At 41.9% G+C, this 67,028-nt stretch overlaps 1 protein-coding gene across 2 annotated transcripts; it reads left to right on the top strand.

Annotated features, from left to right (window-relative positions):
- The first annotated feature begins 9,111 nt into the window (after positions 1-9,111).
- Positions 9,112-62,515, top strand: SPAG6 (sperm associated antigen 6). 2 transcript variants are annotated; one of them, XM_005302772.5, is made up of 11 exons: positions 9,112-9,472; positions 9,610-9,705; positions 27,708-27,874; positions 31,472-31,655; positions 37,981-38,186; positions 39,156-39,329; positions 42,074-42,226; positions 43,980-44,171; positions 45,214-45,330; positions 56,453-56,598; positions 59,756-62,515. In XM_005302772.5, exons 1-11 carry the CDS (start codon positions 9,448-9,450, stop codon positions 59,820-59,822), a joined length of 1,527 nt encoding a protein of 508 aa, XP_005302829.1. In that variant the 5' UTR covers positions 9,112-9,447; the 3' UTR covers positions 59,823-62,515. The 2 variants fall into 2 exon arrangements, with proteins under 2 accessions (XP_005302829.1, XP_005302830.1); XM_005302773.5 differs by lacking the exon at positions 39,156-39,329 and having other exon boundaries at positions 9,234-9,472.
- Positions 62,516-67,028: the final 4,513 nt, after the last annotated feature.

Raw genomic sequence — 67,028 nt, 5'->3', positions numbered from 1 at the left:
TCTTTAAGTGGATTGGCTTTTCCTTTCTTGGAAGTGTGTGCACCCAGTAACACTGGCCTGTCGTAGGAGTACCTTCCTCCCCTCCCTTGGCAGCTGCCTCGCGGGGTTCCCAGGCGTAGTCCCCTTCTCCATGCTCTCTAGGTGACTCCAGTGAGCCCAACAAGCGGTGGCCTCGCTATTCCCGGCGCTTTCCTTGCCACCTCCCTGCTAGGTGCTTAGAGCTCGCAAGCTGTTCAGCTGATTTGTTGCTAATAGCAACCACACGACAGCGATTTCCAGCCCGCTCTGCTGCTGGTGCCTCTTGTTACACCTCCTTTTTCTCTCGCAGACCGGGGTATCTTATCCTGTCGGCGCGGCATTTATTTGCCCCCACCCTTACACGCAGCAATTGAAGGAATAACGTGTGTGTGCTTTTGTGTCTTCGCTAGGTAACACACAAAGCTGCTCTTCGCGGTCAAGATTTCAATATTGGCGTGACAACCTCTACGCCTTATTAGCACAGACTCCGTTTACTTCGCATTGTCTGGGACCATTGTTTTACATTACCAACGTGCGGATATATCTCAGCTCTCTCTGTGCATGTTCTGTGTCTCTATCTAGATAGACACGAACAGTCTTCAGCCGTAACTCAAATTATACACTCACACATATTAATAGACACACAAAAAAAGACCTAATTGGTTTCAGATCCTCAAAGTAATTTAAGGCTTCTTTCAGTTTTGGAACACAACATGTTCTTCTCTGTGTCTGCCCAAGCTGTGAAGGTTCTACAGGAAACCAGTGATGTAACTATACACACGTGTCTGCCTCTGTCTGAATCAAGTATTCAGGACTACGAGGTTATATTTGCTGGTTTCATTTATGTAAACTGACTTGTATTGTTTTACCTTCCTTTTAATTTAGTTATATTTATTTTGTTACGTCGTTATTCTTATCCTTTCTCTGAATTAGTACTGTGACCGGGTATTAACTTCCACAAAGCAAATGTACACGATTCAATACCATTTACAAATCTCTGTTAAAATGCCAATGTTGCTTTTTCAAGTCATGAGAAAGGAATGACTAATTTCTAACGTGTTTGACATTTCTTTAGGTTTCTGGCATCAGTCAACAAAATTATTTATTTTAAAAGATTTTGTAAATTAAACTTATCGACAAAAATCTGAGAAGAGGACCCATAAAATTATTCTATTTAGGTATAGCTCAACATTTAGGAAAAATGGAATATTATATTGTTCTAATTGTACTTCTCTTATTGAGTCTCTGTAAAATTAACTCGGGGGCCAAGCCAATGCTAAAGTTAATTAATGAACTAAAACGACTCGTTGACTACATTTTAATATAGGAAACACTATGCCATGACGATCCCCAAGACCAATATATTCTTCTCTAAGAAAGCATTTAGTTTTCCGGACACCCTAAATACCAATAATAATTCACTTCGCTGGGGAAAAGTTATCAGCTGAAGTTAACAGCGTTAACCTCTAAGCCACAGAGGAAATCCAGTGAGCTCTCTGCATCACTCTTTCCACCAAAGCCTCAGACCTGCTAAGACTTAAGTGATGGCGACACTAGGCAACTAAAACGTCATTTTGCGGACCTATCTAAATACTCAAAGCAGTTATTAACAAACTTAAACAAGTCTGGTTGCCAAGATAAGTTGTAAGTATAATGCAAGCAAATAAATACTACACAAGACTAATGAGTAGCAGGAATTCTGCTATATTATTGTAACTTTACATAATTCTAAGGAACATAGAAAATGTGATTTAGGAGCTGCAAGTTCTGCCATCAACTTTTAAATCCTTCTCAGACACTGGAAGCATTAACGGGTTGGCTTGAAGTCGTAAACAGGAGTCCTTAAGACTGTTACATTTAGGTGATAATACAAATCCAGGACAATATAATACATAAACCCATCAACTAAATGTAACTCGATTTCAAGCAGTCTTGATATATTTCTCATTCTTTGTGAATATATAATTACCTATATAGTCCAAAGCAATTATGCCATTTAAATGAACCATATATGTGTGATGATTTTAGACTCCTTCCGGGAAAAAAACGCTACCTCCAAACTTCGCACAATTTAAACACAATTTAAGCGATAAGAGGATATAAGAAATACTTACCTGATCTCATACAGGGAACTGAACAACCTGTTGCAATGCATCCTCACTGGCACAAATACGAAAGTAAAGCATATGAAAAGTTTTTTTCTTCAGTGTTTCAAAAAAGCACAGGCCAACAACAGCTGTGCTGTGCACTGAGTTGAAGTGAATATCATCTCATTTTCTCATGAGAACTGCATCTTCTAATGAATCAAGGGACAAGATTAAAGACCATCCATATTAATGTGAATTGGCGCGATTCACTTGAATAATGGTTGGGTTTCTTGTTTTATTTTAAACTTGAAACCAGTAATGCATCAGCTATCACGTTAACATGCCTAAGGCTACAGGTTTTCCATTATAAGCACTCACAAGCCAAGCAATTAGGTCTGACAACCACGTCATTTCCATAAATGACTTTCTGTCTGGAACACTTTTGCAAGAATCAATGATGTCTCTAGACTGAGTTTCTATACAATTTTTCATAGTTTATTACTATCTATGTAAGTAGACCATCACAACGTACAGGAACGAAATAGAGCAGGGATATTTGGATATGTTTATTATTATAATTTTGGCTTTTTAATATCTATGAACACTTGACTTGTTTAGCCAGCCAAATCAATTATATCTGTAATTAACATCTTTACTTCTTTAAAAAACGTTGAACATAAATCATTAGTGTTCGTTTATTTTTGTAATTTAACTTAAGAACCCGAAATTAGAATGACAGAAATGTGTTTAACAGCTGTTGCCTTTGTCAAATACACGTGGTGACAATTTCCCAAAATATTTTCTGTTGCAAATAACCTCTTTGACAGTCTCATTTGACGAGTCCTATTTACTTTTGGAGCCAAACATACAGCCACTTTTTTTTAAGTAGAAGTTTTTGAACTAAATATACATTGAAACAGTTGATTGTAGTGGATAATGCTGTTAGTTTCAGTCCATTTTATTTGCAATTGAACAGATTTCACTGATTATTTATTAACGTAATATAACTTTCTTAAAACCTGGGTAAACTTTGCTAAACTTTTAAATGAGGCTGAAAGAATAACTTCTTTCAACTGCAAGGTATTTAAAAACCTTTCTTATTACTTATCAGATAACACGTTCGTATCATAAGTAATATTTTTCATCGTAGTTGTTACATTTTAAGCCTTAAAGAATAACAAGCAAACAAACAGAAACAGTTTCCAAAATCATGATGAGATTTTGTTTTACATTTTGAGCTATATAGCTTTATACTATCCATTAGGATTTGAAATACATCGGACATAGAGTAACTTGGCCAATATTTGGGTTAAATACTATATAAGTAAGAAGTTTTGTTCACAGATATTCAACTTATTTAGAATCACCATCAAAGGAATCTGGAGCAGGGTGTGCAACCTAGGTATGTTCAAACTCTGTCAATCTTAATTTCACATTTCAATCCTACTGTTTACTTTAGATGCTATAATGATGACCTCCGCAGAATCTTAGTTCTGCGAGATCAATTATAAAGCCAGACTCCAAATTTGTAAAGTAATTATGATACTTGGCATGGAGCTCATTAAAGAGAGTAATTCACAAACATCGTATCCTTCTAGTACTGGAGTTTTAAACCCTAAGAGTCCAATGCAGTGACTAGGTTATCTAATAATTTAATATCTGGAGTCATAAGAACGGCCATACTGGGTCATACCAAAGGTCCATCTAGCCCAGTAACCTGTCTACCGACAGTGGCCAATGCCAGGTGCCCCAGAGGGAATGAACCCAACAGGCAATGATCAAGTGATCTCTCTCCTGCCACCCATCTCCACCCTCTGACAAACAGAGGCTAGGGACACCATTCCTTACCCATCCTGGCTAATATCCATTAAGGGACTTAACCACCATGAATTTATCCAGTTCTCTTTTAAACGCTGTTATAGTCCTAGGCTTTACAGCTTCCTCAGGCAAGGAGTCTTTTTTGAAAAAAACATGAATGTTGTAAACCGCAAAGATAAGCAGCATACCTGACGAAGACAGAAAGTTGTTGCTTACATCCCACTGGCATCTGTACATTACTCCATTGTCACCAACAAATACAACCTTTCTTATTGGTTTTAGTCCTAGATACTGCATTAGAAATTACCAAAAGCTATCAGAGAGACAACTCTATCGCGTACAATATGCACCGCATTAAGCTCTCACACTGACAGCCTCATGCTTGGAACAAACTTTCTCCAGACATATGCAGTAAATAACTCCCGCTCTTTTAGAGGGGAAGAAATGGAATTTTCTCATAACCCCAGTTTTGAACGGCAGAAGCCACGTGGGCGCCCCCTTACTTAACTTGCTCCTGAAAAAGGCAATAGCTTTTATTCGAAATTAGAATCGAGTATTCTTTATTAATTAAGACATCAGCCCTCAAGTCTGTGTACGTGTACGTGTGCCCAGACAACTGTGTGCTGCGTACACATATTGCATTATCATAAGGAAGCGAGTCAAAACCAAAATTTATTTCTCGGCTGCACATGCGCGATGCGCAGCGCAGCCCCATTGCCGGCTCAGCGTCGACACTTGCCCCAGTCTCATCAGCCAGCTGCGCGCTGCTGCTGCTGCTGCGGGGGTTTGGGTGATTTTAATCTCACTGCGATTCTTGTAAAGGAAACAGAACAAAGTGCCCGCGCAGTGCCTGACGGCGAAGGGCTCTGCCTAGCTCATCGATCTGGCGACGAGGGGAGGGGAGAAACGGCTCCGGAGCAAGCCGCGCGGTGTGCGCCTCTCGGCTGTGCTCCGAGGCGGCTGCTCACGCTCCGTTCCTGCCTGTGCCGGGGCTGGGTGAGCCGATCTGGTCTCTCCCCGCCGGAGCTTGGGGCAAGGAGCGGCCTGCCCGCGGCTCGCGGGGACAAGCTGCGCGTGCTGCTGAGCAACCTCAAGTTGACAAAAAAGGCTCGGTGCCGGGGAGAGGCTCCGGCTCCTTCCCCCGCCCCTGAGGGTTGGTCGGAGCTTCTTAGCCTGCGCAAATGGAGCAAATGCCTGATGTTTCCAGTGACGTGACCGAGAGCGCAGGGCGGGGGGAGTCCCGGTGCCCGTAAAGGGCGAGCGTTATGACTATGGCTGATCTGTTTGAAGTACAAGTTGTCCTAGGGGTGCAAAAAATACTAATTCCCCTGCTTCCCCTCTCCGCCAGCGGCTGCCAGTAGGTGACAGTGACACAGGCAACAAGCGGTTTCACTATAACGAGAAACATCCCCCCCCGCTTTCCCAACAAACAGAAAAGGCGTTTCCCCAGCGGTTTAGCAGCAGCACTTGGAAGCCACCCGAAGTTGTTCCTTGCTGAGCGGTCAGCCAAGAGTCGCCGCGATGGAGATTTATTTTCTATACAAGACACTCAATGGGGCAGCGGCTGCTTTTCCAGCCAAGTGGCTGGCAGCAGGTCTCCTGCCAACCCCAAACGTGGGATTAGCGAGGTCACCAAAACTAGCAGCAGCCGCGTACGGGCTGGGTCGCTGCCTGCAGCAGAGCCCTCAGCAGAAGCAGCAGCGTCGGCATGCCGAAGTCACCCCCCCCCCCCCCCGGGGCCAAGGTTGCCGCTGAGCTGAGGATTCAGTAGGCGCTGCACCGGCAGTTTGTTTGTCTCCATAGGGAATCACCACCAGATAGGACGCTTCTCGTAATACAGACATTGCTCGGGCAGCGAAGTGAAAGGAGGAGAGCCCGAGCCTGGAAACATGCACTACCCCCGCGTAGTGCCGTGCTTGCTGCTGCGCGCAGTGCCGCGGAAACCCCCGAGGGTAACCAGAGCTATAGACCTTAGGCAGGGGAGAGTCTCCAGGGAACGTCCGCAGGATCGGGCCCGTGGGGTGCAGCTCTTGTGAGCAACAAGAGCCAGGTCTATACGTTGCTTACTGCAGAGCCGCCCCCGCCTTTCGGTCCTCCCCAAACTCCGCCGCTTTACCAGGGCTCCAGAAAGCCTCGAACTCTGGGGGGGAGGCGATGCGTGGGGGTGGGTAGCTGCGCCCGCCTGGCGCCTCGAACAGCTCAGCTCAGTTCCGTTCCGTTCCTCCCTGCTTGTCCAAGGGGACTTCTCTCCTCCGGCTTGGGGCTATGGCTTCAACTCCCGGCTGCTTGGCGGAGAGCAGCATGCAAACGCAGAGGCTGCCGATTTCCTTTTTTAAAAGTAAATGTTTTAAAACTGGATTCATTCTTTAATCCAGTTACAGAGAAAGGAGGGGCAAAGGCAAATTGTTTCCGACGCTTAAATCTTTTTTGTGAAGACCTTAAACAGTTGCAGGAGACCCAGCTGGGCTTTGTTAAAATGCCATTCGAGTTCTTGTGAGATATTGATTTTCACTAAACACATTACGTTTTCATCCCCTCCAATTAATAAAGCGGAGGGAAAACCCAGAAGTAATGAAAGCAAACAGGGTTTTAAATTAAACCACAAAAGTAGACCTGCTAAATTTCACTCAGTTGAGGGGGTGAGAGATCCCTTCATTTGAGATTAATTTTAAAACATCATTTAAAGGCTTTCCCTCGGGGGAGGAAGGATTTTGCTGTGGCTTTCACTGAAGCACTTAAAATCTCATAACTTGATGAAATCTTTCTTCTCTGGAGCCTAGCACAAGCAGAAACAGTGGAGATGTTTTCCTTATAGGTCATGAGCACAGTAAATTTCAAATGAAGCTGAGGGTCTTAAGCACCTCTTAAAATCGGACCCCTTGTGTGTGTGTGTATGTATAGAAGACAGAAATGTCTGTATTATTTTACATATACTACAATGACTTAGAATGACTCTCTCCTTCTCCGAATATATATATATATAAAACCTAAAACTTGCCACTTAAATATATAGTTGAAATATAGGTGATTAGATAGATAGATAGATAGCAAATTTTAGATGACAAATCTGAGGAATTGTCCCAGATTGCAGTGTTGTTAGAGGAGATTTTGGAACAAACTGATAAAATAAACAGTAATACTTCACCAGGATCAGATAGTATTCACCCAGGAGTTTTGAAGGAACTCAAATATGAAATTGCAGAACTACTAACTGTGGTATGTAATTTATCTTAAATCAGCCTCTGTACCAGATGACTGGTGGATAACTATAATGTGACACCAACTTTTTTAAAAAGGTGTCCTGGTAATAAGGCCAATAAGCCAGTACTAGGTAAACTGGTTGAAACTATTGTAAAGAACAGAATTATCAGACACCTAGGTGAACATGATTTATTGGAGAAGAGTCACATGGCTTTTCTAAAGAGAAATCATGCCTAACCAATCTTAGAATTCTTTGAAAGTGTCAACAAACAGGTGGACAAGTATGATCCAGTGGACTTTCAGAAAGACTTTGACAAGATCGCTCACCAAAAGTTCTTAAGCAAATTAGGCAGTCGTGGGAGAAAAAGGAAGGTCCTCTTACTGGTCAATAACTGGTTAAAAGATAGGAAACAAAGGGAAGGAATAAAAAATGGTCAGTTTTCACAGTAAAGGGAGGTAAATAGTGAGGTCCCCCAAAAATATGTACTGGTACCTGTGCTTTTCAACATATTCATAAATGATCTGGGAAAGGGAATAAACAGTGAAGTGGAAAAGTTTGCAGGCCATACAAAATTACTCAAGATAGGGTAATTAAGCCCAAAGCTGACTGCAAAGAGGTATAAAGAGATCTCACAAAAACTGAGTGCCTGGGCAAGCAAATGGCAGATGAAATTCAGTGTTGATAAATGCAAAGTAATGCACACTGGAAAGCATAATCCCAACTATGCATACAAAATGGAGAGGTCTAAATTAGCTGTTAACACTCAAGAAAGAGATCTTGGAGTCATCATGGATAAATTCCCTGAAAACATCTGCTCAATGTGCAGCAGCAGTCAAAAAAACTAACAGAGAATTAGGTAGCATTAGGAAAGGGATAAATAATAAGACAGCAAATATCATAATGACATTATATAAATCCATGGTATGACCACACCTTGAATACTGCATGCAATTCTGGTTTCCCAATCTCAAACAAGATATATAAGAAAAGGGAAAAAAGTAAAGGGAAGGGCAACAAAAATAATTAGGGGTACGGAACAGCTCTATGTGAGGAGAGATTAAAAAGACTGGGACAGTTAATCTTAGAAAAGAGACAACTGAGTGAGATATGACAGAGGTCTATAAAATCATGAATGGTGTGGAGAAAGTTAATAGGGAAGAGTTATTTATCTCTTCATATAACACAAGTATCGGGGTCACCCAATGAAATTAATAGGCAGCAGGTTTAAGACAAACATAAAGTATTTTTTTCACACAAGACACAGTCAACCTGTGGAAATCTTGCCAGGGGATATTGTGAAGGCCAAAAGTATAAAGGTTCAAAATAGAATTAAATAGGCTCATGAAGGATAGATCCATCAATGGCTCTTAGCTAAGATGGTCAGAGACACAACCCCATGCTCTGGGTGTCCCTCAACCTCTGACTGCTAGAAGCTGGAACCAGGGGATCGGGGATAGATCACTGGGTTAATTTCCCTGTTCTGTTCATTTCCTCTGAAGCATCTGGGACTGGCCACTGTAGTCTATCGGGCTAGATGGGGACCATTGATCTGACTCACTATGACCATTCTTATGTTAATTAATGTGCGTGTTCCACAAAACACACAAAGGCAAACAGGTAATGGGGAGACAGCTTTTCTTCTAGGGAGAAAAAAGGCAATGAAATAAATAAAAGCACGATATAACGATGCGATAAAATACATGATATGGTGTATATGTCATTATAGTAGAAAGACATGCCATACATTTTATGTTGGATATGTAATGTGTCCGCTAGGACAGCCGGATCCTGCACTTACGCACTTGTTTAACTTTATGCACAGCGCAGTGTATAGACCGTCTATAGCTCGTAACAGACTAAGCAGCCAGCAGGTTCATTGCACTTTCCCCACTATGTACATGCGCTGCTAACAGCCCCCAACGGATCTGCGTAGCAGGTTCGAGCACCCAAACACCCGCACGCTCTGTGTCCATGGCCGGGGCTGCCCCCGCCCGCGTGCGCGACGTGTCCCGGGGGGAGCAGCTCCGCGCGCGCTCGGCTGCGGGGTCAGCCACCTGATGTCACAATCCGGCGGAGGCGGCTCCGCCCCGCGCCGGCGCCCGGCTTCCGTTTGGTTACCTAGGAGAAGATACACATTGCAGCGCGGCGCGGCGCGGGCCAGGCTGAGCGCGAGGCAGTAGCTGCCTGGTCCGGCGCGGCCCTGCTCGGCCCGGGAGTCAGCGTGAGGGGATTCGCGCGCCGCGCTGGTAGCCCAAGTAGAGAGCGCCAGGTGCCCCCTCAACCCCTCCCATTGACTCGCGAGCTTCTCCACCACCCGGAGCCATGAGCCAGAGGCAGGTCTTACAAGGTATTTACTTATCGGAGTTGCCACCATGGGGGCCAGGCGCAGCGAGCCCCTGGCTCCAGCCGTGTGCGGGGCGGGAGGGACTGGCCCGGCTCGGGATCTCTTCTCATGCTAACTCTGTCCCCCTCTCCCACCTGCAGTTTTCGAGCAGTATCAAAAAGCCCGAACTCAGTTCGTTCAAACGGTTGCTGAACTTGCTACTAGGCCACAGAATATCGAGACCCTCCAGAATGCAGGTAAAGCGCTTCCCTTCTTCCGCCGATCGGGGCCACAGCCCTCTTGTGCAGGCACCAGACCACAACACATGGCCAGGGTGACTTTTACTAGTCTGTACTTAAAGTATTTGCACCTTAAGGCCAGTCTGCATTTGCTTATCGAACTGACATGTCCACAGCAAAAGAGATGTAGTTGCACGATTCGTTTCATAGTCGCTATGCCAGGAAAAGAGAGGAAAGGAGGATCATACCCTCCCACCCAGGAACGAGTCTGTAGTTAATCTTTTTTACTTCCCTCCCTCCCCCACTGCAGTTTTATGAAGGAGAAAAATAACGCAGGTGTTGCATTTAAAGAACAAATGCTAGGGTTTACAGTCTGCTACTATCTAATTTGTGTGTTTAAACTATTGATGGTAGAAGGACAGCATTTTACTTTGCCATTATAATGGTGTCTCACAATGTTGGAGTAGAAATATTGATCTCATTGATAGAGGTGAAGAGAAAAACTTTACAGCTTTACAGAAAGACTTTAAAATATAAATGGTTCCTGTTAAGTTCACAAAAGCTACAAGTATTTTAGGCACAGTGTGCTGAATGAGAAAATAAAATATCTGCAAATTTTTAATATTCAGCATTTATCTGCGGAATTCTTCTAGAGACCGCTCAAGACTTTTTGTTTTGTTTTTGTTTTACCTGTTGCTTAGGCTTCCAACTAGTCAATATGTAGATACTGTATAGTTCTCATTGCAATCATATTTGGGCACCCTGTCTGTTGTATCTTCCTGGGTGAAATTCGGAAGTTTAACAATACCCTCGGATTGCACACACATATTGTCTTGCTCGACTGCAATTTTATTGCTAATTTTTTTAAGACTATGGATACTTTTGATATGCTCTCCTACAAATTCCAATTTATTTGTGTTTAAAGGAAAATTGGGCAGTATAAATGAACATTTTTTATTTTGTAAATAAAATTGTATTTGGAAGCATGAGGAATCATTAATAAATGGACTTTTAAATGAGGCTAATATTGTAAAGCAAAATCCTACTCAAAAGGTAAGCAGGTATATATTGTGATATTTGTTTATAAATTGTTGAATGCTTGCAGCCATCTGATGTGTTCTGCAACCACCTAGAAATTCAGACTTATTGCTATTATGGAATTTAATAAACCAAAATAAGAATTGTCAAGCATGTGAACTGATGAATAATACAACCCAACTTTACTTATTTTATGGTATTGATGAACTAATTAGAATACTGTAAGCATTTTTTTTTAAATACTTGTTTTCCAAGTCTGTTAAACTGGTAGTTTTCCTGAAATGCTATAGACGCAAAGAAAACATGTACAACTCTATTAATAAATTTTGAACCAAACCATGTCACTATACATAAGTTCTTGTTAAAGAAATGTTGAGCTTGATTGTGCAAATGATCCATGAACGGAACACCCATTAAGTAAGTCTTTTATAGTATTATATGCCTGTGTATACTTCTTGATTTTGTCTTCCACAAAACCAGGGTATACACAACCTGATCTTGCTGTCCTTACTGATGCAATTTGTCCTCATTTGTGAAACAGGACTGTTTGGTTGAATATGAACTACTCATGATTAAGGGATTTGGGATGGGGCCGAATATTTTAACAAATTGCATTTCTTTTGGAAACAGTTCTGCAAACTATTCAAGTCAAGATCAGGCCTTATATTTGCTATTTAAAAAAATGCCTAAAGAAGGTTTTTGTTTTCAGAATGTGAACAGAAAAAACCCAACTAATCAACCAAATCAAACCCATCAACCAAACAAAACACCCCTAACCTCCAAGCACAGTTATACTTTACTTTATTATTTTAAAACATTTGTGGTTGATTAAATTAGTATAAAGCTATTTGGTTAGTTGAAATTCTGATCACTTTACAAACCTGAAGGAAGAAGTGCAATGTCTCTACAACTACCTAACCATTAGAAAAAGAAAATATAAAAATAGACTTTTTTAACTTAAGTAAAATGAAAACAATGATGTGGTTTAGATGAACGATAACTAATTTTAAAAATAGGAAATGTGTTTAATGCACTAACTAGCATTTCACCCCAATGTCCTGAGATCAAATAGTAGACTAGCTCAGGGGTTCTCACAACAAATTTTTTGGTGGCCTCAGAGAGCGGCCACCAGCTCTTGCTGGTGGCTGCTATGACATTTTTTTCTTAAAATACTTAAGTAACTTTACAAAAAACAAATAAATATGCACATATACATGTCCAAATCATTGTAATTTATTTATGTAGGGTTTTTTGCAGACTCAATAATAACAATAATGTACAGTTGTCCCTATTCTTTACTGGACCTAAATAGAATAGAAACACAAATAAGGTGCTTTGCATGTTTTGCTTTTTTTTGGTTGATTTTTTTTTTTAGACTTGTTAGCTAATATGTCTGCTATTGTGAAAAGTGATATTTGTATATTTGTTAATATCACTTTGCACAGCAAACTCATCCAAGCTGCGGGACAAATTAAACCTTGGATGGTGAGGTGGGTAAGGAGGCAGGAGGGCCAGGGGTGATGGGGGACTGGATGGGAGGATGGAGGAGGCAGCGGGATCAGAGCAATGGAGGTGTGCGAGTCTGGGGCTGGAACCTCGGGTCCTGGGGGCTGGAGACAGCGGGTGCCAGTGGTGAAGTGAGGAGGGTGAACCCATGGCCAGAGCCTGAAGCCCTGTGGCTGGGGGATAGAGCCTGCTGCCGCAGGGACGGAGCCTGCTGCCTACCACCCCAGGGCTGAAGCCAAAGCCCAAGCCCCATCGCCCCCAGGAAAGTGGGGAACTCACACTGGTTGCCTGCTCCTACAGTGTTTGTGGCTCCAGAAGGTGGCAGGGTCCAACCCCTGCTGGAGACCCTGGAGTAGAGGCCATTGCTTTGCCCCTCAAGTCACTACTCAGGAGGCTGTGGCTGCAAGAAAAGCCCCTGGTGGCTGCATGCGGCCACACTGGCCTCATTTGAGAAAGTCTGGACTAGCTTACAAGTCAGATAATCAGATAATGGAGATATCCCATCTCCTAGAACTGGAAGGGACCTTGAAAGGTCATCGAGTCCAGCCCCCTGCCTTCACTAGCAGGACAAAGTACTGATTTTGCTGCAGATCCCTAAGTGGCCCCCTCAAGGAATGAACTCACAATGCTGGGTTTAGCGGGCCAATGCTCAAACCACTGAGCTATAGAACAAGGGCTCAATACTGCATCCACTGACATCAGTGGAAGCAGGACTGGGGGATGAGTTTGATAGTTTTATCCTAGTTTCCACTTGTGCGCATCATAAAACCATCAAGCAAACTGGCATGATTCAGCCAGTTGACAGTTTCTGTTCAAAAGAGACCCAGGACTGGGATATCTGAAGTATTCCAGTTTAGGATTCCAGTTCTGTTTTGCTAAAATATGTGTTCTAGGAATTATTTTGGGGAAGTCCTATGGCCTGTGTTATACAGGAGGTCAGACTAGATGATCACAATGGTCTCTTCTGGCCATGGAACCTATGAGGGACCTGATACTGTATTTGTTGTGCAGCCAGAATTCCTACTGAGTTTTGGATGGACAAGGAATGCAGGATCAGGTCCCAGCCTACTTGTGTATTGGAACAACAATGCACAATATTTGCCTGCCAGACATGTTTCAGTTTAGTCCTGTTACTCCTGTTTCAATTTTTAATTTTTAATTTTTCTCTCAAATTTTTAGATAAGAAAAATATTTGCAATGATAGTTTTTGTATAATTTTTTTAACTGCTGACGTTCACAGACATTAAAAATGAAACCTGAATCCCTCCTTGAAAACCAATTCATAATCATGTGATTGTAACAACAGCTGTTAGTTTCGAAATACTTCAGCAGATGTGTCAAATGCACAATTTCTAAAACTGAATGTGGTTAATTGCTTTAAAACAAAAAACAAAACAAAAAATAACCCCAAGAACCATATTTTGAGGCATTTTTGTCTAGCAGACAACTGTCCTGTCTTTTATGGTGGTCCTGCTATATGAAGCTGTTTCTAATGAAACAAGGAGGGGGGTCCTTTATTACATAAGAATGAAACCATTCTATATATACACTTAAAGGTTGTCTCTTTGCTTATCCTTATAAAGAAAGCTCATTATTTATTAAGCAGAGAACTGTTTTAAGAATATGTAGCACTTGATCCTGAAAGATGCTTACTGCCTAAACTTCCATTGACTGTAACAGGAGTTGAGGGTGCTTATCACCTTACAGGAGAGGGCCCCTGTTGTGGATTTAAAGGACTGTCAGGCCTGATCTTGCTCCCAGTGAAATAAATGGCAATTTTGCCATTGAATTAAATTTGAGCAGCATTGGGCCTTTAAATAACTTACTTTACATCAGTCAGTGTAGAAATTCTTAGCAATAAATACATGAAAATTCCTAATGTCATTTCAAAAATGAAATAGAGTTTGAGAGGGCGCTTGCTATTTATTAAACAGTGTCCTTGATCAAAAACATCCAAGCTGGAGATGTTATTTTTAAAATTTTTGAGTACACTTTAAGCATAATATCATAATAGATGCCATTTGAGGAAGCATGTGAACCAATAGTGAGTAACAATATATGCAATATCAGTGGCAACTGTAGTAGATAGATAATAATACTAATAGGGTAATTGAATTTAAAATATAATGGCTCAGATTGCACTCCTAGATCTGTGCACACAGATCTCCACCACCTTTTGCACCAAAACAGGGTTAGCGTCAGTGCTTACTTTCAAGTATCAGAGGGGTAGCTGTGTTAGTCTGAATCTGTAAAAAGCAACAGAGGGTCCTGTGGCACCTTTAAGACTAACAGAAGTATTGGGAGCATAAGCTTTCGTGGGTAAGAACCTCACTTACTTGCATCTGAAGAATTGAGGTTCTTACCCACGAAAGCTTATGCTCCCAATACTTCTGTTAGTCTTAAAAGTGCCGCAGGACCCTCTAGTGCTTACTTTGTAATGAAAGAGGTGTCGGGACTCAAGCAATTCGTTTACTTTCATTACTGACACACCAAACCTAGGAGGTGCCAGGGCCCAGTTAAACACTGTTCAACTCTCTTAGCAGCACCATTTTCCCCTTTCAGACTCTGTGGAGGCCTTTCGGCATGGTCTGGGCTCTGTGCTAGTGGAGACTGGGGATCTGTCTATGCTGCAACTTGGAGTGAACCTCTCAGCCTGGGTAGACAGACTCATGATAGCAGGGCTCAACCTAGTGCGTTAAAAATAGCAGTGCGGATGTTGTGGCTCTGGTGGAGACTTGGGCTAGTCACCCAAGCTCAGATGTATGGGGTCAAGTGGGCTTGAAAGCCCAAGCGGCATCATCCACACTGCTATTTTTAGCACACTACTGTCTATCCGCAGTGGGAAGTTTGCTGTCAGCTGCAGCCTACACATACCCAGGGAGGGCTAAAGGGAAGATACACATCTTCCCACCCCAAATACACACACACCTCCTGGACTTTGTGTCGAATCCTCAGTAAAGATAATATAGCCCCAGGCTGCATTATACTGTCTGCAGAGCCCCTGCCCCCAATCCTGTAGCTACAATTGACCTGGGAGCTAGGGGTCATTGCAGATAATGCTTCATGCAGGTGCCTCTGGCTTTCCTCTGATACCCACATTTGGTGCAAAGTGTGCAAGTTTGGAGCCTACCCTATGGCTTCTTCCATGGGGGAGCAATTCCCCTCATGGGACAGTGAGAGATCATTACGATTTCCTCCCCTAGAGCTCTTTCCTGTATGTGTGCTTTCTTGCTGGCCATTGTTCCTGCCTTGGATGTTTTTGTGAATGAGTCTACTCACATGAGTAAGTGCTACTCATTACTCAAAGATGAGTAAATGTTGCAGAATTGGGCCTCTTAATTCATAATTAATGCACATGTCTGGAAAGGAAAAAAAAATCCTCCCCCAGAAAACCTGCGTCAACTGGTAAATGTGTAACTGAGACACTGAAAAACAATTCACTTATCAAATTTCATTCTAGTGGGCTGGGATTTATGGAAGAAAGCTGTTTTGATGTTAGTAGTTTTACACATTTCTTTTAAAAATAAATCTGTTCCGTTGGCAGGCACAGCCCATGAATGTTGGTATCAGAATTAATTATTAAAAGAAAAACAATTATTTCAAATATTAGAAATTGCATATTTTCAACAATAATTAAAGATGGACTTGAATCAACACCTCCTCCCTGTGTGATCAAATCTTCCACTTGCCTTGAACTTTGGGATAGTTTGGAATCAAGTCTGAACTTTTGGGATAGGCCCATTTCTACTAGTGAAAATCTTATTCACTGTGAGCCTAATTCTGCCATCCTCATTCATCCTTAGAAGTAGAATATTCTGCAAGTAGTGCCACTGGAATGAATGGGATTACTTGCTGGGCAATTTGCTATTTAATAAGAATAAGTACAGTGGAATCAGGTTCTGTGAGTTTAGCAGTTTCTTAGTTTCTGGAAACCAGTTCTGTACTCTCATCTTCAGCTTGAGTGAGAATTTAAGCTATAATACATTTTCTTTCAGTGGAGTTTGCACTGATGAGGATTGTTGCTTTTAATTATGAAGTTAGACATCCAGTTGGAATTAAGAATCAGTTTTATTTCTCTGATTGAAATGGCCTCAAAGCCAACAGTCTAAGGAACAGCTCTTGCCATCCTTTCCCATGGCTGGATCATGCCCTTCTGAATGGGGTGGCAAGGAGTTGGGTAGAAAACTGAGGATGGAATTTGAGAGGCAGTGTAGTCCAGTAGATAGAGAACTGGATAAGGAATTGGGAGACCTGCTGGGTGACCTGTGCAAGTCACTTTACCTCTCTGTGCCTCTGTCATATCTATTCAGACAGACTGCAAGCTCTTCAGGACAGGGGCTGTCTCTTATCTGTTTGTACAGTGCCAAGTGTGATGGGAGGAGGGGGCGGAAGAGCTTGATGTCAGTTGAGGCTTCTAGGCACTATTGTAGTACAAATATGAAACATTTCTAGCTCTCTATTGGTAGGGTGGTTTTTCTAGAGAGGGCTGAGTGCATGGCCATAAAAAGGTAGTGAGGACATAGAGTGCATAGAAAGGAGGATGGCCTTGTTGTTAAGATAGTGGACTGGAACTCAGGAGATCTTGACTCTATCTCAGGTCTGCTATGAGCTTCCTATGTGGCTTTGAGTAAACCATTCAAGCTTCCTGTGTACTTTAGTTCATGTAAAATAGGAATAATAATACTACTTCTACCTCAAAACAGTGTTGTAAGGGTAGATCCATGTCTGTCTGTGAGGCTCTCAGGTACAAGGATGATAAGCATAATGACAACGCTTATTAATAATAGTTAAGCTTCCGAGAGACCAAAACCATGATCCTATGGAATGATGTAGCAAATGGGTGCTAGTGAAAATGGAGATTCCTGAAAGCTGAGACAAGTAGGATATTGGAATGGACTAAGTGGAGCTGCTAAAGAATAGGACATGGAGTGGGGTCTACTGAAATTTTGTGCCAGAAATTTTAATCTGACATTGTACATTCTGTTTAGGAGATGGGATAATGTAATGCAGAATACTCACTGCTGGCTCCAGCTGTACCCTGAGGTCCACAGCCTTTCAAAACCTGCGGTCCCAAATTTGCAGAGGTGCTTCTGCATGCTTTTACTTTGAGGAGATGGTGCTCAGGTTCGTCTTGCTCCACATGTGCATGGACTAGCCTGTATTTCCACAGTTTCCTCTTCTTCTAGGACACATTTGGATGGATGATTTAGTACGTAGGGCCAGATTTTTAAAGGTATTTAGGTGGCAAAAGATACAGATAGGAACTTTTGAAAATCCTACCAGGCACCTACTACATTGGTAGGTGCCTAAATGTCTTTAAAAGTCTGACCCTTATTAAGGCAAAACTCTGACTCAACTGGGAGCATTGTCTGAGTAGGGCCTACAGGATCAGGCTCTGACTAAGGACTTCAGGGTTTTGCCCCACATTTAACAAAATGTAAAAGAATCTACTCTTCTTTATTCCATAAACTTGCAAAGCACTTCGCAAACATCCAGTTGATGCCACTGGACTTGCACTAATAAGGGCTTGAGGATCAGATGCATAGAATAAGACATGTAACCTGCTCTAGGGAATCTACATTCTAAGAGCTGGATCCTGCAATTGATTCTGCATGGACAGACTCCTGTGCTCATATGGATCCAGTTGTAGGATCTGGATGTATGAGCCCGATCCTATGAGGTGCTGAATTTCCTCAACTCCAATTGACCAACTTCAGTGGAAGTCAGAAGGTAAAGAATGCTGTTGAGGTGACTAGGAGTTTGTGAGAGGAGACGTGAGTGGGGAAGGGGAATAACTGATATGGTAAAAGCTGGGCGAGAAGCATGTGAAGGGGAGAATGGAGATCAAAGCCAAGAGGTAATCACTGGAGTCATGGTCGGAAAATAAAGCAGGGAAGTTGCTTTCTTGGGGTTTTGTGATTTGGAGCTATCCATTGAAGGAAAGAAGGAAGTGTGTTAATGGAAGTACCAGAGATATCATGAGGGGGAAAGAGGAATCATCACCAGGGCTCAGAAAGTAGGCTTTGAAAGGGATTTGTTGCTCCTAGATCCTCTGTCTCTTTTGTGTCCGGCCTCTGTGGATGAAGCCCACAGGTAGTGTAGGGTGGTAGAGATCCTATTGGCAGCTGCTGGTTGGCTTCTGAAGTGGCCAGTAAAAGGGAGCAACTCCTTTTGGCTTCCTTGACTTTGTTGCTCCATGCCTATGTGAAGGAAGCCTGTACGGGATTTGGGTGGGAGATCCTGCTCTGGAGGTTGCTGATTAGCCACAAGAAGGGCATTTTAGGAGATCCAATTCTCCTGGATCCCTTCTGCCTCCAGCCCATATGGAAGAGGCCTATGAAATAGCTGGGAAGGTCTTAAAAGGAAGTGGCTTGCTACTCCTGGCTGCTTCTGGATCCTCTGCTGACAAAATTAGTATTTGTCATGTTCTCCACCATCTGTTAATTACATTGAAAATTGCCCAGTTATCCAAAACATCAGTTATTGAAACATATTCAGTATCCCCATTAATATCTGGAGAATCCTAGCTATACTCAAGCAGAGGATTGGTGGTGGTAGGAATGCTCTCTCAGAGAAATGAATGGGGCTGAGGATTTCTATTTAAGGGGTTCTCTGAGAGGGAATGTCTTGAGACAAGTGGGTGAAGGCTCCCTTTCTCATTAAGCTTCAGGGAAACGTCTTCCAACCTCCTCTAGTTAAGTCTTGCTGCTACACTGTTTCTAGGGGGCAGGATTTGAGATAATCTAGGATACTATTCTATTTCCACTTTCTCCAGACTCCCTAAGGTTTCCCCTGTTAATTGGTCTTGGGTCTGGATTTGGGAATCAAGATTTCTGAAAACTCAAGGTTACATGACAATTGCTTGAATATTATCATTATTAACTTACTGAATGTCCTCCACATATGCTGGGCACTGTACAAAACATAGAGTACAATAGAGGGACAGCACAATTCAGATACAAAATACACTGGTGGGTCACAAAGTGGTGTGGAGGGTTTTTTAAAGTTTTTGTGGAAGAAATCTGTTTTTAAGGAGGGCTTTGAATGAAAATAAAGTGATTATCAGGTGCAGACTGAGAGAGTTCGAAGCATAATGGGTGACATAGAAGAATCTTCTCTTTGTGTCCAGTTACACTATTTTTTTCTTTTTGAGTTTCAGGTGTTCTCCCCCAAGCAGTAGAAAGAACCAAACAAAGACTGCTGTCTGTGGCAGATTACTCTTTGTTTGGCTACAGAGTCTTGGAAAGAAAAACCTGGAACCTGTAGCTACCCTGAAGGTTTTTCCCTGATAAAGTTAGGCAGCAGCCAACACTTGTCTGCTGAAGTGGGGCAAATCAGGCTTTTGCACAACACCACTACTTGAAATGTGAGAGTTAAAGGTGATTCAGCTTATAAAGGCTGTAAGGTTTCTTTGAAACAAAAATGATGAATTAGAAACTGTGGATAGAAAGGGGAATCATTCCCTGTCCAAGGTCAGTCACTGGGAGGTTATGTAAAGGAGAATATTTGTATACTGTTCTTTTTTACTCCATCTCTGAATAGCTAATAGGATCTCTTCACAGACAAATCTAGTCTGTTGGTATAAGTAGCATACTTTGTTGTTATTCTTTACTTTCTACATTGCTGCATGCAAACAAAAGTTAGGGAATTTGTGAGTAAAATTTTCCTGACTCTGTAACAAGAGACTCCTCTACAGAAGACCAAAAAGCAACCCCCCATCAAAGCTCTATAGTAGGGCACTGCTACTCCCAGTTCTCAGTCTGCTCCTTCTGTTTCTCCATAGGAATTAGTTCAGCTATCCCCTAAATGGGTGGTAGTGGTGAAACAAAGAGCTCCCTATGCTTATTTGGCTGTGTGCCGAAACATTATGCCCCCCTCTATCCAGTACATTTTTCTTGTTCAGTTCCACATACTTGGGTGTAGTGATGGCAGACCCCTATAAGATGGCTTCCTTTCCATCTCTGGTCATCTGTATTTGTGGGGCAAGGAGGTAATATTCTTCAGGCTACTTCCTTTCCATGGTTGAGTTCTATTTTGGAGCTCAGTCAGGTGATATGGGCCTTTTATACTTGTTCCCTCTGTAATCATCTAGGGAAGAACCTTCCCTATCCCAGTGAGCCAAACTACAGCAATTTGAAATAGATTGAATCTTCTCTGAGAAGGATTTGGTTTTGCTTCTGTTCTATTCAGGTTCTTATGTTGAGCCCATCATCATGGTATCTGAGTACCTTCCAGAAGAAAGAAGACTATTATCTGTTGTGTGCTATGTGTTGCTTAGCAGGAAAGTAAGGGTGAAGAAGAAAGTTTTGCATTTTGACTAGAATGTGATGAGCATTGTTGATTGACATCCCTGTTAGCAATGTTTGTGCCAAAAATTACCCAGTGCATTTGCTTTGAAGAGGGAAATAGATTGTGTAGTCACCAAGGCCTGCTGAGCATGCTGTGGGATAGTTCCTAAGTGGGCAGTAGTAATGTCGTAGATGGCGTAACAAAAAGGGAGAGCGTGCAGAAAAGCAGTGGAGGATGTACTGGGATTAACAAACATGGGCAATGTGAGTTGTGTTGGAGTAGGATTAGTAGCCTTTCTTCTCTTAAAGGCACAGACTTGTTAAAATGTGTAGTATTTTATATTATATAAAACATTTTAAATCTTATGATAGGTTCCCCTAGCAGGTAAGCACAAATCTTTGTTTTGTTGTTTGTTGGACAGGACCTAGCTAAAACGGCAGCAGAACTGATACTATAACTCCAGTACATGGTGTCTTCTCTCTGCTGTGCTGGGGTGATTGCTTATACTACTGGGGCAAAGTCAGATCCCAGTTGCTCTAATATTGTAGCTAAACTTTTTTTTTTTAACTATTTTTTCCCTTCCCCTATTGGTAGCTATTGGTTTCAATGTGGAAAGGGAGGGAATGGAAATTGGCTTGTGTGGAGGTATGTAGCTGGTGTACAAACCTGGATGAGGAGGGGCAGGAGTGGTGGTGACAACTTGTTCCCTCACGTACAAAGTTCCTGATCCTTCACATGCTTATGCTTGTGCATGGTCCCACTGAATTGCATGAGACTACACATATGTAAAGTTACTCATGTGCATAAGTGTTTGCAAAATCAGGGCCCTAGATTGTGTGGGAAGCAGGAGCCAGCTAGAATATATAGACATTGTATTAGAGGGCTAGCAGGGCCTTGAAGCTAATACTGAGAGAGCTGCTATTATGGTCTTACAGGGAGAATAGCTACAGCCTTTTTGTTTTTTAAATTAATGTAAAAGTTCTTACTGATGTTTAAAAAAGCAAACCAAACCTAAAGAATTCTTACTGTTGGGCTGGATAGCCTAATATGTGTGTCCATATATTCGTAAAATGAAGAGGTAGTTGGGAGTTTCTGGTGTCTAAATGTTGTACTGCTGTTCTAATTTTCTGCTTTGCTTTTTAAAATTAATGTTACAAGTATTTTGATTCAAATTCTATAAATTCCCATGGGGTGCTGGTTGGAACATTTTTGGGAGATAGAGGGTGTGGACTTTGCTGTAGATGTGGATGCCAAGGGAAACAGGAGCTGTTGGGAGGGGAGAAATCAGGAGACTGTTGGAGTTGCTGCTAAGTACTGGCATGTTAAGGGAAGGAGCATGTACAATGGGTCTTTTGATTTTAGTGGGGCTGCTTGCATGAGTAAGGATTGCTTGAGTGAATAACGGTTGCAAAATTGGTCTCCAGGGACCTTTTACTGCTCCCATTGAAGTCATTGGAAAAACTCCCATTGACTTCAGTGGGAACAGGGTTGAGCCCACCCCCAAAAGGAAAGTCTCCCTTTGTGGCAGGCTGATCTGCCCTTTGCAGACAGCTGTCACTAGCAAAAGCTGTGGAAAGGGAGGTGGATGCCTTTGCTCTTCTTACAGCCAAGATTGAGGTTAAAACTTGCACTTCAGAGGAGAATTTACAACCTCTAAGTAACCCCAGGTTGAATCATATATATGGAAAGTATAAAACTATTTCACAAGTGCTAGTCAGAGAAATGCTCTGGCACACAATAAATGAGAAATCATGGGATGTGGGGGGACTTTTTTTGAGGAGTGGATTTTTAAGAGGGAGCTGATAGGATCTAGACCTGGAGAATCAAACTCATTGTGTGGAAGGGTCCAGCTTTTGCTTTTAACCATAGTCTGTGGGTATAGTATAGCTTTAGAACCATATACCGTCCTTAGTGAATCTCCCACTGATGTCAATACAAGGTTTACACAAAGATCAAGAATAGAATATGGCTGCTTTTAGTTCGAACAACAACAAAACTTTTGTTCAATACCTTTTGTCTCATTGAAGTATCACTCTGGGAAAATATGTTCTCCTCTATGATCAGGGAACTGGGATTGTTTAGTCTGCAGAAGAGAAGAATGAGGGGGGATTTGATAGCTGCTTTCAACTACCTGAAAGGGGGTTTCAAAGAGGATGGATCTAGACTGTTCTCAGTGGTACCAGATGACAGAACAAGGAGTAATGGTCTCAAGTTGCAGTTGGGGAGGTTTAGGTTGGATATTAGGAAAAACTTTTTCACTTGGAGGGTGGTGAACCACTGGAGTGGGTTACCTAGGGAGGTGGTGGAATCTCCTTCCTTAGAGGTTTTTAAGGTCAGGCTTGACAAAGCTCTGGCTGGGATGATTTAGCTGGGAATTGGTCCTGCTTTGAGCAGGGGGTTGGACTAGATGACCTCCTGAGGTCCCTTCCTACCCTGATATTCTATGATCACCACTATTACTACTCTGTTTCTCAACCTTTCCCATCCTTCTCCTTTCTTCCCATTGCATATTTCCTCCCTGCTCCATTCAATGGTTTTCACACTAAATCCCTTCCCTATTGCATCAGCTAAAATGATCATCAGTGAAATATTTAATGCTAACATTCAAAGTGGTGTCACTAAGGGTATATCTACACTTCAAGGTGGGGGGGTGAGTCCCATCTCGAGGAGACTTACAAGTGCTAGTCTCATTGAACTAGCGGACTAAAAATAGAGTGTAGATGTGGTAGTGTGAGCACTGGAACAGGCTAGCTGCCCGCAGTACATGCCCATCGAAGACCCTGTGCCTGTACTTGGGATGGCTAGTCCATCCTGTCACTGGCACTGCTGTAGATATACTCTCTTTTTAGTGTGCTACCTCAGTGAGAGCTGCATGAGTAGGTCTCCTTGAGCTGGGAATCACACCCCCACCTCAAAGTGTAGACATACCCTGTAATTCAGCTTTAATACTCAAATGAAATTATTAGCCAGCAGGAGAGTTTTCCCCCATCAGCACAATTGTTTCAGGCTCAGGCTGTCTGCATTGTCTCAAAGACAAATCTGCACCATATAGTCTTGAAAGCTTAATTATGTTTTCACAACCACAAGGGCTAGAAGTATATTTCTGAGAAATGAAAGCTTAAAATTTGCAGAATCTGGATAGGTCATGCAGGCCAAAAATGTCATCTAGTGTGGATCTGGCACTTGGACCCCTCAGATCTAGACTGCTTCAGTCTCTGTTGCATTCAAAGTTTGAGCCACTCAAAATGTTAAAAAGGTTGTTTGACTGTCAAGCCCACCTACAGATGTTCATAGAAATGCAGGTTTGGATAAGGCTTGGAAACAAAACATGTAGAATGTTTATTTCCTTCTGCTCTGTTGGCAACTTAGAACATTTTATAAAATGACCTTAAAAAGAGGGACCTGTGCTTCCTGCTCTGACAAGGGAAGTTGAGTGCCACAAATTTAACATACATTAAAAGCAGAAAACCCATCATAGTCAGTTCTATGTAGTATGGAGTGCCTAAATACTCTTGAAAATCTGGCCATTAGTCTGTGTGTTCATACTACTACTAGAGTGCCTGATTGCTCTGTGCTCAACCGGATCTTCAGTGGGCATTTTGCATTGTGTCAGGAATGGAGGATTGAGCATGCAACCTGTCATTTTAAAAGGCAAGATAAGAAATTATTGGCTGCAAAAGCAGTAACATCTCATGAATGGGAGGTTGATGGTTTATCAAAGGATGAGATTATAAAAATTAATAACAAAATTTTTGGAGTTGGCACCAGGTCTTATCTTTTTACATACTCTGTAAAGTACCTAGCATATTTCAAAGTGATGTATAAATAATTTATTAATAATGATAAACTCCTTTCATCTCACAGCATGGGTGGATAATAATTTAGTGGCCAATCCTCTGGGATAAGAAGTGTCTCCTGCAAAGTGTTGCATGAACTCCCAGTGATATCATATCGGAAGGCGTATGGGAGGATCAGGCCCTTGATCACTGTCGAGACTACAAAGACCACTTCTTAGTCTCATTGGCTTGAGCAGAATATGCCCCAAATGTACCTCCATGGCCAAAGAAATATTTATATAGGGCCCAGTGTTGCCTTTCTTTGGAATATGGTCCAATGATAAATAACTAGAAGATTTCAAAGTTACCATTAAAAGAAAAATCCTGGTTCATTGTTAACTTCAGAACTACTATCGGTGCCTTCATAATGCTGTGCATGTATTTAGAGTTTAATTTTGGCTTTCCCTCATTGAGGGGGCCTCTACATATTCTGATTTGTAGCACAGGGCTTTAGGAATTTTCTGGGAAATAGTGCCCACCGGGGTTGCACTCTCGCAGCACTTAATGTTCTGAGATGAGATTTTTAAAGGGTCTGTGTGGGCCTAGATGGTTCCGTTACTTTCTTTTCACAGCCAGTTACAGATGTAGGCTCATTCTCTCCTGGCCAGGAACAGAGTTTTTTTCTCGTGATCATAAAGCTCTTCATTTCAGTATGTTATTAATTTAGTCAGCTAGCTAGTAAGTTTCAGGTAGCTGTGTACATTAAACTTTATAATGGACCTAGGCCCTTAGGTATTTTAGTCATGACCGATCAGGCCTCTGAGAACTAAATAATGAGGGTGGAATCAAGTGGTGTATTTTGTGTTCTTTCATGTTCCCAGAGGCGGACCAGCATTCTTGCTGGCTGTTCTGTTTGGGGGAAGCTTATTTCCTGATTTGTTGCTTGGTGTATAGGGCCTTTCCACCTTGAATATGCACAATTAGGCAGGCGAGGCTCTGTGCCTCCCTCACTGAGGACAATTTACAAGCGTGGCCATGGATCTGACATCAGATTAACCATCTATTCCTGTGATTGGACAGAATCTGCCACTTTCAGCTTCAAACCAGCCAAGTCAGATGACACCGGAACCAAAGAAATTAGTACCAGACAGATTGAGATCTGTGGCTGTAGTGCCTAAAACTTTTTTAGGCACAGAGGCCTCATTGGCAGTGAGAATCTCAGCAGTGTTCTGTGCCAGAACTTCACTGATGCCAAGCCTGATTTTGCCTCCTACAGAGCCCCTCTGTGCAAGTCTTTCATTGGTGATGGGCTAAGTAACTTGGCACAAAGTTGGTAATAATTCATCTCCACATTATGCATCCCCATAATCTATTCTGGATTATTTCTTGTACTTGGTCTCTCATCCTCTCCTTGTCTTCTATCCAGGTGCGTCTGTCTGAAACGCCAATATATAATTTGCCAGTGGACAGTTCTAAATTTTTTCAGTCACTCACCATCACAAGACTCCTAAAAATAACTTGTTCCATCATGGGCCCTCAACCTGGTGCTAGCAAAATTGATGGTCTCACTGAGCCCTTGGGAGAACCCCCTCTGTTCCATTTGTCACTACAGACAGTGGGCTAGATCAGGTGATGCAAACTGGTGTAGTTGAAAAAACAGAGACAAATGGAGTATAATTACCATAGCTCTGAACATTCGAGGCTGTGATGCAGGGCTCTTGTGCCCACTGCTTTACAACTGAGGTAGCACATCCACCAGGTCTTAGCATATGGAGGCAACACTTTCAAAGAGCCACAGTTAGTATAATAAGTAATCTTCCCTCCTCTACAAATTGTGTTCTTTATGCAGACATGCACATATCGCCTAACTTTTGTTTTGTGTTTGTTCTTTAGGTTATATTAGATTTGGCTCTGTTTTATACGGTATTTTATGTCAAAAATAAAATGTGGTTCAAAACTGCTCTTGATTAAATTGTTTTATCTCTCTGCATAGTTTAATTATGTGAGGAACAATGTACCCAAACTCTCAATTCAGCAGGGTTCATCCATTATGTAAGCTCCTTAGGTTAGGGAGTTTTCTTTTTTTATGATTGGCTAGCATGTTGTGGGCACTACCTTAAATACATAATAAATAATTATTACAATAATAATTAATGAAATATGAATAACTCTTCTATCTGGAGAGCAATATATTACAGGTCTTGCTCCCCAAATTAGTCACTATAATGTATGTAATGTAATCTGGTGTAATTCCATCAATAGGTTGTGGTGGCAGCATAAATCAAGAGGAACAGCCTAATATTTCATCACCAGAAGCCCAAGATGGAATTTGCATTTCCTTGGTAGCATATTTGTTGTTTTTTTAAATAGGAGTTTAAACTGCTTCCATTTGTAAAGGTTTCTGTTTATAGCTTTATATTTGAAAAAATTATTAATACTATTGTGATGGCCTATGAGTATTTTAACTTTTATGTTTGCTCTTAGAATTTTCAAAAGTGAGACTGGGGGATGGTTAATTATCTCTAAACTGTGTTTCTAAGAGAGGACCAAATCCGGGAGTGCCCTATGGGTATCTAAGTCCCAGAAGCACTTTAAAAGCTGATTGTGGGGACTACAAGGGAGTAAAATCAGCAGAGATGTTGCAAAAGAAGATTCCTGTATGCCCAGCGGGTCTTTGCAGCTCACTATGGAGGAAGAGAATGTAGATTAGCCATAAGAGGGACAAGGGCATAGCTGGTAGATCTATAAATGTTGTGGGTGAAAAAATCTGTGTCTGGCAAAGCAGACCTGCTACTCTTCCCATAATCTGCTATAGGAGCTATAGCCTCTGTCCAGATGTCCTGGCCTGTTGGGCTCAGGATGACTTCATGTAGAGCAAAGCTGAAATAAAAAGATTTTGCTTGTTTTCTCAAGATTTGCCCCAAAATACTCACCTGCTTATGTATATTGTTTTATGCCAGATGGACTATCAGGAGAGGAGTGGAAAGATGGTTTTGTGATTATTGTGCTGGACTGGGAATGAAACTTGCTTCTTCATATGAATAATAGGGATAACAATACTTCCCTACTACATAGGGATGTTGTGGTGATAAATAAGTATCCGAGAACTTTACAGACATTAATTCAAGTGCTGGGAGGAGAGGAGGGGCAAATCAGTACCTAGATATAATACATCACCCACCCATGTGCTGCAAACACATCTTTACTTGCTGGAAAGCAGGTGGGAATGTTAGACATTAGCAGGAACAGGCAAATATTTGATTAATTTTCAATGGAACATTTGTGAATTTATCACAAGTTTCTGCTACTTGTAAGAGTCTATTTAATTTGTTTTTATGGAAAAAAAAGTCTGTTTAGATAAATCTTTGCTTATAGTATTGCCTCTTTCTTCTTCTTCCTAATGCAACTCAGGTGTAATGTCTTTGCTGAGGCCTCTTCTGTTGGATGTGGTCCCAACTATTCAACAGACTGCTGCTTTGGCTCTTGGGAGACTTGCCAATTATAACGATGACCTGGCAGAGGCGGTTGTTAAGGGAGACATTCTTCCACAGCTTGTATATTCATTGGCTGAACAGAATGTAAGGAATTTTCATTTTCTTAAACAATTTAACTGCCAATGAAAAAAAAACTTAATCAACTGTCTTGACTCTTAGTGCAGTAATACATGTACTGAAGTTATATACAGCATGTGCATTGGTCTCCTGGTTAGTTAGAATTGTAACTCAATGAGACATTTAAAAATTCTTATTCTGTATTATCTGTAATATATTCATGGAAGCTTTATTTTTCTGAAGTGTTAATGAAAGGATTTGTAGAAGGCTGGTTTTTTTCAAATAATCAGAAATGCTGTACAGATAATTGGTTAGAATTTGTCTTTAATTCTGAACGCTTATAAAATGCACATAAATTGAACTGCAGTTATCCTGTAGTTAACATCTCCAAACATGAACATTTGGAAACTTGTATAGCATGAGGAATATAAAATCTAATTATTGGCACAGACACAGTACAATACATTAAAAGGGTTTAATCTGCTTGTTTGTCAAATAAAATTTCATATGATATAGCACAAATATATCTGACAGGCTCTCCTCCACTTTTCCTACAGTTTTTGGATGGATTCCAATTTTAGGATCCTAACTTAGGTTAACAGCAATGTTTTCAAACGTGGTTCATTGGAAAATACAGAAATTTGAAAGTTATAATATGGCTACAATTCCAATTTATTTAACTGCATTTAGATTGTAGTTTTGTTGTTTTAGATTTAGAGGAATTCAGATATCAATGCTTATCACTGAAATGAAATTACATAGTTTTTCATCTTTTGAGAATTCAGAAGTAATCACTAATCAAATAATATTTTCATTGTTGCATATCTGATTAATACTTCTACAGTCATAATAAAAATGACATATTATTGAAAGGAATCACCCATTCATTCTAAAATATGTATATAGTATGGAACAAAGTAGGACTTAATCAAATTATTTATAACTTTGTCTATTTAACTGTATTTTAAACAGAGAAAATTATGGTCTTTGTTGTTTGTTTGATGTTACACCATTTATTTGATAGGAGAAACTGTACAAAGTTAGCATAGATACCTTGACTTATCTTTTCCATTTTAGTGTCTATACTGTCAATGCATCCAGGAGACAGCTGTGATTCAAAATCACTTGGGGCATCAGCAAGATTAGTGTGAGGTCACAGAAGGCCTACCGTGCTTTAGTGACTGAGGGCAAGTGAAGGAAACTAATTATCCAGTTCATACAGAGTTTAGCAAGACATGCAAGTAATTTGTTAGTTCCTATGGGCAATTCCCTATGCATTCCTGTTCCATTCATTTTATGCATCAGTATCAAAAAGGATCAGATCCTGTGAGCACTCCATAGTGGAACTTCCATTGACTTGTACATGTGCAGGACTTACAGGATCAAGCATCTGATCAGTGTTTTGTCATATAAACTGAGTGAAAATAAAAAAGGTTTTATAGCCCATTCTAAATGTTTTTGTGAATGTGTTTTATTTCAAAAACAACATATTGTGAATAAGAATAAACGCTAAAGTGTCTTTCCCACAGTATAAAAGGAATAATGCACATGCACACATAGGAGGGTGTATATTGGGGCAGAATCCTCAGCTGGTGTAAATTGGCATAGCTCCATTGAAGTCAATGCCAGTTTACATCAGCTGAGGATCTGCCCTATCATGGATATATTATTCCTTTAAATTATGCTTTGGGCAGAGAGATGTATTTTTTAGGGTTATTATTTTTATTCAAAATATCTTTTTCATTAAAAGCAGCCCATTTTTCTACTTCAGAACCAGGTTCTTCTGCCACTGAAGTCCTGGGGAGTTCTGCCATTTTAACTTCATTGGGATCAGGCCCTTAGGCTAACCTCTGTCAATTTGCACATTAACTACATGAAGACTAGATTTTGCCTGGCTCATTTTTATAGGTATAGCACAGTTCAATTAGGGAATTGCTTAGTAGATTGGCCACAGCTCATCAATTTTCAAAGTCCTGAGGGAGGGGGCCTTGTCAGGCAGTCTGGGGGCATGGTAGCCAAGTTACAGTCTGTCCTTCTCTGGGTTACCCTCAGTTGGGCTGGGGCAGAGGGAAGGGTAGGGAGAGTTGGGCTCTCCTTCTTGACTGGATCCTGGGCCTGGGACCAAAGGGAGGATGGGGGTGGGGATGCTTCCGTCCCCACTAACTGATACCCCAGATCAGCCTCCCTTGGGCCACTTCCTACCTTCCCAGTGCTCTTTTCAGTTTTGGGGCATGGTCACAGTCCTCTGGTTCCCTCCTCACAGAAGGTTGTTCAAGCAGTCTCAGTGATTCAGGTAGTCAGCTGGGGTTTCCAAATTGCGACATCCAATGTTTTCCCCCTTGTCAGACAGAAGGGGAAAGAAAAAGCGGTCAGGCCCCTGGCTGCCCAGTAAGGCCTTACCCCCGGTCCAGGTCCTTCTCTGAACTGGCTTCCTTCTTGCAGACAGCCTTTCCTTCACTCTCGCCACAGCTTGATTGCCAGGGTCCCATTTTAAGCAGGTCCTCCATTTGGAACATATTCTGCAGCTGCTGAGGGGTGGGGCCTTCTTGGCTTGGTCTTGCTCCTTTAGTCTTAGTGAGGGGTCTGTAAACCCCATGAGAATAGGCATGTAGGAGGTGTTGGCCCATGGATGCTTCACAGTCACCTGTGCAGTCCCCACACAAAGCCAAGGCACAATCTTGGTATCTGCTCAGAGAAAGCACAAGGACTGCTCCCTTCTAGTGCCCACAGGGGCACAAGGAACCCAAAGAGGGTAGGGAAGAGAGATGGCCAGGTGCACAAAGGGGAGCATGCTATGCTGTCCTAAGAGAGTTAGAGAGGAAGGGTGATCCAGTGTTTAGGATACTAGCTTGGGACTTGAGAGACATTGAGCAGGTCATTTAGGGCCAGCGTTTTAATGGTATGTAGGTACTTAATGATGCACATAGGCAGCCAGTGGGATTTATAACAGCACATAAAGCAGGCTAGGTGACTAATTCTCATTGACTTCATTGAAACTTAGGCACCCAACTCACTTAGGAACTTTTGAAAATCTTATTAGGCATCTATCTGCATCATTAGGTGCCTAAATACTCTTGAAAATCTGGCCATTAGTCTGTGTGTTTCTCATCTATAAAATGGAAGTAATATTATTGGGCTTGTGAGGATAAATACATTCTACAGTATTGGAGGCCATATAAATACCATAGACAGAATCTGTCCTGGAGCTTGCCCTGCGCTGGGGGCAGATTGGTGCATATCATACACAGTCGGATCCAACATGTCAGATTTATTGTATTTGTCTAGCTCTTGTGAGCATTCATTTATGCAAATATATGTATCTTTCCTGTTGTCTTTTAGTCACACCTCCTCAACCCTCCCATTTTGTCTGTTTGTTTGCCTATTGAATACTGTCAGCATCTTAGATTGTGAGCTGACTAGGGCAGAGTCTGTATGTGTTAATTGTTTGTCCAGTGTCTTGTACAATGGAGCCTTCATCCTTAATTTGGGTACTTATGTGTTACTGCAATAGGAATTAATCAATAGTAATAATAAAACACTTCTTTTAGTATTTGTTCTGATCTTTTTGATTTTTGAAGTAATTGATATTAGTAAAAATATATGTTTTGTTTCCAATTTGTGTAGCGTTTCTACAAGAAAGCAGCTGCATTTGTGTTAAGAGCGGTCGGTAAACATTCTCCTCAGCTAGCTCAAGCGATAGTTGATTGTGGAGCACTGGATACACTTGTGATTTGTTTGGAAGATTTTGACCCTGGAGTAAAGGAAGCTGCAGCCTGGGCACTTGGGTATATTGCCAGACATAATGCAGGTAATAGGTTTTGTGTGTGCTGTCTTACACCATAATATTGTTTGTTTAAAAGTGATTACACATTGTGATAAGTTGATTTATTGTAATTTATAACTCAGAAAATGATTTTCCCTGACATTAACTCTTACATTTGGAACTGAATTCTACTCTATTTTACCAATCCACCAAGTCTCAGATCTTGTGTAACACCTGCATATTTGGCAGCCCTTAATGCCTGGCAACATGAGAGAGAGGCATTCCCCCATGAAATGCCCTTTGACTTAGGAGGAGATGCATTGGGGTGGGGGCCAGCAAACCACAGATTCTGACTTTGTCTTTTTTACTGAGTGGTTTTAATATTTCTGTGCACTTCAAACACTTATTACTGAACAAGGACTCCTAACTCCTCCAGCATTCATTCCCTTAATTTAACAAATAGCATAACTGAGAAGTTGTGCAACATCACTTCTGGGAAAACTTGGAATAGAACTGATGTCACCTAACATCACAGAACCAAATCTCATCTGCTTGGCTGCACTGCCTTTCAGAACAAACGTGCCAAATCTATTGGCTTGACTATGCTGTTTGTAATCATTGTTCTTAACCTCTAGACCACATTCTTCTCCCAGAGCCAGGAACAGATCCCAGGAATCTGGTACCCAACCGTCCACTACTCTCTCACATATAGTTGTGTAATGCTACTTGTAATGTGTATATCATGTTCCTATTTAAGGGCTGATCCAGGATAATAGCTTACTTCTACCAGCTGTTCCTTTAGTTCAAGTGGTAGAGGGTTGTGCTGTGGAGTTAAGGGTTGTGAGGTCAAACTCCCCTGACCACTTGTATTTGGGGGGAAATAGCTGGTATTTATTTGGATGAAAGAGCTTAGTGTGTTGACCCTGGAATAATTGTAGCTGTTGAAATGATTTTATATTCTAAAACATTGTATTTAGTATGAATTTGAATGTTGTCTTTTGTTTTTATGTGGGTGGGCACTTGATTATAGATTGTGGGAGATCTTTCTTATATGTCCAGAGAGTAGGCGACCATGCTTGTGTAAGCTCCAAAAAAGGTCAGCACTTGACTTAATAAAGTCATCTTTCCAAAACTTCTATCCAGGTAGACCAAGCTCTTACCTCTTCTTGATGGAGCAGCTAAACTTTTGATAAAATCTGACTTTTCGTTCCTGTCCAGCCCTCTTCCCATCCTGGTTTCTTTTAGTGAATCACAGTGCCAGCTCTTCCAGTCCGACACTGCTACTTTGAACATTATGATACCACATTGTGAGATGATTTGAGCCATAGGTGTAACTGTCTCATTACAAAGGGTCAGGCATGGTCCACAAGCTGGAGAAAGAAATCTGGGAAGAAAGGTGGAAAAGAAAACACTTTAATTTCCTATGCACACATATAAAAAGATCCAAGTGTAATTAATAGGAAATAACTTCTGCTGGTTCTGATTCCCAACATCACCCCCAAACTTGTAAGTTCCAGAATTGCAGTTCTTTTTCAGGTGATTTCAAGTTTTGTCTGAGTAATTGGCCCCAATTTCAGACTGCTTCAGTGAATGTGTGATCTTGTCCCATCAGGTCCACTTAGATAATTGGCTAGGTGATAGTACTGATGAAAAGGATCTGGGGGGTTATAGTGGATCACAATTGAATATGAGTCAACAATGTGATGCAGGCGCGAAAAAGTCTAATGTAATTCTGGGGTATTTTATCAAGAGCGTCGTGTATAAGACACGGGAGGTAATTGTCCCATTCCACTCTGCACTGGTGAGGCCTCAGCTGAAGCACTGACTGCAATTCTGGGCTCCACGCTTTAGGAAAGATGTGGATAAATTGGAAACAGTCCAGAGGAGTGCAACAAAAATGATGGCAATTACTAAACCTGCCCTATGAGAAAAGATTAAAATAACTAGGCATGTTTAGTCTTGAGAAAAGAAGACAGGAGGGGAGGACCTGATAACAGATACATTAAGGGCTGTTACAAAGAGGAGGTTGTCAGTTGTTCTCCATGTCCACTGAAGGCAGGACAAGAAGTAATGGGCTTAATTTCAGGGAGATTTAGGTTCGATATTAGGAAAAACTTTCTAATGATAAAGGTAGTTAAGTTCTGGAATAAGCTTCCAAGGGGCGTTGTGGAATCCCCATCATTGGAGGCTTTTAAGAACAGGTTGGACAAACACCTGTCAAGGATAGTCTAGGTTTAATTGGTCCTGCCTCAGCACAGAGGGCTAGACTTGATGACCTCTCAAGGACCTTTCCAGCCCTACATTTCTATGATTATACGAAAACAAGCCACATTCTTGAAGGTGTAACACTAGCATGTCTCAGGGCATTGGTATGAGATAGAGCTTTGCACCAGTTTGAATCCAGTCCAGTTTGTGTCTTCAGTGTAGCCTTTACCCTTATGGTTGAAACAAGGAGAAGTCCTTGTGGCACCTTAGAGACTAACAAATGTGTTTGGACATAAGCTTTTGGGGGTTATAACCCACTTCATCAGAGGCATGGAGTGAAAAATACACTGCTTTCTCTTGTGGACAGAGAAGAACTGCCACATCAGCCATGTGACCAGACAATTCCCCTTGTTCCCCATTTCAGGTTCCATTTCAAAACTACCCTTCTTGTTTTCTAAAAATCTTTCAAGGACCAGCTCCAGACTGCCTCAGGAACCTCTCAACTCTCTGCTTCTCCTCCCTCTGTTCATTAGGCACTGGCCTCCTCTCAGACTCTCCACATAATCTTTACACTTTTTGTGATGAACATGCTTTTTATTGCATCTCCTTCCATCCGGATCAGCTTCCCTATCTTTCTTGGTCTCTCCATTTGCTTTCAAACTTCATCTGAAAAAATATTTTTTCTCCCGTTCCTTTGTGTGCGCGGGTGCATGAGAGAGAGAGAGAAACTTTGCAGTTGTATAATTTAACTCTCTAAAGCAGGGGTAGGCAACCTATGGCACGCATGCGAACTGATTTTCAGTGGCACTCACACTGCCTGGGTCCTGGCCACCGGTCCGGGGGGCTCTGCATTTTAATTTAATTTTAAATTAAGCTTCTTAAACATTTTAAAAACCTTATTTACTTTACATACAACAATAGTTTAGTTATATATTATAGACTTATAGAAAGAGACCTTCTAAAAACGGTAAAATTTATTACTGGCATGCAAAACTTTAAATTAGAGTGAATAAATGAAGACTCGGCACACCACTTCTGAAACGTTGCCAACCCCTGCTCTAAAGTGTCTTGGAGGGTATCGTTTGAATGAAAAACACCATAGATAGTGAAGCTATATTGAATCTCTTTTTGAGAAAAATAAATTTGGTTTTACATGTGCACTTTGCAAATAAACACAAACAAATGAGAAAGTTTCTGAAAACAGATGAGTGTTTCTTTGACCACTGCTCGCTCTTGCTGCATGTTGGCAGGGCTCAAATTGGGCTGAGTCGACTCAAAGAATGTATGGATGTTAAAAATCATTTGGCCACTAGTGGAGAGAGAGAACACAGACCTAATGACCGCATATGGGAAGTGTATTTGGGATTGTGGACACAGAGAGCAAAGGAAATGATGGGGTGGGGTATGGCAGTGAGAATAGGTAGAAAGATTGGGGGCAGAGGGGAAATGAATGGTTAGAATCTCGCGTCTCTCCGTAAACACTGACATGAGCAAATATGGGGCCTGATCCCCTCCCCCGTGCTATAGGAAAGCTTATAGGAGAGGGCTAAAGGAATTAAAACCTTGTGGTGAACATCACAGAGATTTCTCTGCAATTTTTCTGTTGGGGGAAGACTTTGTCCCATCGCCCCCTAAAGAACAGGCCACAGGGACCACACACAAAGCTTATGAATCTTGGGGAATCAGAGATAAGCCAGGGACACTGAATTCATCATTGGCTCGCTATCTCTGACCATACTCTTTGGTAGCATAGCTCCAACAAAGCCATGCCAAGAAGGCACCCTTTAAATGGAAATTTTCCCATCAGTGTTATGCCCCAGGCCATGTTACATTTCTGTCTTGGGCTATGCTAGTCACTAGTGGGGGGGATGGGAATGATATGTGTTTCCCTGCAGCCCTATCTCAACCTGCTCACTCTTCTGCCAGCCCACCTGCCCCCTACCCTTTGTGGATCTTAGGGGTGCAATTGGGAGCCTACATTAATTATGTCTTTAGCCATGCAAACAGATACATCTTACAAACAATATCAGAAAAGCAGATACTCATGGTTCATATTGGTCATGTTTAAATAAGTATTTAAATGTCATCAGACTCCTAGACCTTCAGAAAAGATTTATACTAGATCACACTTAGTTTATGTTCCTTTTTAAATTTTGTGGATCATTAATTTAAAAAAAAAAGTGTTAGGGCTTAGCGGTGACCTTAAGACATTATAGAACTTCTCCTCTTCCTCCTCTCTCTTTATGAAAGGTGATGACAATATCCTGACAGTAAGCCACGAAATATATTTTTCCAGCATCATCACCTATCTCCTTGATGTGATTTCCTTGGCATCATCTCCTTGGCAGTCTTCAGACAATTGAGATGGTGTCTTTGAAGTTGCCTCTAAAGAGACTGTTACATTAGTGGGCTGCTCAGCTGGACTGTCTGTTTTTATTTTTCTGGATATTCTCTTTCTTTAACTGACCTTTTGATTAGGAGTAAATCATGTGTCTATATCAATTAGTATACAATACCAAAACATATTTTTGGTGGGAGGCAAGTATTACTTTGCACATTTTTCATTAAAAATACATAAAATGCAACAGTTTGTCACGTGCATTCAATATCTTTGTGCTCAAATAACCTTCTTTACTAAATTTAGTTTTGAAGTATTGAATCATAGACGCACACTCTAACAGAGGGTTTTGTTGAAATCCTGGGCTTCGTATATACATGTATCTCTTTAGCTTTTAGGGAGAGAGATCTGCTGTGTGAGCTTGTATTAGACACATATGCCTTGCTTATATACGCAAACAACTATTTTATTGAAAATTAGGGATTTGGAAGTGAACCCTGGAAGATTAATTGTAATAATCTTTTAAAAATTCCTGTATGTATAATGTAAATATTGCTTCATAAAAACAATTATTTTAACCATGTAAAATCCTAAGTACAGTGTAAAAACTTGTGTGTTCAATGCATGTCAGGGTGGGCATCTGTGGTCTACTAATTAAAAAAACACATATAGTCATAAAGATTATTTGAGTACTAACAAAATACAAGCCGCATAATGACTGCATAACTATACATACTTAATGAAAGATTGTGTGTGTGTATGTATGTATAATATTGCTTAATATGGAAAGCCTTGATTGATGGACTGTAAATGAAAAGCTAAGCTAGGTCCTTGAAATACAATAGCCATATGTTGCCATGGTACTGTAAGCCAAGTTAAATGTTAAAGATAAGAATGGATGTGCATAACAAGGATAGAACGTAGCAAAACCTTATTTAAGAAGCTAACAGGTTATTTGAAACTAATGTATTTTGTATTCATTCCTCAACATCTTAAAATGGCTATCATGTAGTTTTTGCACCTCATTATCTAATAATTTCTTATTTCAGTACTGTGATTAATGCCGAATATAGGGAAAGAGCTAATGAATTTCGAATACTTCAGTTCTTGAATAAGTTAGCTAATTATGTGTGTTTTTTTAAATTAAGATGAAGTTAGCTAAGGATGTTGTGCTAAACTCAAATGCATAATCTCACAATGACAATACATCTCATTTAACTAAATATATGTGGTAGAATTTATATTTTAGTGCCATCAAAATGTCTTTTAAATGGACTGTGGCAACTCCTTGCTGGGTTGTGTTACAAAACAAGGTGCATTTTTTTTTCAATGAATAGTGTAAAATGTTTGTTTTTTAAATAGTATTGCTGTATTTGGCACATGATCCGTATTAATATCTGCTTATCATTTAAACGGACAAAATGTTGTCTAATTAGGGTGGTTGGTAAAATTTTGGTACTGTAGCTTTCTCTGTTGTTAGCCATGCATAAAATGCTTGCCTATTGATCAGTGCAGAATAGCCAGGGCTTAAACAGCTGACATCTGCTTACTCTTTTTTTTTTTTTAACACAGAATAACAAACCATTTCAGCTTAATCTACCTCAAATGTGTGCATGTAAATGGGGGTCCATCTATTGACCTGTATTCTTTTCAGTTGTGGATTGGTCCACATGGTTTATGAAACCAGGAGGGCTGATTTGAAATGCAGATGTCGAGACAGTGAAGTACACCCTCGCTTTTTTCTTTGCTCTATCTGTCAGGGTGAAAAATGGCTTGCACAAGGGTCAGTCACCCATACTCACTTAATTACTTTTCTTGGACCTACAGAACTGTCACAAGCTGTGGTGGATGCAGGAGCTGTTCCTCTTTTAGTACTCTGTATCCAGGAGCCAGAAATTGCTTTGAAAAGGATTGCTGCCTCAGCCCTCAGTGATATTTCAAAGCATTCTCCAGAGTTAGCTCAGACAGTAGTGGATGCGGGGGCCATTGCTCACTTAGCTCAGATGATCCTGAACCCTGATGCTAAACTGAAGGTACTTTTAATTTTTTTTTTTCTAAATTACACTGGGCATTATTTGTTACTAAACTGAGGACATTGATATCCATCTTGATTTAGCAAGATCTTATTGAAATGTCTAACAAACAAAGCATAACTACACAGTTGATAACAGAGTTCTGATTATGTTTGTGTGTTCAATAGCTCTTCAATAAGGAACAGTGAAACTAGTCTTTCAAGTGAATAGTGTTTGTGTTCTAGGCCAGGAGTGCACAAAGAGATTTACGTAGTAATAGCGGAGAAACAAATTTGGTGTTAAATGTAAAATCCAAGCCCTAAACTTTAAAACCTGTTAGTTGGATTTAATAGGTATTATGTGTACAACCCAGTTACAGGCAAGCAGAGTTATACATTTCTGGTTGTGTTATAAAAACGTTTTAGTTTAATATTTAAATACAATAATGTATTTGTTTTTGGGATACATTGAATATTTGTTTCAATAGCTCTTAAGTTGTCATATTTATAGTTTAGTTTATAGAAAATATAGTTCCATTCCTGTGTACAGTTTTACTGTCTTATTCTTACAGCTATAAATAAATAATAAAATATCATTATTAAAAAGAATATAGCTAAACACTTACATGGAATATTTTAAATATAAGATCTGTGGGCTCAATCTTATGCTTTGCAAGCAAAAACAATTACTATAGGTTTCTATATTTTCTTTTAAGATATAGTGTTAAATTGTGACTTATTGTATTTGTGTTCCTGTTATATAGCATATTTTAAGAGGTAAACCTAAGGAGAAACTTTTATTAGATGCTAGTAAATACTCTCAGCTATTAGACTTGCATATGAATTGACTCAATGAATTATATAATAGCTGTGGTGGTTTGCTCTGTGTTGCTTTGTTTTTTGATGGAGCAGATGTGTATATGATGACACTCTGTGTGTGTTGTGGGGTGTTTGTATAATAATAATTTATAAAACAATTTCTGTTTACCAGCGTCAGGTGCTTTCAGCTCTCAGCCAAATAGCAAAACATTCTGTGGATCTTGCAGAAATGGGGGTTGAAGCAGAAATTTTCCCAGTTGTACTTACATGCCTGAAGGACTCAGATGAATATGTCAAGAAAAATGCTGCAACTTTAATTAGAGAGATAGCAAAGCACACGCCTGAGGTAACACCTTGAAAATGCAAATACAAGGTCGCATCATTAGATTTTACATTTTAAATACAATGCCATATTATTCGGTCATTTGCTTTTAAAAAGGGAGGGCAAAAGGCTCTATGTAATTTCCACTAGAAAAATATGGAAATGTTTTTGTTGTTGTTCTGGGATGTGTATTGAATATGAATTGGATTAGGAAACTAGGAATAATGTATATAATTAGCTTTTCCTTACCAGTAGGTGTCAGTGCAGGGAATGGGGAGTGCGAAGATACCCCCTTATCCCTCCAATCATGAGTTTGGCTTAAACAACATGAGATATTTTAAAATGCTGGGATATTTTTCTTTTCCTTCTGGTTGTTGAGCCTTTAGGTGATACTTGAGTCACATTTTCAGGTTTTTTCCACAGCCATAAAAACTTGCTTTTAAAAAGAAATGAAAGCTGGGCTTCTGAACTACAGGAATCAGAGGCTTGAAGCTAAAGATTAAATATCATAAGACTCAAGATAAAATCACAAGAGTTGGCAACGATGGTCTGTGAATATTTGCAATAGTTGTGCCCTAACCAGGCTTTAGATAGAATCCTAATGACTCTCATTGACACTGGAAAGTTCTAATCCATAAGCTTGACTTTAGACTGATAGCTATTGGACCAAAATCATCCCTGCTGTAAATCAACTGAAGGAATTTGTGCTACACTAGAGCTGACTCTGGCCCCAGGACTTTTCTAAACTAGTCAGATATGTCAGTTATATGAACATTCTGGAAATTGTCCCCTTGGCCTCCTTCTGCAAACACAAGGGAACTAGTTCGGCAGCAGGATTTGGAGAGCTCATGCAGTGGTCCACAGCTGCTCTGTGCTGTGGAACACATCTCTACTGGACTTCCCTACAGGGCCGGCTCCAGGCACCAGCCGACCAAGCACGTGATTGGGGCGGCACCTTAGAAGGGGCGGACAATGTTGGAGTGGCGGGGGGCGCTCGCTGTGTGTGTGTGTGTGTGTGTGTGTTTTGTTTTTTTTGGCGGGGCGATGCTTGAGGTTTTTTTTTTATTTGTTTGGTTTTTTTTGTTTAGGCTGGCAGCGCGGGGGGTGTTTCGGTGGCACAGCCCTGGGGGCTGGGCAGGGGATTCGGCGGCGTGGCCTGGTGCTCTGGGGGTTTGGGCGGCATGGCGCTCGGGGGGGGCGAGGGTTTGGGCGGCGTGGTGCTCTGGGGTTTGGCCGGCCCAGCGAGGTGAGGCATGGTGCTTGGGGGGGAGGTGTGGTGCTTGGCCGGCCCGGCGAGGCGCTCCGGGGGTTTGGCCGGCCCGGCAAGGCGCAGCGCTCGGGGGTTTGGGCAGTGCGGTGCTCCTGGGCTTGGGCGGTCCGGACCAGCGCTCGGCGGGGGAGGTGTGGGGGGTTTGGCTGGCCCGGCGCTCGGGGGGGGGGGGGGGGGTTTGGCCGGCCCGGCGAAGCGCTCCGGGGGTTTGGGCAGTGCGGCACTCCGGGGGTTTGGGCAGCCCGGCTCGGGGTGGGGGTTTGGGCAGCCCGGCGAGGTGCTCTGGGGGTTTGGCCGGCCTGGCTCTCGGGGGGGAGGGTTAGGTGGCGTGGCGTTCCGGGGGTTTTGGCAGCATGGCGAGGCGTTCGGGGGAAGGGAGCGGGGGTTTCGGCGGTGCTCCGGGGGTTTGGGCGGCCCGGCACAGCGGTGTGTGTGTGGGGGGGTGTTACGGCGGGGCGCCGCTCTTCTTTTTTGCGTGGGGCAGCAAAAAAGTTAGAGCCGGCCCTGCTTCCCTATGCATATTTGAGGGGGGAGGGGAACTGGTAGGTCTGGAGGCTGCAGTAGTAGTCATGGAATGGCTTTGCAGCTGTTCTACAGCCTGAGGGGGAGGATTCCTTCCCCTCTCTCTTGGATTTCCCTTCTGTTTTCTGGGGCTGTGCACTGATACAAGATTTGACCCTAAGTGACTGCAGTCAACAGCCATGTAGAGAGTATTTATATTTTTAAAGTGACCACTTTAAAAGTTAAGTATCTTCTAACCAAGCTGGTGCATTAATAAAATGGTCCTGTTCCTAAAATGCTTTGGGAATTTTAGATAAAACTGAAAATACCCATCAGTATAGGTGGAAAAATCCTCCATAATAATATGAAATTAATATAATCTCTAAATGCTGGTGATGTCCTAAACCACTCAAATGCTGCTGTCTAAGTGATGTTAGAGGTGACATCACTTGGAAAAATATAAGCCACAGTTTAGTGGGCATTAAAGACCCCCAGTCCTGATTATTCTTTGCACCAAGGCTTCTTAGAACAAATTACACATGCCCTTGCTTTAAGGACCCGTCACATACTCCGAGTGGTGTAATTGGGCCTTTGTGTAAATGAGCATCTGGCTCAATATGTATATTTCTACAAGTCATTAGCATGTTGAATTTTCGTCTGCATAATTCATCAGTAAATACTTACTAAATAGATTTTTGGATTAGGCAAGTCCATAGCATTCAATGTCCATCTTGCCTTGCAGTAAAGTTAATAGAAAACAGAGATGTTCATCGCAATATAAAAGTTTTGCTACATTATGAGCACTCATAAGTCCAAAGAATGAATCTGATTCATCACTCCATTACTCCAGTTTTACTCCAGTGTGACTTGATTGTCAACGATAGAGTTACACTTTTTTAAAAAACAGGAGTGAAATAGTTAAGGATCACCTGAGTATACTGCATTATGGTTATAGATATGCTCCGGTATCTAATTTCTCTAGTTTATCTTCTTACAGCTTTCACAACTTATAGTCAATGCAGGAGGAGTTGCTGCTGTGATTGATTGTATTGGCAACTGCAAAGGAAATGTCAGGCTGCCTGGCATCATGATGCTTGGCTACGTAGCAGCTCATTCTGAGAACCTGGCAATGGCAGTGATCATCTCCAAGGTTAGCTCCTGTTTCATTGTTTTCCTATAGCCATTACAGTGAGTTTCTGAGAGGAAGAGGTAGAAGAATATAGTCCCACAAATGATTGGATGGAGTGGTTTACTGATTTGTTTAGTAACGCACATCATAGAAAAAGTACCAGCCTATTTTTCTGTTTTGTATGTCCCTTAGGTTCTGATCCTGCAAATACTTAATCACTTGTTTAACTTTCAGCACTTGAGTAGCTCCATTGAAATCAGTGAAATTACTCAAGCGCTTAAAGTTAAGTACAAGTATAAGTGTAGGATCAGGGCCCTGGTTTTCAGTCATGTACTTACAGATAACTATTAAGGAAAGAGTAAAACTAAACCAGTATTACATTTCACGCTTGGCAGTAACAGTGCACTTAAACTGCTGATAAAACATATCCATTTTTTTCAATAATGCAACTAGGCAGTTGTATATAATTTTTAGATTAAATTATTCAGTACAAGAATTATAATTTATGTGTGCCTTTATTAAATAAACAACTTAACCATATTACAGTTTTTAACAACATGTATAGTTTTGATACAAGATGACATACCTAGTGATATGAGTGCATCTTCTGTAATATTACTCAAAGTTCAAAATGATGGGACAGTCTGGAAAAGTAAGGTCCTTAATGAGTTGCTGCTTTTGTGCTATGTTGGTATGGATTGGTTTACTAGAAAAAGCATCTGTTGAAATGTAAAATTATGCTGAGTTGCATTTGCACACACAAAGACAAGAAGAGGTGTGACTTTCTATAGACTGTTTCTTGTTAAAACAAATATTTGTGGCCACATTATAATCCTTTTTGAAACAAGAATTTGTGATGGCGCACTGTGTGATGGCACACTATGACTGCACTGCTACTACTATAATAAATTTACAACAATAATCATCATGCTTATACACAATCTTGGTCCCTGAAATGCATTATATAGTTTGATTCAGCTATGCATATGATACTTTGCATTTAATAAGTTTGATGTTTGTAGATTTTTCAGTTTTAAATGAATATGTTTGATAGTAATGTAGAGGGGAGGTGAATTACTGTACCATATATGCAATAGGCAATAAGAGGGTTTAATATTTGTTAAATATAATTGTATCTAACATAACATTTTGATGTGTGTTAAGGCCAATGGATAGTTGAATAAATATTATGCATTATCAAAATACATAGTTCTAATTATAAACTGGGCATGACTAAGGGAGCAATCTAACTGATGAAGGTCCCAGCTCATGTGAATATGGGTCAACATCTCCCTAAGTAATAACATATTAGTCATTCTTAGATTAATTGTGTCCCATGAAAAAGGAAAAAATGATAATATAAAAGATTCCTATTCATAAAAAAAATATAAAGTGAATACAGAAATACTAGAGACCTTGGAATATCAGTGTCTGACAAAAATGGTGGCTTTGCTTTCAGCTGCAGCCTGAATTGTGGCATCTGCTCTTTGAAACCTTTGGAGTAGCTGATGTGTTCACTAAAATTGCCCTCAAACTCAGAGAAACTGGCATATTTAATATTCTCTCTCCAGTTTGACTTGTATAGATTCTTTTTTTTAAATTCTTTCTGGCCACATAGTTGATTTGAAAAATGGCAGCTCCATCCTATGTTTGTCTGCAATGTATTCAAGCCAGAAAAATAGAAATAGAAGAAACAAGCTTTTTGTAATAATCTGTTCCAGTGTCTAGTCCTGCCCTAGATTCATAATGTTTGTGTTTTTAATGAATACTACAGGGGGTGCCACAGCTGTCTATCTGCTTGTCAGAGGAACGAGAAGATCATATTAAGGCAGCGGCTGCTTGGGCCTTGGGACAGATTGGAAGACATACTCCAGAGCATGCACGTGCTGTTGCTGTAACAAATGTGTTACCAGTGCTGCTTTCCCTGTATATGGAAACAGAAAGCTCAGAAGATCTTCAAGTAAAAGTAGGTGCAGTGTCTGAAATACTATGCATTGCTGTTAATCACCAGATTTAAGTTCTTCAAAATTAGAGTGTTAATTGTTATTCAGTATTATCATGCTACCAATCAGTGAGTGATGTCTAATGGTGTATTTTTATTTTTTGTACACATAAGCCTTTCTTACAATTTTATAAGTGCTGTCAGTATGAAATGTGTTTTTGCTGGCTTAAAAAAAACACTCTTGGGTAAAAGATAGTCCATATTTAGGGCCATCATTACACATTTACAAGGGGGCCAGTTACTGTCTGCCTATTAGCCTTTGTTGAAATAGATTTTTGTGTGACATTACAGGAAATGATGTGATCGTATAATATATGATATATATCTTATCATATCATGTCATGCCATTTTGAAGGCAACTAGAGAATGATCAGCCCCAAATCTGTTGAGTAAGAAGACCCCACCTTTATATAGCCATTTTCAGAGTTTTAAGGCCAATGGTCGGTGTCACACACACACACACACTCACTCACTCACACACTCTGAACCTGCAGTCCTACACAATTACTTTCTCTATTTTCTCTGCTTTAGGACCCAAACACTGATATACACTCACTTCCCTTTGCAGAGGTGGCAGTGCAAGGTGCAGGTCCAGACTGGCAGGGTCTCCTAATAAACTACTGCTCAAATACAATCTTTTAAAAACATATTTTTAATTTAACTTTTTTATTGTATTACAGTACTTTAATTTATATTTACTTAGGGGGCCTGCTCCCTTTCCCATTGTACTCCGAGGAAAATTGCCATTACTTTGACTAGATAACTTAATAGGAATATGATGCACTGAAGGTTTGTTTTGCAATTTGATAAGATGAGCCGAAAATTGATTCTTTATTAAAATAATTGATGGATTGTGTAGTTTTGATTCAGAAAATTGCCCTTTTGAAATAATTCTGACCAAAAAAGCAAATTGACCCGACTTCAAACATCAGGAATGTGGAACATAAATTAACATTGTTGTTTCATTGATGTCTTACTATAGACATTTTGTTTTGCATTTCAATAGACTAAAAAGGCCCTAAAGAACATCTTGCAGAAATGCACATATCTGCCAGCACTTGAACCCTTGCTGCATGATGCGCCTCCCAATATTCTGAAACACATAGTTGGGCAGTTCAGTAAGGTAAGAAAAGGCTCTTCTTGGTGAATGATAGATTAACCATCTGTTACCTAAACAGCATGTTTGCAGTGTTGTTGTAGCTTTGTTGGTCCCAGGATATTAGAGAGACAAGGGGGTTGGGTGAGGTAATATCTTTTACTACCACCTTCTCTTGGAGAAAGAGACAAGCTTTTGAACTACACAGAGCTCTGTCTCTTTCACCAATGGAAGTTGGTCCAATAAAATGTATTGTCTGTCACCAGCTGAAGCCGTGGCTGGGGCTGGAGCCGGGGCTATGCTCCCCACATAGCCCTGTGGATTCCACCGGTGGCTGCTGCCGGGGCCGTGCGCCTCTGCCCCGTGGTGAGGGCTGCAGCTGGGGCTATGCACCTCTGCTGCGGCTTGTACGGTTATTTTTCGTAAAAGTCATGGGTTCGTGAATTTTTGTTTGTTGCTGGTGACCTGTCTGTGACTACTAAAAATAACAGTCAGAAAATCTTAGTCTTACTCATAAGCAAGACACTGTCTTCCTCCCCTGCCAAAGTAGAAAATTAACCCTTATGCAGAGAACCCAACTAGGTCAGTGCATCGCTTAAGTCCCACTGAAGCCATGTTTTAGGTCTAGTGCAAGCTCTCTGCACAGGGGTGAATTGAATCAATTATTAGAAAAATTGTTTTAAAAGTAAAAGCTTCTCCAGTTCTGTGTTTTATCTTTTGACTCCAGTCCTGGACTAGGTGGAAAAATCCAAAATCTTCTTCCAAACTCTTTAAAATGTGCAATTATGTTTGTTATTTAAGTAACAGATTTGAGCAAAATATAAAGGTAAAAATTAATGTAATTAAAATATTAATGTAATTAAAATATTTTATTTAAACTGTGAATAACTGTCATGGATTTTAGGTATTTTGAGTTTCTGCCATGGTGACCAGCTGTTAGGGAATCCCACTCCACTATAGTCCTTTCTTCTTTCAAATACAATACTGCATAATCCTTTAGTAGAGAGTGCCAGATTGTCCTGCTCTGGTGTTCTTTGCTGGAAATGCCAAAATAAAATTCTCTGATATTATCTAGTACTACATTTCACAGGCTTGGAAATGCTGCTGTTTATACATCTGGCTAAATCAATAAGGATTGCACATTTGTTCAAAATACCAGTGCCATGTTGCTTATGTGAGTTGACCACTGGAGCTGGCCAGGAAACCATTTTCCTATCCTGCAAAAAATGTTGAGGTATTGAAAAGTTTTCCCCATTCAACATTGGGATGAAAAGTCAATCTCAAAAATGTTTGTGAACTGAAAATCTGAAAAAATTCTTGGTTCAGCTCATTTGAAACATTACATTTTGATTTTGACCATTTGAAATGTTTATATTCTTCTTCGAGTGCTGTTCCTATGGGTGCTCCACTTCAGGTGTTGGTGCATCCTGGTGCTGTTGATCAGAGATTTTCTATAGCAGTGTTTGTATAGGATGCACGTGTGCAGTAGCTGTCTTGCTGCACCATTGGAGTCTCATCTAGCGTGCGCACGACCTGACCCCTTCAGTTCCTTCTCAACTGTCCTCGGCTGAAGACGGAACTTGGGGCAGTGTGTCAGCTTCTTCCCCTGTAGGTAGAGAAAAGAGAAAAATATTAGCTAGAAACCTTAGATAAGTTTGTTCTAATTCATTGTTAGCTTAGCTAGTAGTTTGTTTAAAAAGAAAAGTTTATTTTCCCATTCCCTGTTCCTTTCGGAGCACTCTCTGGAACATGCCTGGTTCCCAGGCTTTAAAAGATGCAGCTCCTGCTGGGAAGCGATGCCGATATCTGACAGACACTCTCTCTGTGTGACATGTCTCAGTGAATCTCACATACCCCAAAAGTGCGTTCACTGTAACAACCTGAAGGCAAGAGCCTGGTGCGACTGGGACCTCTGCCTCAAGATGATACTAATGGAGAAATTGCTGCAGGTGAGCCCAAAAATGGACCTCCCAAAACATGTCACTAAGGGCTCTCTGACCAGGTTGGAACCAAGGAAGAGCACAGCTCTGTCCTCTAAAGAAAAGAGGAAGCGAGAGTCAACCTCTCCCCAGAGGAAACCACACAAAAAGAAATGGTCCCCTGTGAGGTCATTACCTTCGGTGCTGACTGCCTCTCAAGTCAGTGCCTATGACTCACCCAGCACCTCCAGCACAGGCTGTACCGTTGAGCCCAAAGCCATGGGTGGTGCATATTGTAGGCTGGGGGAGGCTATGCCTCCCCAAACAGCCCAGCGTGGCCCACCCACTATCCACCTGGAATGCCCCCTCCTGCTTGCCCTTCTCCCTTGGCCCCAGGTAGGCTGGCTGCTCCTCTTCAGGCAAGCATGCTGGAGCTGGGACGAGGGCTAGGGTGGCTGCGGTTGGGCCTTGGGGTGGCTGGGGCTGCCCACCAGTGGGGGGCCCCCAGGCGCTGGGGCCGCTACCCATTACGGGGGTGGGTGGGGGGCAGCCTGCTTCAGGCTGGTGGGGGGCCGCGCACCACCCACCCAGAGCTTGGAGGCGAGTGTGTGCGCATCCTCCCCAAGCTGGCAAGTCAGCCACCACCCATGCCCAAAGCAGTAATGGAGTCGAGATATAGCCATAGCCATGCCTCCTCCACGGCACTGACCACGTTGCTATGGGAAGTGGCTACGGCACCAAGCCTGCTGCCACCTCCAGCATTGACAATGACCTCAGCACCGATGCCTCCATTGGCCCTGACTGATATCACCATGATGGGTCCAGCGGCACCGACAAAGGCAAGCCACAAGACAGCTGCACACCATTCAGCTCCTACAAAATCCTTGGCACCGCCTCCATCGGTACCACAGCAATTCCTAATGCAGAGGTATATATAGATATCTTCAGTGCCCCAATCACCACTTTTTGGCACTGATGGATTTCCCCCAAGAAGCATCATTATGCAGCCCACTTCTCCCATGACACCATCAGTACCAAGCGACAGCAAGAATGAGGAACAGGATGAGGGGGTCTACTCCCCACAACACTCCTCGCCTCCTCAACGCAGACCACTTGGAGGAAAAGTCTGAGGGCCAAAAAATCATCATGAACAGCCCACGCACCCATGGTATGGACAACCATGGATGTGTCCTCCCATGGCGTTTCCCATGCAGTGGCCAACATGGGACTGTGGGCAGCATATAGTGCCCACTATGCCAAAACCTCATCACCATCCAGAGGTGAACTTAGGTCTCCTTCATTGTCCCCAGTGGCTACAACATCCATAGTCCCAGAGGATATACAGAGAAGCTCGAAGAATAAACAGGTCAGGAAAATGTGTCACCACCTCACAATTCTTCCTCTCCTCACAAGGCCATTATGCCACCTCCACCTACAATGGCAGACAATTTTAAACAGTTTCAAGAACATTTTGAGAATTGCACTGAGCAAGGACACACCTTTGGAAGAAGTCCAAGAAAATCAGCATAAATTGCTCCAAATTTTGCAAACCTCATTGTCCTCAAAAATTGTACTACCAATAAACAACGCCATTCTGGAACCTGCTGAAACGGTGTGGCAGATGCCAGCCACCATTCCACCAACATGCAAAAGGGCCGATAGAAAATATTATGTCCTGGCCAAAGGCATGGATTTCCTCTTTTCTCATCCGTCACCAAACTCACTGGTTGTCGAGGTGGCAAACCATCGATCTAAACATTTTAAATCCACACCTCATGATAAGGACCACAAACGACTGGACCTCCGAGGAAGGAAGGTATACACCTAGTCCACTTTGCAATGTAGGGTCACCCTCCTGGTGCAACACTCCGCACGCTGGGCATTTACACATCACTAGCTAAAAGAAAGCTTTACCAATCTTACCACTATTCTAAAGACACACGATGTAGTTGCCAGAATACCAGACCTTAAAACACCAACAGGCAGAGAAACCAACCACGAAGACACCAACCATCTTAACCCCAACCAGCGGTGTCACAACTGTCATCTACTAAGCAACAATTTTTAACTGTTGGTCAAGGGTCTGAATGACCACCCACTCAAGACAGTGCCACTTTGCCCATTTGGCCATCGACTGAGACCTTTTTATCAAACATGGGAATTCTCTAGGACCAGTGGTCCTTGTTGTGATCATATGATTAGGTTATGCCATCCACTTTATTTTTTGCCCACCTACCCTCCCTCCTTCCCCGTCCCTCTTCAGGGACCCTTCTCACAAGCACCTCTTAAGGCAGGACCTACATCATCTACTGCAACTAGGTGCCATGGAACTAGTACCTATGCAATACAGAGGGAAGGGCTTTTATTCCCATTATTTCTGACCCAGAAGAAAAATGGAAGCTGGCGACCCATATTGGATCTACGAAAACTTAACAAGTTTGTCCGCTCCCAGAAATTCAAAATGGTCACATTAGGCACTGTGATCCCAGCGCTAGAACAGGGGGACTGGTTTTCAGCCCTTGTCCTACAAGACACACATTTCCACATTACCATTCACCCAGCTCACAGGCTATTCCTCCGATTCACATTATTAGGACACGAGCACTACCAGTACATAGTGCTTCCATTCAGACTGTCCACTGCACCAAGGGTCTTCTCCAAAACCCTTGCGGTTGTCGCTGCACACCTGTGCAAGCAGGGAATCGTGTTTTTCCTGTATCTAGATGACTGCTTCCTGAAAGACCCCAATTGGATAGTGATGACAGAAATTGCCCAACCAACTACTGCCCTCTTCCAAACACTTGGGCTGCAATTGAACGTACAAAAGTCGACATTGATACCCACACAACAACTACACTTCATTGGAGCATACCTCGATTCAGTTCAAGCCAGAGCATCTCTACCGCAAACCAGATTTCTGGCAATAAAAAAGCTCATAGAAACAGTTTTCATCAGTCCACGAATCACAGCAAAAACCTGTCTACAACTGCTAGGACACATGCAGCCACCACATTCATGGTAAAACGTGCGAGACTACACGTGCTGCCTACAGGGTTGGCTGAGTTCCGTATACAAACCCATCAAACACAGTTTGAACAAGATCGTAACACCACCTCCCAGAGTACTAGAATCCCTTCAGTGTTGGACAAAACAGGAAAATCTCTGCTCAGGGATTCCCTTTTACCAGGAACCACCCTCAATTCTGATCACAACAGATGCCTCCTTGATAGGTTGGGATGCACACCTGGATCATCAGACAATCCACGGCAGGTGGTCACCAGCGGAAACATATCTCCATATCAGCATACTGGAACTAATAGCGGGACAGAATGCTTGCCTCCATTTCCTTCCGCTCATAAGGAACGAGATGATATGGGTGATGACAGACAATATTGCATGCATGTTCTACATCAACCGATAAGGGGGCGCACGATCCCACTCCCTGTGTACTTAGGTCATAAAACTCGAACTGGTGTATTCATCATCACATTGACATCTCAGCCTCCTACCTCCCTGGATGTCAAAATACTACAGCAGACACTCTAAGCAGATGGTTCTCACAGGAACACAAATGGGAAATGAATCCCTCAGTCTTACAACTAGAGCCCTGTGTGGATACAAATTTATATCCATGGATATTCGCAGATATAAATCAGTATCCGCAGAACTGCAGGGCTCTCTCGGGAACCACAGCAGCAAAAGGAGCAGAATGTGGGGCTGCTGTTCCCAGGAGCCAGCATCCAATGCCAGCAGCTCCTCTGGCATGGCTGTACCGCCCACTGGGGCAGGCAGGCTCACTGGCAGCTATCCCTGGTCATGCTCTTGTGTTCAAGCAGTGCGCACACCCCCAGACAGGAGACACAGACAGCTGTGTGGAAGGGATGGGGGCGAGCCTGTGGATGGTACAGCTGCACTGGAGAAGCTGCCTGCATGGGGTGCTGGCTCCTGGGAGTGGCAGCCCAACATTCTGCTCTTTCCACCACTGCGGTTCCTGGGAGGGCCCTGCAGTTCCATGGAAACCGATTTATACCCGTGGATATCTGAATCCGTGGATATAAATTTGTATCCATGGAGGGCTCTACTTACAACATATATTCCAACGATGGGGGTTACCCACCATTGACCTATTTGCTACATCTCAGAATCACAAATGTCCGCTAGTCTGTTCGAGAGCGGGATTAGGACCTCGATCCGTAGGGGATGCTTTCCTCCTCACATGGGACACAGCACTCCTATATGCATTCCTGCCAATCCCCCTAATCCCCTGGGTCCTACACAAAATACAGGACAACAATGCCAAAATCATATTGATAGCCCTAGCGTGGCCCAGGCAGACCTGCTATCCTTACCTGATGCACATGACGGTTTGCGCCCCACGAACTCTCCCACTGAGACTGAATCTTCTCTCTCAAGCCAATGGTCAGATCCTCCATCTGAACCTGGAGAAACTCCATCTGAAAACCCCTTCATGGTTCCAGCAGCACGAATTAGCCTGTCTGGAACAAGTCAAACATTTTATTGAACAGCAGATGTATATCCACATACAATACATACCTGCATAAATTGAAAAGATTCTCCATATGGAGTCAGAACAAACAATACTACACCACTGTCGCTAGTGCTAGAATATCTCTTAGAACTAATGAACTCAGGACTGTCCACAAGTTCTAGTAAAGTACATCTCACGGTGATCACCACTTTTCATCATAAAATCAATGGATTCTCGGTATTTGCACACCTGACCACAAAGCAGTTTCTCACTGGCATACAGAATCTCTACCCAGAAGTATACCAACCCACACCACTTGGGACTTAAACCCAGTTCTCAAAGGCTTTACTAGACCATCCTTTGAGCTGCTGGCCACTTGTTCCTGGGATGTCAAGGTGGCATTCTTGGTGGCTATCACCTCCGCTAGATGAGTGAGTGAGATTGTTGCATTAATGGCTAATCCACCATACACTTCTTTAAAGACAAGATCACATTGCAACCTCACCCAAAGTTCCTCCCCAAAATAGCTTCAACTTTCTATATCAACCAACCTATTCATCTCGCCACATTGTACCCCAAACTGCACAGAAACGCACAGGAGGCCATGTTACACACTCTAGATGTATGACCAGAATAGAACAAAATCTTTCCGCAAATCCCCAAGACTCTTCTTCTTGACAACAGAACAATTCAAGGACTCCACTATATCCTCTCAAAGACTATCTAAGTGGGTCTCGAGCTGCATCCAACTATGTTATCAAACGGATAAGACAGAGCCACCAATGGGGATCAGGTCCCATTCTGTGTGTTCCATGGCAGCATCTATACCATTTCTGAACAATGTACTGTGACGTTACACCCCATATTCTTTATAGAAACATGCTTATGATGTGAATATGGCATAACTAAGATTTATTTGATGCAAGGTGGATCTTGTGAAATATCATTGGAAAATTTACTGAATCTGATTATCCAATTTGTATGCATGTATCATTTATGTATCTGAAGTTAGGAATATTGACTATGTAACAATTACAACTGTGTGTGTACTTGGGGAACGCCCACCAGACAGAATGCAATCAGCCTGAATGCGCCATTAGGAAAGCCAATGGGTCTTTGAAAATGCTGACTTCCCATCTTCCTGGAGTTCCTTCCTGTGGATATTACAAATAAACATAGTCTCATGGTTGCTTTGACACTGTAAGGTCATGTGATCATGTCACCTGGTACAGGACACCATCCTGAGCTGGTATTTTTCCACTGAAAGGCGGGGGAGGAGGGGCAAACAGGGAAACAAAAGATTCACGCCATATGTAAATCCTGTTTAAGGCTGGAGAGTGAGTTAATCAAGGTTGCCGGTTCTTCACTGAATCCCTGTCCAGGATGACTGCTGTAAACACCTAAGACTGATCTGGGGAGAAAGGACTGGGACCCAGGCTGATTCATGGGTCTAGCCTATGAAGAGAAATACCTGAAACTCGAAGCTGTAGAAACTCTGCATGAAGTTCTTTGCAGTAAAAGTGCATCTCTTGCACCATAACTCTGAAATTCTCTGTCTTTGGACATTAGGGAGATTGCTTTCATCAACTCACTTATAGCCTAAAACAACATTTAGGGTGAGAGATTACTATTTGTAACCAGTTTCTTTAGTGAATTAAGCTTAGGATGTGTGTTTGTTTATTTTGCTCAGTGATCTGCTTTGTTCTGTTTGCTATCCCTTATAATCACTTAAAATTCATCCTTTGTAGTTAATAAACTTGTTTTGTTTTCTAAAACCCAGTTTGTGCAATTCATAACTACGGGGTGGGGGGATGGCAAAGAGCTGTGTATATCTTCCTCCACAATGAGGGAGGGGGCGATTTTCATGAGCTTACGCTATATAGATCTCTATAAAGCGCAATACAATATAATTTTGGGTTTACATACCAAAGGATGTGTGCACAGGAGTGCTGGGCAATCCCCTAGCTGAGTCATCCCACACTCTGGGGCTGTGATTCTAGAGTTGGGTGTGTCCCTCCTTGTGTGTGTGCGCTGGAAAGGAGCTTGAGAACCTGTCACAACAGCACAGGATAGGGGGAGCCCAGGCTGGTGGGACAGGCGGGCTAGGTGGGACCTCAGCACATCCAGTGGTACCCAGAAAAGGGGGTCCAACCCATCATATATCTCAGAGATCTGCAGAGCTGCTACATGGGCCTCTGAACATGGGTTCATTTACTAGTAAACAATTACACAGGACTCACGAGCTGATGCCATGCTGGGTCTAACAGTCCTCTCCTCAACTATGCATGTAACTCCAAAGTTCCCCCAACCATAGTGGACACTGTTCTACAATCACCTGAAGTGGAGCACCCACAAGGACAGCACTCGAAGAAGAAGAAGAGAGGGTTACTCAGTGGTGCAGTAACTGAGGTTCTTCGAGATGTGTGTCCCTGTGGGTACTTCACTACCCACCCTCCTCCCCTCTACTTTGGAGTTTGATACAAGGACTCTATAGTAGAGAAGGAACTAAAGGGGTCGGGCTGTGTGCGCGATAGATGAGACTCCAACAGTGCAGTGAGACAGCTACTGTGCACGCGTGTCCCGACCAAACACTGCTAACGAAAATCTCCAATCAATGGTGCTCGGACATACCAGCACCTGAAGTGGAGCACCCACAGGGACACACATCTCAAAGAACTTCAGTTACTGCACAAGTGAGTAACTCTCTCTTTTTTTTTTCTTTCTTACTATAACTAACTTACATTTCAAAAGGAAAAGCAGTTTCAACTGGGAAAAATGGATTTTTTTCATTTAAAAAAAGTTAAAACAAAACGTTTTGACAATTTTGAAACTTAGTTTTTCAAGTTTGAAAAAAATTGTTGAAACTGACTCTTCCCCATGAATGGTTTCAACAAATCAGCATTTCTGGTGAAAAAATATTTTGTCAGAAAATTCCCAACCAGCTCTGCTGACCACAGCGAGTAATAAAGGGAGCTCTTAGTAGCTAGCTGCCCATTGTATGGATTTTTGCTGTTTCTAATGTTGTAAATGGCTTGGACGGACACAGTTTATATTGGATGACATGTTGGTTTTTTATGCTTCTCCTCACCCATTGCATTAAACAAACTATGTTTGGGTGGTTTATGTATAATGTATACATTTATATGAAGTTCTTTGCAGTAAAAGTGTTTCTCTTGCACCATGACTCTGAAATTCTCTGTCCTTGGACATTAGGGAGATTGCTTCCATCAGCTCACTTATAGCCAAGTAAAAGCTTTATTGTCTAAAGTGCACTTCACTGTGGGGAAGCTATGGCCATTTGAGCAATGCCCTGAGTACAGGTTTGTGCATCATCACACTGTCTCAGTGGGGGTTGAGGGAGGTACTGTGCCTCTCTGAGACACACAGTCCCTCCCTAAGATCTCTCTTGCTCAAGGGGAGGGTGCATCCTGCTCCCCCCAGCCAGCTTTGGGAGCCAGTATGGAGGGAGGAAGGGGCATGGCTTACCCCCTTATTATCCCCTTTTAGGTAGTTTGTGCCCCTGGATACAGCAGTTCCACAGTGAAGGGATTGTAATTGTTCCTGGCCCTTGCATGAAGTGGTAATGGGGACAAGCTCCTTGCTTCCGCCCTTTGCCCTCTCTACCTGAGGGCCAGGAGAGTCTGTTGTTTAATCCTTCTGGGGGTGTTTAAATGGTACAAAAGGAACTAGAGAAATGAAGTTTGTCTGTTTAAATTGTTAGCTAATCTACCTGATGGGGAACGTGTCTCATTCCTTTTCTCCACTCTTTTAGCATAGTTGCTCTTTTTTTCCAAGATGCTAGTTAACAACTGAAACACAACCAAATTTAAAACTTGGTTTGCCCAGTCAATACGAATGGGGCCAGATCAAGTTATAAAGTGCTTTTGCCCATGTAGGGTTTAACCTACAGGGTTGGGTCCAACCATGTTTAATCAATCATGGCTATTTTTGTGACATAGATGTAGCTGACAGCTCATTGTTTCACTCCACATACCATTCTGGCCTAGTAGATCCACTGGCCAACTACTGCCATTCTTCTTTGCGTGCCCACAGCCCTCCTCCTCCTCTGGAGAGAGCTGCATATCAGCATCATTCGGGGGGCTGCAAAATCCCTTTACTTACCACTTCTGCTTTCCATCTCCTTTGTGAAGCAGAAACATTGCATTTTTGCTGTCTGTAGGGGCCATCCATGGCTACACAGACGGACTGCGGGATTTGATCCATGGTTTTTAATATCCAGGAACTTGAGTTGATAGTAACAATCCATATTAGATCATAAGAATGATATGAAAATATGCTATACAAATAAACTGAGTGAATCAATATAAAAGACTTAACTAAGTCAGTGGCAATGGGACAGGTGCAATTATCATTCCATGTTAGTTTTCTGTTTGTTTAATCTTCGCAGGCATGTTGTTTTGTAGAAACAATTAAAATATTAATTGCATAAAGCTGTCATAAGTATTTTTATGATTTACAGTGGTGTATATTAAATGAACAGGTCAAATTATGTTGCAGCCTAGTGGAGGTGGCTCAAGATTTAATTGTTCCTAGTTAACCAACAAGTTAAAATAAAACCTTTATTACAGGAGGTGCTACATCTCTGAATATTGCTTGCCATTCTGTTTTATCTTATTCTCTGTGTACGTTCTCCGATTTTTTTTTTAAATATTAAAGCTTACCAATGTAGAAGGTCTTTAAAGGAAAGTTTAACACTCATTATGTACTTCATTTTTTGTAGGTGCTGCCGCATGATAGCAAAGCACGACGTCTCTTTGTAACAAGTGGTGGACTTAAAAAAGTTCAAGAGATAAAAGCAGAGCCGGGGTCACTTCTTCAAGAGTACATCAACACTATTAACAACTGTTACCCAGAGGAAATAGTAAGGTGAGGAAATTGGAGTCCTAGCAATTCATAGTTGTTACATTGTTAGATTGTCTTCAAAGCACAAAATGAGAGATTTAAAATATAATTTAAGGTCTGTGTGAATGCGCTTTTAAAATTAAAGACCATCTTTGGTTATCAGCCCGAAAGAGTAGTTGGACGAACACAGAATTAGACAGATACTTTCTTGTCTTTCTGAACGCTTTATTATCATCTTTTTAAAATTGCTTCTCAGGTTCAAATTTACCTCTTGCTAAACAAAGCCCAAGATTGCCCTTTTGCAGGGAACTAAGTGGGAGTTGGGGAATAGAATTAACTCCCACATCCACCTGGCAGGCTCTGGAGCTGCAACACCACCCTTCTGGATGCCATGTCAATTTGTAAGCTGCAGTAGCAGTCTCTGCCCCATACATGGGGTATTCAGGCCATGGAATCCATGCACTGCCCATACTGGTTCTTTGCATCAGCGTCATCCTGTTTGCTTCTGCAAGGGAAAACTCAGTGACTGTCAAAGGGGTGAAGAATCATCAAGACATTTTCAAGCTATGAAGAGTAACGGTACAGAATTAAAAAAAGACATTTGTTTACATTTTTTGGCTGTACTTCATGTTTGCTTTTGCTACAAACTACTTTTTTTGTTAGGGGAAGCAAAGAAACATGCCATTGGTGTAATGAAGAAAATGTGCCCTTTAAGTTCCTCCCCCTGTCTCTTTGTGCAGTAGAACCATGCTGGTTCCACTGCCTGGGGCACTTCTGCTGCTCCAGAGGTCAGGGCTGGATTTGTCCTGTAAAGCTGCTGTTTCAGGCTGTCTGTCTGCGGATTCAGGAAGACAACTGCAGTAGTTTGCATTTGGAAAGTTATTTTCACAAAAGCTAATAATGGATTTACAAAACAACTATATCAAATTTAAAATTCTGTAGAAAAATCAGTGAGGAGAATGGAGCAAACAGAAATTCTATGCATTATTAACCCCCTCTGTGCTAGCATTTGGGATTTGTCATTGAACACGTTTCATTTATAACAAACCTTACTCCTATCTCCTTGTAGTTAAGACTTTCAGTGTTCTGAGATGTGCAGCATACATCTGCAACAATGACTCTGTACGGATCTTTAGACATACAGTATTACTGTGTTTTCTTAGGAACGTACAATAATACAAGTCTCATATATTATGCTGATGGTTATGGTATAAAAACCTAGACAGATAGCTCGCAGTGCAAGACTTCAGTATTCTGTAGATTGAAGGCTCTTTCTGGTATAGCACTGAAGTGATTTTGCTTATACAACTAGTGTGCATGCCTCCACTCTTAATAACTTTTAGAATTAAGAATAAATATAGCTAGCCTATTGGGCATAAATTGATAATGTCTGTATTCAAACCTTGTTGTTCTCGGATAATATGATTTGGAAGTTTTGAGGTATGTACAGCTATTCCTATTGTTGATTTTGAAACTTCATCCACCTCTCTTAAGTCTGATATTCATATAACATCAAGAACGCAGGACGTGGTTTTTGTAAGCTTTGGTGGCTTGTAAAAAAGGGAGCAACTTGAGTGTTATAAATTCCTCAATGCAAAGTCTTCAAAGAATCACACTGACAAAGGAAATTCTCCAGAAATTTCTCAAGGGAGAGAAACTTTGACCATGGTTGTTTCTAAGCAAAACATTGGAAAAATTTAATGTTGTTTTTCTTGGTCTTATCTTGCCACATTGGAATAGAAACAAACTAGTCCAGCATAAAAAAATCAGTATGCAATGGACTTTCAAAAGCCTTTGTTAGGACTTTTTATTTGTGGGTAAATAAAGGATAAAATTCTCCCCTGGACCCTATAGGTTAACAGAATTAATAATTACTTTAGGTGTCTTTAGGAGATTTCACCCCACAGATACAGGTTTTTAAAAATTCCATGAATGATTTATTAAGTCAATGATCCTTTGTAGTTTTCAGTTTTTGTGGGTCATAAAAATAGGGCTTAATTTACAAACAAGTGAGCATAAAAGTGCTCATCTGACTTAGACATGAAAATATCCTTATGCACATGGTGAGATTTTGCATACATAGCTGGGTATGGCCATAAGCACTGACTTGCACATACACTGGGGCATGTGTGGATTTACATCAGATCCAGGTGTACATAAAAATGTGCACGGATTTTAAAATTTAGCTTCTGTGAAGTCTAAGCATATTTACTGGAAATCTCAGTGCAGACAAAATTCTAGCATCTATGTCAAAACATGAACTATAGTGTAATATGCTTGAGACCTGCAGGGTTGGAAGGATTTTGTGAATTTTCACCAGTGAACCTTTAGGTAAATGGTATAGTTCAGTTAAAAAAAGCAAAAACAAAAAGCCTCCAACCAGTCAGCAGCAAGCTTATTCAGAAAAGGGCAGTCTACTTAAAAAAAAATAATAAATAAAAAATGCTGGCCTCTGATTACTTGAGGCACACAACTGGGTTGTTCTCAAAGCCAGTCAGAATGCAGTAGGTCAATAAAGTCACAGTGAATTTCTACTCTAATAAAAATCTCTTGAATAATATAATCTCCATCAGTCACTTGGTATTACAGAAATAAGATCATTGCCATAAAACATTGTTACAAGATCACTGTTACTAACATTGTACATTAATCAACTTTTTGCCTCTGCATTAGTTTTCGACACGTGCACTTGCATTTCTCTGGCAGCCGTAAACCATTATGCTGTGACAGCCATTCTGTGGAAACTCATGCTTTGCATTAAGGGCCAGAGTTTCTCGTGAGCTCAGCACCCAGCAGCTCCCATTGAGAAGAGTGTTGTTGGATGCTGAGCTCTCTTGAAAACTGGCCACTTCCTTTAAGTGCCTAATTGGGAGCTGAGCTCTTCTTGAAAATCTGACTCCAACTGAATACTGAGCAATTCTGAAAATCTAGTCTTATAGGTCTGAATGCTGGCATTTTACAGTCATTTTGCTCAGGGGTAAATGACGACACAATATGCAAGGTAGTACAGAAACAGTCTCTTAAAGGATTACAGGCGGATAATTACTGATCTTCTTGAGCTATAACCAAAGTTTGAGTCTAGCAGTTTTCTAATAAATGCACTAGATATTAATATAATTTAAATATTTAGCATAATATATATTCCATTATCTAATACACAGACAAAATGTTTCTTTTTCAGGTATTATTCTCCTGGATATTCTGATGCACTTCTGGAAAGGGTGGAAAATTATCAACCAGTTTTATAAATGCTTCGATTTTTTTCTGTTAAAATACTCTATTTCTCATATGTGCTTTTATGATGAGCGGGAAAATACAGTACAGTATAGCCAGAAACTCTTGCTGAATTCTGAAATATTTATCTTTCTCCTATTTTCTGAACTATTAATCACCATTATTAATCCTTTGTCAGTTTGAAGAAATAACCTTGATTTTGTGTGTGTGTGTGCTGTAGTGTTTGTGTAAGCTCACATTGAGAACAGGGATTCTCAAATGTCAGGAGTTCATGTTTCTCAAAAGTCACTCATGCTGCAGGGCGCTGAGCACTGCCTGGATGTACTTGGGAGCCCTCTTCAACTCCCACTGCACTCAATGGAAATTGAGGGAGTTCAGTGTCTCCAGCAAGTTATATTTTGTTCTATATATAATTAGTTTTTGAAGTTTTGCTCCTCCTTTTCTGATTTTTCTGCCTGATCCTACAAGTAGTTATTACCTCATGTTTCACTAAAACTCCATGTGAGAGCAAGGATTTGTGATGGAGAAACTCTTTCTAGAATCAGTCCTTATTCTTTATTTCCTCACGGAAAGCTAGTGGTTATCTGACCTGGGCCCAGGCTTTGGCTTTCCCAGTATTATAACCATTTCCCTGTTGGTACCTTTATATATAGGTTAGAGTTCCCCAGGTCCGAGAGAATCGTAACTCTTTTTTATTATGCAATCAGTTTTCCTCTGAAACATTTCCAACCCCTCCTTGATGGAAAGCAAGAGACTGACTTATTAGGTACGATTTTGGTCTCTAGGGGCCGAAGTAGGTATAAAATAGACAAGCTGTCAGGGTCTGACAGTGATATGAGGACCAAATCCTACCTTGGCTGGTGCAGTATGGTGGACCAGGAATCCTGGCCAGTGCATCCTCTGCAGGAGTCCTGCTGCTTGAGGCAAGATTTCTCATGATGGGAAGGGGCAGCACACTTCTCTGCCCCTCTGATCAGGAACAGAGTGTGAGCACCCAAACTGAGCTTTCTGTATGTGCATAGGGGCCAGATCCTGTAAGGTCCTGTCAGATTCAGAGCACCTTCAACTCTGGTTGAAAGTACGCAGCATCTGGCAGAAAGTACTCAACAGCTCACATAATGGGCCCTCAGAACAATGCCTGCAAAGTACTGAACATCTTCAGTGACTTGAGGGCACTTTACTCCCAGTGACTTGAATGGAACTTGAGGTTGCTCAGCATTTGTCAGGAGACAATTGGCACCCTGCAGAATTGGGTCCAAACAAGTTGGGAGCCTAAAGAGAGTCCCTCATCCGTAAATCATGCCCACACAGGTATGTTGCAGATATTAGCTGTTGGCTTTCTTAGTGCTTGCTGGAGCACTATGGAGAGATTTTCCTCTCTTACATGGTGTAATAAGACTCTTAAATTCCTCTTATCCCTCTTGGGTACCAGTGCAGCACAGGACAGGATGTAGCCCTGAGTATTCACTAGCTTACCTGGCATAGTCATTTGTCATTCCCTTTGAACTACTGACCGTTTTTCTCCCTCTAGTATGTAGCATTTTCTTTCAAAGAATGATAAAAATTTTGTTTCTGCAATGCAGTGTTCAGTGTGGGGAGAGACATTTGAAAACCGCGCATTAAAGAGAACACTTTTGACATACAATAAAATGTGTCAAATACATTTTTTTAAGAAAGTAGAAAAATTAAAGTTTATAAAACCGGAATAGTCTCCTCTATTAACTGTGTATAACAGGAGCAATGCTTCAATGTAGTTGGAAATGATTTAGAGTGGGTACCTTGGCCAAATTCTAAATGTCTATTTTCTTTTATTCTTGTCAGCATCATTTTCAGCAGTTTACAAAAATATTGATGGGTTATCTTGACTAAAGGACTAATTCTACAAAGGGCTGAGTCCCTGCTGTGAGGTGTGAGTGCTATCAGCTTCCACGTTTTTTAGACGGAGTAGAGGGTGCACAGCACCTTGCAGTATCTAGCCCTAATTGAAGTGGAAGCTGAGAGGCTTCATGAATTCTGATACTGAGATATTCATAGACCATACCAGGTGGGTTCCTTCCTTAGCAACCAAAATATCCGTCTTCCCTAACGGAAAGTAAACACCATATCGTACCCCGACCTCTAAATCTTTTTCTAATTTCTCACAGTAGACCAGATCGTCCAAAGGGATGAACTCCACCTGTGTGGGCAAAACAGTGTGAAAGGAGGGTGCTTCGTGCCTGGTAGAAGCTGGCCCAATATTGGGGAATTATTATTTAAGACAATTATACATTTTTTCTTAGGCAAAGAAAATCATTTGGCCTCTAACTGCTGTAGTAATAATCCAAGGATCCTGCCACGCTGCTGCAGTCAGGGGAGTGGAGATGCTGCAGAATCTTGTGCTGGTTGCCTGCAGTTGAACAGGCCCCTTCACTGGGTTGCACCCCCTCCACCTGTGGCTGGAGGACTCCCCCTGGACACTGATGCTGCACAGGGCAGGATTTAGGTCTTAAACAGCACTAGGACTTATTTGCATTTTCAAATTCACTAGCTCAATGACTACTATTTTTGTAGTGCTTCAATAGCTATGTTTTACAGCACTTCAGCCCTCTCTCTCTTGGCTTAAATAATCTGTACCTATGTTAATGTTTATAGCCACTACTGTGGCAACTGTCGAGTGGTATCTTCTGTCTCAGTTCTATGTAATAAAATATAGATGTTTGCATTTTAATTCACTGTAGAAATCCTGTTTTTGTACTGATTTAATGGCATCATGTCCCAAACAAAGTCATGGAAGTTGGCTTGATGAACAGGCCGATTGTGCAAGGGTCAGCTGCTGCCTCAGTTTACCTCTGGAGCAGTGCTTCTGTATTTCCCTCTGAAATCTCATGCACCTATGTATGTATTTCAAATATAATTCCAACTTGTGGGGACTGGTTTATTAACCCATAACACAAAATAAATATAAGCTGTCCCTTTTACCCTTCCAGGCACAAGTAGTTACGTTCCTTTAAACTCACAGCTCCTTTAGCCCTTCTTTGGGCTCAGGTAATTCTTTGCCCTACTATCCGGGCTTCTCAGTTCAAGTCCTTGTGGCTCTTAGTTGAAGGTTCTTCACAGCTCTCCTCCTAGGGGCTGCGATTGAATCCTGGCAGGCTTCCCCCAGGCTCCCACAATCCTAGATTTACCTCAGGAGAGCCTTGCAGGATGGTCTGGTACAAAGAACCCAGACTGGGCTCACCTTTCCATTTGAGCAGGCTTCTGTTTACTGGAAGCACAGCTTCTGCAGTTGTCATGTGACTCAGCACAGGCTAGGGCCTGGAAACATTGCAGGGATGTTCAGAACTTCAGTCCTTTTAGCAGCAGGATTGACTTGTCCACAAAAACTACCTTTTTCATCTAGCCACTCTGGGATTAATAGGATCTGCAAAGGGAAGCGTACACAGATAAACTCTACTCTCACACACATGATTCAAGGCAGATTTCAACCAACTCAGAGAAATAGTAGACAAGGTCCAATGGAAAGACCAATTAGGAATAACAGAAGTTGAAGGGAGCTGGTAGTTCTTAAAAGATGTAATAACAGAGGCTCAAAATCACGCTATTCTGACACAGAGGAAAGATAAGAAGAGCCATAGGAGGCCAATGTGGCTGCACAAGCTGCTTTTTAACTATCTAAAAACCAAAAGGATACATACTGGAAATGGAAGGAGGGGCATGTCACCAAGGAAGTATACATGGGAATATCATTAACATTTAGGGACAAAATCAGGAAAGCCAAGGCAGTGAATGAGTTACAGCAGGCAAGAAATGTTAGAGACAACAAGATGAGGTTCTTCAAATATGTCAGACAAAAAAGATCAAGGATGGTGTGGGTCCCGCTGCTCAATGGTGAAGGTGAGCTGGTAACAGAAGATGATAGGAAGGCAGAGCTGCTCAGTGCCTACTTTGCTTTAGTCTTCTCAGAAAAAATGTGACCAGAGGACTAGCAAAGTTACCATAGACAATAAAGGGGAAGGGATGCAGATCAGGATAAGTAAAGAACACGTCAGAGATCTTCTGACTAATTTGAATGAATTCAAATCACCGGGGCCTAATGCTATTCATGGTTACTGAAGGAATTAGCTAAATAAACCTCGGAGCCACTGGCAATAATATTTACAAACTCATGGAGGACGGGATTGATCCTGGAATACTGGAGAAGGGCTAACGTAGAGTCCATCTTTAAAAAGGGGATGAAGGAGGAGCCTGGGAACTATAGATTAGTCAGCCTGACTTTGATACCTGGGAAGGTACTAGAGCAATGTATAAAACATTCAATTTGTGGATACCTGGAGGATGAAGGGGTGATCACTAGCAGCCACCATGGATTTACCAAGAACAAATCATGACAAATTGCTTGATTTCCTTCTTTGATAGGGTAACTGATTTGGTGGGTAGGGGGAATGCGGTGGACATAATATACCTGCACTTCAGCAAGATTTGTGACACAGTCGCATATAACATTCTGATAAGCTGGAGAAATGTGGGCTCTGCAGAACTACCATTAAGTGGATGCATAATTGGTTAAACAACCACGAACAAAGAATAACTATTAATGGAATGATGTCAGATTGGAGAGAGGTCTCAAACTTCCACAGGGATCTGTTCTGGATCTGGTGGTGTTTCATATCTTTATTAATGACCTGGATGTAGGAATAGAGATCATACTGATCAAATTTGCAGATGACACAAAGTTAGGGGAGATGTTGTCAACACTTTGGAGGAGAGCGCTAAAATCAGAGGGATCTTGATAAATTGGAGAACTGGGCTATAGACAAAACAAAATTCAACACTTAGGGAAGAAAACCAAATGCACAAATACAGAATGGGGGAAAACTGTCTTGGCAGCAGCACTGCTGAGAATGATCTGGAAGTTGTGGTGGATCACAACTTCAACATGAATCAGCAATGCAATGCTGTTGCTAAAAAAGCAAATGCAATTTTAGGTTGTATTAACAGAGGTACAGCATGCAAATCACGGGAAGTGATAGTACTACTCGGCGCTGGTTAGGCCTCAGCTGGAGTAGTGTGTCCAATTTTGGTCACCAATATATAGAAAGGATGCAGAGAAACTGGAAAGGATCCAGAGGCAAGTGACTTAGATGATCAAAGGGATGGAATGCAAGCCATATGAGCAAAGGCTGAAGGAACTGGGTACGTTTAGTTTGGAAAAGAGGAGAGCGGCGGGGGGACGGGACATGATAGTGGTCTTCAAATACTTGAAAAATTGTGTGACGGGTGGGACTCACCACTCTGGCACCTCCTGCTGGCTGTCATGAGAGTTAACTATGTTTGCCAGGGTGCCCTCTGGTGATGCCTCGCCAGCGTCACTTTCGTTCCAGGACCTGCGTCACTCCCAGGACTGCGGCATCTTCTTCAGTGACACTGCCCTCTGGCTGTGCTGGACTCTATGTTGTCCCCTTCCGGGGGACCTGCAATCTCCATCCAGCCACTCCCTCAGTGGCAATTACAGTCCTTTGTCCCGGGACCATTTCCCATGTGGCTCCAGCATCCTTTTCTGCCCTTACCTCAGGGCCTCAACCTGCTGGCCCTAGCAGCCCGCCAGGAGCTCTGTCTAGTTCCCCTGGTCCCTGCTTGCAGCACTGAATTATCCCAGGTGCAGGGGCTCCTTCCTCCTATTAGGAGTCTGGTCTTCTCCCCTCAAGCTCCCGTCAGCTACTGAACTCTGCTGTGCCCTGCAGCCCTTCTTAGATGACCTTGCCGGGCCATGATTAGCTTCTACTCTCAGCTCCTTTGTAATTGGCTGCCTCTGGTGCAGCCTCCCTAGGGCTGCTTTTAACTCCTTTTCTGCTAGTGAGGGGCAGCTACCCCATCACAGGCTGCCATAAAAAAAGATGGAGAAAAGTTGTTCTCATTTGCCACAGAGGGCAGGACAAGACACAATGGGTTCAAACTACAGCATAGCAGATTTCGATTAAATCTTAGAAAAAAGTTCTTACCTGTAAGAACAGTAGGACAATGGAATAGACTGCCTCAGGAGATTGTGGGCACTTCTTCACTGGGGTTTTTCAAAAGGAGTCTGGATAGCCATCTGTTTTGTAGGATTTGTGTCTAAACCATCCATCTTGGCAGGGGGTTAGACTAGATGACCTTTTTGGTCCCTTCCAACCCTATGATTCTACAGCACAGCAGATTTAGATTAAACTCAGGAAAGCTTCCTAACTGTAAGAACAGTAGGATAATAGAACAAACTGCCTGAGGAGGTTGTGGAAGCTCCTTCACTGGAGGTTTTCAAAAGGAGGCTGGATAGTCATCTGTCTTGGATGGTTTAGACACAACAAATCCTGCATCTTGGCAGGGGGTTAGACTAGTTGACCCTTGCAATCCCTTCTCACCCCATGGTTCTATGATACTATCTTCTGTTCTGGGCAGGGCCGGCTCTAACTCTTTTGCTGCCCCCCCCTCCGAGCACCGTGCTGCCCGAAGTCCCGCCCCCCGAGCACCGTGCCGCGGAAACAAATAAAAACCCCTCCAGCGCTGCCCCGACAAACCAATAAATAAATAAAAACCTGAGCGCCGCCCTGGCCCAAGGTGCCGCCCCAAGCACGTGCTTGGTCGGCTGGTGCCTGGAGCCGGCCCTGGTTCTGGGAGAAGCTAAGTCCTATTTTTTCAGGTGTTTAGCTGCAACGCCCTGAATCTGACAGGCCACTGGGAGATTCAAGGACCATTTCTCTATCTTTTTTTCTGGAGTAAGACATTGTGTTACAGTAGTGACAGAAAAAAACTGGGTTTAAATCCTCAGCATCTATCTGCAATTGGTTTACTAGATTTGTGGATCAAGTTGGCCAACTGGAGCTCTGAGCACCATGGAATAGTAAATGGGATTCTAGCACATAGAAGCAGTTGACTGTGATCCAGTGAATTGCTGTCCAAAACAAAGATGAGATGGTTGCATATCTGTCTGAAAGTATGTCTGACCATATATCGTCTTCTGTGGCTGCTTGGAAGCCAATGTCCTGTTTTGTTAAACCAATGGACTTGACCACTGGGAGGGGCAGAGTGGAAGGAAGAGAGGATGGCCTGGTTAAAGCCGCAGACTGTAAATCAGGAACTCTAGGTTCTGTTCCTTGCTCTGCCATAGATTTCATCTGTGACCTTGGGTAAGTCCATTACTCTGTCTCATCTGTAAAAATGTGGGTTATAATACTTCATTGCAGGAGTCCTAATTCACAGATGACTGT

This window comes from Chrysemys picta, chromosome 2 (genome assembly GCF_011386835.1).
Source record: "Chrysemys picta bellii isolate R12L10 chromosome 2, ASM1138683v2, whole genome shotgun sequence".
NCBI classification, from domain to species: Eukaryota; Metazoa; Chordata; order Testudines; family Emydidae; genus Chrysemys; species Chrysemys picta.
The sequence above is the reverse complement of the archived record's forward strand: the minus strand, read 5'-3'. Positions and strand labels throughout refer to the sequence as shown.

Coding starts and splice junctions, on each gene's coding strand:
- SPAG6 (XM_005302772.5), top strand. CDS start 9,448: ATGAGCCAGAGGCAGGTCTTACAAG. Junction 9,706..27,707: donor CGAGACCCTCCAGAATGCAG/GTAAAGCGCTTC, acceptor AATGCAACTCAG/GTGTAATGTCTTTGCTGAGG. Junction 31,656..37,980: donor TATTGCCAGACATAATGCAG/GTAATAGGTTTT, acceptor TTGGACCTACAG/AACTGTCACAAGCTGTGGTG.